The following is a 72,089-nucleotide window of genomic DNA, read 5'->3' on the forward strand; positions in this document are numbered from 1 at the left end:
CCGATGAGGAGACTGAGGCCCAAGTCGAGCCTATAGACTTGTCGACTTCTACGAGTGTTCAGGAATCAGTGGTAAGTTTGAACGTCACTTATATATTGTTGTGTTTTTTTTTTTTTTTACATATATATATATATAAAATTATTTCCTCTCCTTTTTTTTTCAGATTCCCCAATTCGAGGAGGGTAGTGCTTCCGAGAAGAAGCGTCTTCGGCACCCTGGAGTACCAACGACCCCAGAATTGTTGGAATGGCAGAATAAGCGACCTCCATTCAAGTCTCCCTGGTTGGTTGCCATGGATTATGTCGTGAGTATTTATTTCAATGCATACATGCATGTACGCGTACATAATGGTACATATATTCACATATTTCTACATACATGTGCACATATACATTCATATAACTGTTTTTTTTGTTTTAGCGACATCATCCATATTCGGTCGCAACGGTGCGGGATAATGCAGCTCGTACTCCACCGTTGGTCATTGTTGACGACGAAAAGTCAGTAGGAGATGAGAGTCCTGGCTGCCATCTACGGGTGTCCGGGTCGGAATCTGGTACAAAGAGTCCTGTCGAGCTATTGGAGGAGCTGGTCAGGAACCTTCCTAAAAATCCTTCAACTTCGGGGACTCCTGGAGTACGAAGCACGGGAACGGCGGTTCCCGTAAAAAGACGACGAGGTCCACGTTCGGACAAGGGACAGCCTCGCAAGAAGAGGATCACAAAACCGGTGGCTGTCTCCAGTGATGATTCAGGAGTAACGGGGACGACTCCGGTGCTGAGGACAATGCTGAATCAACCTCCAGCGATTCCTCTGAGGTTGCCGTTGTCGGGGGCTCATGTGTACCTGGGTAGTCAACCCATGTTCCTGGTTCCCTTCAAGGTGACCTTCTTGGAGGGCCACCAATTTGTGATCCCGTTCGTGGATCCTATTGTGGGGATCCTGTCCCCGATGACATCTCAGGAGGCTCGTTGGCTAGCGGAGTGTACTCCTTGGCGTGTAATGGACCATTTCATCCATGAAACGACGATGTCGGTGAGTGTCTCCTCATTAATTTACTATTACTCTCTCCTTTTGTTATCATATGTTTTTAACTGATTTTGTATTTTGTTGCAGTTGATGATTTGCTTGTGCCCAGCGCACTTTCAGGACCGAATGTATAGTACTCCACCTAGGATCCAGTCAGTGTTGGAAGAGCTGCGCAGGGTGGGTCGGATGCCGGCTGCGCTGTGTGTGTACTGCGGCCAGGGTCAGCGGCCAATTTAAAAGAAACATATATATCTATATTCATATAATTATTTCATTTACCATTATATAATTTTTGTAATATTTTTGAATAGTTTTTGTTCATAAATAAAAATGTAAATTGGGTTTTATTTGTTTGGTAAAATTTTTCTAGTTGTATTTATCCCCCTACCTTTCCCTTTTGAATTTTTTATTGTTTTTTTTTTTTTAAATAAGTAGGTTATGGTTGTTTGTTGTTTCGCTTTGAGTGTTCTGATCCATTGTTGATTTAACTGGCGGATAAGTTGGTCATTTTCTCGTCGTACCATGTTGGGATTTCCGTTTTTTTTTATTGGTGTGATCAAATTAAGAAGATTTTTTTTTTATTTTTTTTTCTAGTCTTGTAACCAATTACACCACTTGTATAATTATTTTAATAAGTATTTATTGTTATCCGTTGTATTACATAATTATCATTGGTGCCTTTCCCAAACACTACATATATATATATATATATATATATATATATATATATATATACATATATATATATATATATATATATATATACATATATATATATATATACAATGTTTTTTTTTTTTTTATTTTTCCAAATAACGTCGTGATTTGGATATCCATTGTTTAGTTTAATTCCGGAATCTATTCCTATATCGGATACCGAACGTCCTTTGTTTAATGGGAACTTCCCCCTTTTGGAAAGAGGAGGGACGTTAGAGTAAGCACGCTTATTCTAAATGGCCCTTCTGATTGTCTCTTCGTTCATTGTTGGGCCTTGTTGTTATGGCTGCTTGTGACGTCATGCGCAGCATAGGTGTCGCATCAACTACAGAGCCTGTGGATGCGCGAGTTCATCCTCTCAGGTGTCTGCTTTCGTAGATCTCTTGCTTCTAGGAGGTTTCCGAAGGTGGTGGAGGGTGAAGGGAAACGTGTCCTAGGTCGTTGATGTTCTTGGATTTCACGATGGACGCCGATGGTTATCTACGCTTGCGTAGTCCTATCTTATAATTAATTGTATTTATCATTTCTTTTTGTAAATAGCTTTAAATAAAACAATGCGAAAAAACATTAAAATAATAAAGATAAATTTAGTAATACTTATCATGTAAAGATGCCGTATATTTTGATTTGATAGATTATGTAAAGGAAATTTACTTAATAAATATTTATAAAAATGTTTTTCTTTTGTGTTTTGTTCTTTTTTTTTTATTATTTATAATATTTTTTTTTTTTTTTAATTCATTTTATATATTTTATCTTCCCTTTTTGTATATTTTTTTTTTCCAATATTTTTATTATTATTATTATTATCATTATTATTTATTTTTTTTTACTGCGTTTGTGCCTTTCCGGTTTTTACGCTTGTATATCTAGCCTTATAATTGACATTTGAACTCTTAATTTTGAATATTCCTATGGCCGAATAACTAACATAATTAGCTTACTAAGTATATTCAGATTAATGCACTTATCTACTAACTTAGGAATTACGCGCTCTATTAGACTAAATGTAAATAGCTAACTTACGATACCTAGTCACTGTCTTACTTAAACATTACTACATCGTATATCAAGTTTTAATTATATTTCTTAGTATTGCTTATTCTTGAATATAGTACCTTAGTACCTTGCATTATTCATTTATTATTACATTCATAAACTATAAATATTTCAAACAATCGTCATATATATTGTGACGAGGCAAAATCCTAGCCTCGGTTGCTAGTCATATTTTTAAATATACTTTCATTTAAACTAATCGACGTCGCGACAACCGAGAGGCACTGATATACGTACGACTTTAGTCGCACGGTCTCTCTTCGCAGAACCTCATCACCTGGTGATGGGCGACACCTGCGAAATACTTCCCTGGAGGCGCAATGCTCCACCTCAGGAGATCGTAAGCCGACCCACTGGAACAGACGTTGGTCCAGTGCCCTGTAGTCCACCTTGCAGGGACATACGCGGCTGGCTCACTCATACAGGTGAGGCCAGTTCAGCCTATGTGGCGCCATCTCTGAGGGGGAAAACTCAGTACTTTGTATTCTATCTTTTTTTGAGCGACTGAGTGTGGTATCACTCTCACTGTTGCAACCGCGTGGATACGCCTAAGCCCTAGCAATTCCCTAAGCGACGTGAGGTTGGTCAAATACACAAAAGGAACCAGGGGACTTCTGGGGTGAGAAAAGTCACTCTTGGTTGATTCGCAACGCTGATCGGTTGAAAAAAGTATTTCTTTTGTTCAATTATTTATAAATCGTATGAGCTTTGTCTTTTTATTGAATAAAGTGTTAAGTAATTTTAAGCTTTACTTCGTGTTATCATTGTCGTTTATCAGTACCTGTCCATTAGTTTAGCAATAATAACTAGTGCACTCAACGCTGCATAGCACGTGTCAGACTGGTACTTCAGCTGAAGTCAAAAGGTAAGTCCGTATTTATTTATCTGCTCAATACCCATTGACCATGACTATCCTGGTGAGGCCAACATGGTAGCCTAGTGGAAGCATAAATAAATTGCGTGACCGAGCCCCACAACGCTGCTTAGAAAACAGCGTAGTAAGTATTAACCGAACGGATACCTGTCCTCGAGGTTGAATGGGCCGAGGAGGAGGCATACCGTTTTAATATCTACCCATCACCCTTATTGTATACGTGTATGTATTCCTTCTTTTTTTTTATTTTTGTGAAATATAATTTCTTTTGAAAAATTTTTTTTTTGTTTTCATTTCAATTTTTTTTTTTTTTTTTTTCTTGTCTTTCTGTCTACATATGATTTATTAATTTTACCCTGCACCTTGTATATAAATATATTTATTTACATAATAGGATGTATTTTGAGCGATGATTAACGGGCCAAATTCATCGATCTCTAATTCGAGGCATATTACGTAACTGGTTGCAGTATATGCATAGATATATTCATGAGTAATTACACACACTTATGACTTCGGCGTTCTTGGAATGATTACGATCGGCGAAGATCGGGTATTCATAAGTATGAGTATTTACTCACGTGAGCATGAATAAATTTGTTAGAAGGGGTTAGTTATAATTTATGTTTATATATAAAAGAATGCATAATTGCATTAGAATATATACATATATTTTTTCTTTTCCTTTTGTATTTTTGTGTTTTTTTTTCTATTTTTTTTTTTGTTTATTCTCATTTTTTCTTTTTTGTATTTTCTCTTTTGAAATATGGTTAGTTATTTACATTATTAGTTTATTACCATCGGTTTAGTATTTATAAGGTGAATACGTGTATTACCTGCCTTACTTCTGCATGCGGAGGAGTCGGCAATTTGTTAGTGTTTGCTTACTACCCTTATCCCTTAGTTAGAGGTTAATTTTGTTTTTAACTTTTTCCGTGAGTTCTTCTTTCTTCGGATTTTCCTTTTACAACCTCGTATTCTGGTTGTTTTGCGTCGACGAGCTCGTTTCTTGCGGTTATTCTCGATATAAGTAACTCTATCTCTTATGGAAACCATGTCATCCATATACGTAGATGAACCTCGGCTTATTATGCTGGAAGTAGCGTATGGGTGATATAAACTCACACTGGGTTGGTAATTGCATGGGTACAGGCCGGATGGTAAGTCTGGTTCCTCATAGAATCTTGATATATCGTCCATGAGGTCGAGGTAGCAGTAGGTTGAAGGTCGTTGATGAAAGTGTCTGACTGTAATCAGGTTGGATAACCGGATTATAGTTTCTTCGAGGTAAAGACTGGTGCGAACGTCCGCCCATGGTATCTCTCCAAATAGGCGAAGCAAGTCTACTTTGTAGATTATTTCTGAAAAGTATTCATGTTGGGCTTTGCGTATTTTGCGTTGTTCTCTGAGGTGGCTCTTGCTTTTCCAGTAATTCCTCATGACTTGTATCCTTAGGTGTTTGTCTTGGGCAATAATCCAAGCGGCGTGTATTTCTAAGGGGCTCGTTTTGATGTCTTCATTGATTCTCACAGGTTTGGGTAATACTCGTAGATCTTTTTCTAGGTCCAGTGGGTCGGAGTGTTGTTGATATATGCTACTGCGGCGAAGTCGTCGCAGTGCTCTTATGCGTTTTCGTCTGTACCAGTGGTCTTGGAGGATTATGGACGAGACGATGTAAGCAAATTGCATGTCTAGACCAACTGAGAGGTTCCTGGGAAAATGTTTGGTTACTTTATGCGTCATTGTAGTTTTTATAAAGGAAATGTTTTCAACTGTCGATCGCGTAGCCACTGCCTTAGGCAGATTGCGTTGGTTAGTGCGCAGTAGTATTTCTTTTTGAGTCCGTGGTTGGTACAAGTGGTTGATGATGTCCTAATGACGTCGAACTTAGGACAGTTGTTTTTTCTGTTTTCTAAATTTACCATGTCACGTTTTAATACTTGTTGTAAATAAGTAGCTTTGATTTCTCCCCTGGTGTAAACTGCACGTGCGTTCCTAGCGTATCTCTTTAGGATTTTTAATACTTGATGGAGTTGCGTGTCACCTTCTGACCAGTGAATACCGTGATCCTTTGAAGTGACCCAGTCGTTTCTTTCGCGTACCTTAGGTGATAATTTGTGGTATGGAAATGGGTGTTCGACTATCCAGTGGCCCAAGATGTCTTCGGTGGTCACAACTAATGCAATTTCTTTTGGAATGAATTCTTCTTTATTGTCCCAAAATCCTTGGATGTCAATCACTATGTCCATAATACCCTGAGAGGTATTGTTCACAAGTGAAAAAGGAAGGTGCTTCTTAAGTTTTCGAACCGATTGCTGAGTGAACTGATTCTATAGCTGTGTCGAATGCAACCGTGTAGTGAATTTTCTATCTAATATTCTCGTAGGAAGATTTTCCGGAAGTGTTCATGGTGACTGGCTTGGATAGCTTGATCCAGGTCAGTTATATCTAATGATGATGGTAGAAATAATTTAAATGTTCCCAGAGCCTTTTGGTAAGCTCGGTGTTCCTCGATGGGGTCTATGTTGTATGCTTCCTCGTTCAAGGAGTCGTCGCAAAGGAGATTGTTTCGTATTCTTAGTCTTGTCCGTAATTTTCTTTTAGCTTGTGCTGTCTTCCAGTGGTTTCGATGGATTAGGAATGACGTGAGTTCACAGAAATCCTCGAAACTTTGGCTCAAGTTTTTATGTTGTAGGATCGTTATTATACTAGCGTCTCTTTCTTCGTCAGTAGTAAGTCTATTGTTGGGGAGACCTTTGCACACAACTTTCTTTTGTCAGAGTCTAAAAATTCCAGATCTTCGTGGATGTTGGTGCACTGCTGATAAGTTATTCCGGTCTCTAAGGTTGGCAATTTATTTTAAGTATACCAAAAAATTAATCTTCTAAATAAAAATGTTAAGCATCCCGCTAAAATTAGTGAAATAAGTACTATTCCATGCAAGAAATAAGGGGGTAAAAAGTTTTGGTTTCTGGGCAAATTAGTTGTTTGCAGTTCTCTTTTTACTTGATCCAAGGTAAAATCGTAGGATAAAAATCCGTATGAGTCGATGAGAGGTAGATTTGTAGAGTTGTTGTTCGTATAGTTGGTGAAGCTGAGAGGTTCGTAATTGTCTATTTCTGGGAATAGTTGTGTTACGTTTAGTCCAATGGTAGGTTGTGATTGAAGCGGAATCTCGAGGTTTGAATCTGCAGATCCGAATAAATTTACATAGCCAATCCGTATGGAAGCCTCAGGGCTTAGACTTAAGGTTCCGGTGCCGGATATCTTTACATATTCTGTAGGTTTTCCTGGATTTTGGACCTGAAGTAAGCTCAGATGTGGTGTAGAGTAGATCCAGCCCTTAATTTCTTCTAAGGATTTCCAGTAAAAATAGTGGGTCTTGCTGAGTCTTATGTCACATCTCTGGAATGATTCGAAATCTGAGTTGGTGAGTAGGTCAGCTTCACATGCAGGATGAACGGCAGTTTCATATATTACAAAATTTGGTTTGCAAATATATGATCCTTCCGATTTTATACATTGTTTAAGTTCGTTCTCTTGATTCAGCGAGTAGCTCTCGTGGTTTGTAGACATCATCAAGTAATCAGATCGAGGTTGGATATAAGCTGAACCCTTGGTGTAATTCCCAAAGATTTGTTGGATGGGATAAGCGTGAAGTCTGTACAAGTTGTATTTTGATGGCTGTATTAGTGGTATTTGAAGTGTCAAAATTAATTTATCATTGAGTGATTCATATTCAAGTTTCATTATCTGAGAAGCTTTTTCATTGTAAAGGTCCTTGACAGTTATTGGAAATTGATGTTGTGGATTATTTTTAATGAATTTTTTTATGGCTTCTGAAATCCTTTTTGGACTGAGAATTCTCGGAGAGATCTTTCCGGCTAGAACAAAATTAACTGCTTCCAAAACGTCTTCCATATGATTGTGGTAGTCTTCGAAACAGCTTCGAGCCTGGGCACTCCGAGAACTCAGTCGCATAACGTAGTGCGAGTAAGTTACATTATTTTTGGCGATTAAACCACTTGTTTCTTTTGGAGGAGTTGTGTATCTATAGTAGTTACCGCGGCGTAGTATTAATTGATTTAAGTCATCGTGTAGGTCTGAATAAATTATTTGTCTATTCTTCTCGAGTAGTACTGAATCTTCAGGAGAGGAAGCAAAAACAACCTTGTTGAACTTGTCGAGATAATGTTGAAGAATGGCTAATTTGTTCTGCTCAACCAATGATGATCGATTATTTACTTGTCCAGAACCGACCAGTTGTCTTATTAACTTCATTCGCTCAGTTGATTCTCGAAGGATGCGCTTGTAGTCATCAAGTTGTACGTAGTGTCTGCAGTCGTCTTCTTCAATTGTCGATCGGCAGTTTTTGTCCAGGAGATTTATTTTCAAATCTGCTATGTTAGGGAGTTGTTGCTCTAGAAAAGCTAGATCTATCATAGTGGTTAGTTTCCAGTCGTCTTGAGTAAGTTGGATATCGGTGAGATGTTCATAGTAGAGCCCCGAACTGGGTTCCAGTGGTTTTAGATGGACAGCAGTTCCTTTCGTAGTGCTTATGACGGCGATGGAAATTATGATTATCTTGTTTAGAGTTGCCATGTCGATGATGGTTGCACTAAAATGATTCCTTTTAATTTTACTGAGTACTTGAGATTTGATAAACTTAATTTAATCTTAAAGTTAGGTTGAAAGGACGTAAGGAGCATGCATGAGGTTAGTTTGGTGGCTGTTGTGTATTTTCGGGTTCAGTCCTAGGTTCGCGAGGATCCAGGTCTTGAGGAAAGTTATACTGAGTACCAACTGTTCTAGGAGCGGCATAAATTACTTCTCTAGTGTGATTGGGTGGTGCGTACGGCAAGTACGTGTAAATTTTTTGAGTAGTAATAACTTTAGATTTTTCTTTCTCCCTTTGCTCTACGTCGTCTGTCGTAATATCTTCGCCGATCTTGGGTAGATGTAGTAGAAGATTTGTGACGGAGTCCCAAAATGCTCCTATTAACTATACACTCCATCCATATATAGTGTGTAGGGCATAGCCGTGGATTAAGGTGTCTATTGCGAATTTAACTGCCTTGAACGTGAGATATACTCCAAAGAGTGTTACACTAAAGGTACACACGGTGTTAAAGAAGTTATAAACCTTTCCCCAAGCTTTGGCTAGGGATATCCTTATGGCCTCTTCATCAATAAAATTGTTGATCTCGATTGTATTATCAGCTACAGGTTGTCCTGTTGCTCCTCTGGCAATAGTGTTTAATACAGCAGTTCTTTCCAAAGGAAACATCATATAGTCTTTTAATTTCACGATGTCGTTGTCAAAGTAGATTCCTCCTGTCGCTAGTCCTTGAGCTAGTACATACTTCCAAGAATGGTTTGTTGAAGCTGTAAGTTGTTCTGGATTTGGTACAGAGGAAAGTTTAGGATTTAATTCGTACCATGAATCTTCTAGTCGATACATCGGTGCTAGTAATGGGTTGCCATCTATCTGTGTTCCAGTTTTAATTAGTATGTAAGTTCGTGGCAACATGTAATATGTGTCGTTACCTCTTAGTACAGGTAACTCTTGGTAACATTCTTTTGTATCTCGCCTTTTTACATCTACTGCTATACACTTGGCAAATCTTATTACTTCACCTGAAACATGAGCAATATATCCTGGTTTCTTCATGAATTGAAAAGCAAATTCATCAGGTGCTAGCGTGGCTATAATAAGTGCATTTTGTAGAACCTTCTTTTCTAGCTCACATTCTTGTCTGATCATATCGTTGTATAGCATCATGATCTGATTGTGAAGGTGGCGTTCTAGTTATACAAATTTAGTGTTTACGTATGTGAAAAGATCCATGTATTGAGTATCTATTCTATTGGCGTCATGGAAAAATTCACTATTCTCGGAGTCAAGTATGAAGAGTCTAGGATGTTCAGTCTTAATTAGTTTGGTGGACCAGTTTGCGATATGACCCTAAGTTGTTAGTGCGAACGTTACGCCTTCAGTAGTCACTGAATATACTTCTTCTCCGAATTTCGTATTGACATGATCTTGTATCTTGCTAGCTGTTCCTTCATAGAGTATGGAGAACTTGCGTAAATCGCACTGATCCGGTGGTAATAAATCCCAGAAGATGTTTCCTCCTTCGATGTCCATACACTTCCCTTGCTGGGATTTGCATCGGACCCCGGATCGTAATATTATTTCGTTTCGATCCAGATTTATAGGAGTGTAATAGTCTTGTAGGGTGAAGGTGGCATGCCCGGTTACAGTGACTCCTTCCCATTCACCGTAAGGATCGGAGTATGATTCTCTTTTACAACCACCTCCGGAGCTGAATGAACCCGCCAGGGTGATCGGGAATCTAGTCGTGGCGTTTTTCTGAACACCTGCAAGTGTGGTGTCTCGATACATGAAGAGTCCGCTATCGTGAACGGATTTGCAAACTTCGTGACTTAATTCCTGCATAGATTCCATATTATTGCTCGTTTCTCCGAACAGGTGGTCAAGTATGCCACAATAAAAAATTATACGTTGAATAGAGAGTTTGCACTGAATAATCTTTATAAGTGAGAAACTACTGGATTGTAATAGTTGGAACTTGGTGTTTTTAATTACTGGTTTTGCGGTAGGCATGTTGCAATCTTTAATGTCTAGTAGGGATAATGAAGTAACGTTTATTGATGGGGTTCCACAGTCATATGCCACGAATCCATACGTCAATTGGACGGCTGACATCATCCAGAGGATAAATTTTATCCACCCTATGGTGCTTGGATTTTTACTTGTTTCACCTGGAGTAATTTTATATTACTAGAACATAACGATTAGTAGGACATAAGGGAAATAGTAATATGTTAGTCGGATTGAGTGTCAGTGTTAGAATTAGTAGAATCTCGTGTGTTACAGATTTTTAACTTATCTATGTGCTTAAGGGAACGTTTGCCCTTTTCATCCTCTATTATAGCCGTATTATTATCTAATAACTCGGCTATAACATATGGACCTTTATAATGCGAATCGAATTGACCCTTTCGTGGTTCTTTTATAGCATAAACCTGATCTCCAACATTCAAAGTACTGGGGTTCAGGTGAGCGTCATAGTAACGTTTAGAGCGGTGTTTAGATTTAATTAAATTAGATGCCGCGAAATGTCTCATGTCATCCATACGATTGACTAAGTCGTTTAGGTAGGTTCCGTAAGTTTCAATTTTGTCTGGGGGTGGAAAAGAACTGGGTATGCGCGCTCTTTTACCGTATATAAGTTCGAAGGGAGTGAAATTAGTAGATTCATGTACAGCGATATTATATGAAAACATTGCAAAGGGAACAAGTTTACCCCAGTCTTCATATTTATTCACATAATGTTTGATAAATTCTGCCAATACTATGTGACTACGCTCTAGGGATCCATTGGTTTGTGGATGGTATCCTGATGTACTTACTTGTTTAATTTTAAAAATTTTTGCTAGGTGGTGAAATATTTTACCAACAAATGATCTGCCTTGATCATTCACAGTCATCTAAGCATTCCTTAAGAACGTCAGTAACAAGTGATTGGCTCAAACCTTCGAGCATATCTCCTGGTTTTTAGATTCGCAAAGTTTTTATGTTGTAGTGGTTTAGTACATTTTTGACGGTTTTTAGTACCTCTTTTAATTCTTGTATGGAAAATGAGTCAAAGTGGTTCCTTTTTGATACTGCACTGAGAATTTTATGTTTACCGTGTGGTGTTATTAGTACTTGATTAATTTTGGGTTTTTTCAATTTCAGATCCTGTGGATCTATTTTGTCTGTTTCTATCAGTAGTCGCGATGTGATGGTTGTAAGTTCGCAATCAGCAGAGATAAAGTGCAAATAATTATCTCTGAAATACGTCAAGTTTTCATTCGTCGTGTGTAAGGATATCTTACTTTCATGATTCTTTATACCAGGGTAAAATAATTCACAAGGAACAGTATCGGTTATGGATTGTCTTCTTATCTGTTGTGGTTGTTGGACTTCTTCGTGTTCATGAACTTCTTCATCCGAGTCTGTACTCGAATGGATTTCATCGATCGGTGGTAAATTAGCCCATCGTCTCCTTGCTGCTCCTCGTGATATTGCTTCATCTACCTCTGATTCTGTGGTTGATCCTTCTGAAGCAACTGCAGGGGCTGATCGTCCTACAGGATGTCTAAATGTTACGCCAGATAGTCTGTGGGGTTGTGCTTCAGGTTTCCTAGTTGGAGGTTTTGTTCGTGGAGATTCGTAAGTTAGATCTTCAGCGCGTCTATCCCAGTAATAATTATCATTTCCTGAAGATGGTCCAGGTGATACTTCGATAACATTTTTAGGCGGTGGTACTGGTATCGGTTCAGTTAGTGCAGGAGTTTCTTCGCCTGATTGATTATTTACGTATGTGAGTTTATAGTCAGTTGTTCGAGTTTTGGTAGATAATGGTCCTGGTTTTTCAGAAGCTTTAGAGAGTGGTACACGATTACTAGCGAGACTCGGAAAAGCACTGCTTCTTGCATGCGGTACTGGTGGTGTTGGATCACTTGGTTGACCAGTATCTGGTTGTTTTCGAGGTCGACCAACTTTGCGATTCTCTGTTGAAGGCATTGGGATTTCGGCAATAGTCTGTGTACGCCTGATGAGAGGTGGTTGCGCTAGCGAAGGGTTACTCGCTAATCTTCTTAATCTTACTCTCTTACCTATAGTACTGGCGTTTGCCTCTGCTGCTTTTACGGCGGATGATCGCAGCCGTTCTAGGTGTTTGGCAATTGAACTAGACTGCCTCGCAGTGGTTTTAGATTTTCCTGTGGGGACTATTGGCACATCAACAGGATTCCTTGATAATGCATCTGCATTTTCGTTTAATCTTCCTGGTTTGTAATAGAAGACATATTCATATTCTCTTAATCTCGTTCTTCATCGAACTAACCGTTGTACTGGCGGCCTGACGGAGTCGATCCATTTTAGTGGTTCGTGGTCACAGACGAGAGTGAATCTTCGAGCATATAAGTACGGTCGAAAATGCAAAATACCGTAAATAACTGCTAAACATTCTTTTTCGGTTGTTGTGTAATTTCGCTCTGCATTTTTGAGAAGTCTTGATAAATAAGCAATTAGTCTGTCTTCACCAATTTTTTCTCGGCTTAATACTGCACCAATAGCGAGATCTGAAGCGTCAGTAGTTAAGATAAATGGTTGAGAAACGTCAGGATATTGCAAAACTGGAGATGTACATAGTGCCTTGCGTAAGTCATCAAAACTTTCTTGTTGAGCTGAAGTCCAGTTTAATGGATCAACTTTTTTCAATAGTTCTGTTAATGGTTTCGCACGGCCTGCGAAGTTTTCAATGAAGCGACGATAATAACCAGCTAGTCCAAGAAACTGTCTGATGTTCGTAACTGTCTTTGGTCTTGGAAACTTTTCGATAGCTTCAGTCTTCTTTGGGTCTGGACGTACACTGCCATTGCCAATAATATGACCAAGATATGCAACTTCTAGATTTATGAATTCACAATTATCTGATTGTAAGACTAAATTGGCTTGTTCTAGTCGATTGAAGAGTCTTCGGACACGTATGCCGTGTTCTCCGAGTGATGATGCGAAAATAACCACGTCATCGAGATAGACAAATAGCTCAACGTCTTGTAGACCTAGAAGAACTAGGTCCATAAGTCGTTGAGAAGTAGCTGGAGCATTTTTCAGTCCAAATGGCATTCTGTTATACTCACAGTGACCATTTGGTGTACTGAGTGCAGTTTTCTGTTGGTCCTATGGATTCATTTTGATTTTATGGAATCGACTACCTAAGTCAAAAACTGAAAAATACTTTGCTCCCCCTAGTCTATCAAGAATCTCAACTATATTCGGAAGAGGATAAGCATCGCCTATGGTTTTCTCGTTTAATTGTCTAAAGTCAATTACCATACGCCAGCGCTTATTACCTTTCGAATCTAGCTTCTTTGGGACTATCCAAAGGGGTGAATTATATGGAGATACAGAAGGTTTGCATGTTTTAGGTTTCCACTATATTAAATTGGTGTTAATACCGTACGATGGACGGCGTGGCTCAATAAGTTATAGATCAAATTGAACGGAATATAGTATAGTGCCGGATAGCTCAACTGGTAGAGCACTCGGCGCGATACCGACATGGTCTGAGTTCGATTCCCAGTTCGGGCTATCTATATTTTTCTCAATTTACTATAAATTGTCTTATTGAGAAGGTTTGCATGTTTTAGGTTTCCACTATATTAAATTGGTGTTAATACCGTACGATGGACGGCGTGGCTCAATAAGTTATAGATCAAATTGAACGGAATATAGTATAGTGCCGGATAGCTCAACTGGTAGAGCACTCGGCGCGATACCGACATGGTCTGAGTTCGATTCCCAGTTCGGGATATCTATATTTTTCTCAACTTATCTATAAATTGTCTTATTGAGAAGGTTTGCATGTTTTAGGTTTCCACTATATTAAATTGGTGTTAATACCGTACGATGGACGGTGTGGCTCAATAAGTTATAGATCAAATTGAACGGAATATAGTATAGTGCCGGATAGCTCAACTGGTAGAGCACTCGGCGCGATACCGACATGGTCTGAGTTCGATTCCCAGTTCGGGCTATCTATATTTTTCTCAATTTACTATAAATTGTCTTATTGAGAAGGTTTGCATGTTTTAGGTTTCCACTATATTAAATTGGTGTTAATACCGTACGATGGACGGTGTGGCTCAATAAGTTATAGATCAAATTGAACGGAATATAGTATAGTGCCGGATAGCTCAACTGGTAGAGCACTCGGAGCGATACCGACATGGTCTGGGTTCGATTCCCAGTTCGGGCTATCTATATTTTTCTCAATTTATCTATAAATTGTCTTATTGAGAAGTTTTGCATGTTTTAGGTTTCCACTATATTAAATTGGTGACCATCTTCCGGTATATCGCTATCTTCAGAATCGTCAAAGAAATCCTCTAAACTGCCATCGCATTCGAAGGGAATAATTTCTTGTGGTGGAACGACTAATTCGATATCATCCTCATATGCATTTATCGCGTAGACGTAGCAAGTACTGTCATTGTTCGTGACAAAGGCATTACCAATGAAGATATTTTCGCGAGTTTCAATGTGAGATAAAAACCCAGTTTTTAGGTCTGTTTTACGAAGATTAATTGGTATTACTGTTCGAGTTCTAGCTTTAAAAAGAATACTGAGGGTTCGTCTCCACTTAGAAACATAGTTACCAGGGGTGTATCAAATGGTTCACCTTTGGTATTTTCGAGCGGGATTGGGTTTATGGGTTCGGAATCTACGACTATGGTATTGTGATGGAAAGATATTTCAACCTTTTCTTTAGTTAGAAAGTCTATGCCGATAACTCCATCGGTTCGAATGGGCAATGGGTTCTCGAGAACGTGAAATTTCTCGGGATTTGAGAAGAATGTAATTTCTGTGGTTCCTAAAGTATCGAGTCGCTCAGTAGTGATTCCTTTTATGGATACTGAATCCCGGGTATGAATTACTGTACGAGGGGCCAGTGCGTCTTTTCTGATAACATTTATGTCAGCTCCTGTGTCGACTAGAAAACGAGCTCTGCCATTTCGCAACTCAGGGGCTGTTAGAGTAACGACCGGTCCTCTACCCTGGACTTCAAACTACATTACGGATTTTCGACGGTCAGGAATCCAATGGATGATGGACGCGTTTCCGTGGGGTTCGCGCTGTTCGACGTTGCGTCGTTCCGTCGAACCGCGTTGGAGTTCAAAGGTTCCTTAGGTGGTGCAGGAGAGGTTGGTCTTGAATTATTTTGTTGGTTTTGTGGGTTACTATTATTACTGTAATTTCCATAATTATTCCTATTATAGCTATTATAACCATTGTTACCGTATCTTTGATTATTATTGTCATAATTGTTACGATTATTGTAATTATTGGGATTATTATTGCTATAATTGTTATTAGAGCTGTTCTGACTATTATCTTGAGGAGGATAACTTTGATAATATGGCGGATTATATGGTACTGGAGGTGGATATCCTCCAGGAGGTGGGTATTGATATGGCATAGGAGGTATATATGGAATTGGAGGGAAATAACCCGGTGGAGGATAATATGGATAGTAGCTTCCGGGTGATCGGCTTCGCAAACGATAGGGTGAATTGCCACGCTCAGGATAGTTGCGTTTATCACGTGGTGGTGTCGTATCCTGCACCGGAGATCTACTGTATGAATTAGAAGGTCTGTTATTGTCTTCGCGAGTAAATCTGAACGGTATGGTATTTCGACGTTCTTCTTCTTGAAAGCTAACCGTTCGAGTTCTACGCGGTAAATCAAGATTTGCTGATTCGGACTACGCGTAGGCTAAATAATTGGAGTTACGGTGAGAACTACCTTTCAGGTCTTCTTCGAGCCGTAGTGCGATTTTATATGCCTCATCGAGAGTATCAGGATTTTGTTCACTTACTCCGTATATTAGATCGTCTGGTAGTCCGCGTTTAAATGAATCGAGTGCTAATCTGTCTAGCATTTTCTTCATCGCATTTACTTCGGCTACATTATTAAAACTTTCGTTTAATGCGGTTATTGCATTATCGCGAATTTTCTTCATTCGAGTCTAGTAACTCAGGATTGATTCATTTTGTTTAAGCCGAATGGCTTGGATATCCGCGCAATATTGTGGGTAAGTCTTCTTAGTGGCGAAATATTCTTTAAGCGCGTCTCTAAGAGCATTCATTGTATTAATTGTCTTATCCGCGATCGCGTCTCTAGCCGTGTCCTTGAGTTTAGATTTTACTCCGTTGAAATAAGTGTTTCTGAGATTATCTGGTACGATTGTAAGACCGTTTTCTAAATCTAGTAAAAATGCTTGTAAAGGCATGTTTTTACCGTCAAAACTCGGGACCTGCATTAACGCCTGATGCAATGTCATACTTTCCCCGAGGGACGTGATCATTTGATCCGTAATATTCGCATGTCGGGTGATATTATGGACTTGTTGATCTGAGTCATTATTATTAGCCGGTGGGTTCATCCCGCTATTGCCTCGTGGTCCCAAATTTTCGCCGTTCTCTTCGTGGTCCGACATTTTAATTCATTATAGTAGAAGGTTATAGAAGTAATATAGAGATAGTAAGAGTGTGAATTTTGGGTAAGAAGTATGAAGTTAGCAAGAAAACTATATCTGCGGTAGTCAGACGCAAGTAAAAATTGCGTTGGTTAGAACAAAAATTTATTCACTGATTAATTGTTACGAAACTTAAATAGCTTCTATTGAGCTTATAATTATTTTTTTTGTAAAGTGAGTAGTGTTTAAGATTTATGAATTACTCGAATGAGATGTTGTGTCTGTCCGTGTTCGTTGATCTTTAGTTCAAGGATTCTTATTGGCACTACTGGTGGGTGGATTATCTGTTTCCTGAATGTTTACAGTATTTGTTAAATTTTTCTTTTTTACAGGATACGGACCCAGTGATCCCTTATCTAGTATCGCTAATAACTTTCGTATCTGAAATTTTCTCCCGGCGCGTTTACCGCGTTTCATTGGCTGTTTAAAATGTGAGTAAAAATAAAAGCGAAATAGGTTTATTTTATGGAACTACAGTTATTTTTCTCCTCCGAATCTGGATGATTTATTTCCTGATTTTGTAAAGAGTTCGTTGGATTTTGTAAAGATAACGGTATTGTTATGGGAGTGTATGATAACTCTCCCCTATGGTATTCTGCAAGTAATTTTCGCAACTAATACTTTCTTTCAGCGCGCTTTCTGCGTGTCATTAAATATTTCTAATTTGTACGTGCAAGTCACCCTTCTCAATTGCTCCAATGATCAATTAAAAAGTAAGCGTACTACAATAATTGATCTTACGAAACACTACGAGCTTTCATGGTTTTTGAAAATGAGTGAATGAGTGAATAATGAATGAATCGCCTGGAATCCGACAAAAAGTCTGCGGTCTCTCAATTGATTCGATGAAAGATTGAATAGAATCCGTCAAAAAGTCTGCGGTCTTCTACACAACCGTGATTAATGAGATGAGTAATGAGTGAATAATAACTGATCCAAAGCACCAAAAATAACTTGCGATTTCGGGCGCAAGAAGGTGGCAAGTTGTTTGCACGTAAAACTTAGTAGTACTATAGAATAAAGAATCACTTTAGTAAATCACAATTTAATTTCACTGAAATTGATTCTAATTTTAATAATTGAATTTATCGATAATAAATTGAATTTTTGTCTAATACTTGCGTTCGAGGATCTAGACTTGAAAATTTATAATTGAATTTTAAAAATTGATTGGGTATATCCACTGGTGTAAGTGTATAATTGATAAAATCTTGCGATCTATTAGCGTGTAAATATTTTTGTATAAAAAGGCACGATGGCGCGTCTTCTATGATTGCAACCAATCTTTCAATGTGAAATTTAATTTTTGTTTGTTTAGTGCGTTTTAGTGTGACTGAGTTAGGCATAAACGTGTAGTGTAGCTAAAAAAAAATTGTAGGCAACAATAAATTCTAAGAGTTTTTGAAGTGTTAAAACTGAAAGTGTAAAACTTCCTCGGATAAGAATTTATTTTAGAGTATGATAAGAGTTCGAGAATACTTTCGAAAATAAAAATTGCAAATAGTATTAAGAAAGAAAAAGTTAAGGTTTTAATTGCAGATAATTTAGAGAATGTTTTAGGAATAATTTGGAATTTTATACCCGGATTTTATTTTAGTAAGAGAAAAATAAAGATAAGTATAGAAAAAGGTCTCAGAGGTTTAAGTCTTTAGTTGTTTTTAGAAGGTTTTGAATTGATTTTTTTTTTGCACGTTGAGTATTTCGAAATTTCCTAAAATGAAAAGAATTTAATAAAATGATTTTTAGAATTTGAAATAATAGTTATGATTTTGAGAAAAATAGTTTAAATGGTCGAGTTAAAAAAATTAAATCAGTTCTATTTTAAGATATCAAAAAAAAGAAAATTTTTACTTAATGAGTTTTTATAATTTGTAAAAGAATTTATTTTGAAGAATAGAAAATATTTTTGATTTGATTTGAAATTTTCAGGATATGGAATTTCTAATTTAAGAATTTATTGAATGTATAAAATTTGTAAAATTTGTAATTAAGATTTTTTTTTTTAAGATTGAATACTTAAAAATTACAAGTTGAAATTTAACTCGGAAATTTCAACAAGGCAGGACGTTTATTTTTGTTAAGATTATAAGAATCGAATAATATTATTAATTTATAGTGAAAAGAACAATTCACCAGCGTATCCCACCGCTGTCACCAAATTTTTCGACTGTCACGATCGGAGAGAGTGAAGGCGACGGGCGAAGGGTTATTATTAATTAATTATTTAGTAAAACTACCCACAATATTTATTCTATTACTCAACCAAGGAGCCTAATAGGACCGTCACGTGGCTAGTGTGAGAATGTTTAATATTTGGCAAGTTTTGATTACTAAATAAGTCTATTTCGTACCGAGCGGAAGTACGATAGACAATCCCGATCGTTGACCTGCGTGGCTTTAGGGTAGGTCAGGGATTTTAAAACGAGAGGGAAGCAGGTAGGTAAATATAGACCCTCGAGAAGTCCCTGTTCTTTTACGTCTGTCTCTTTCTGTACCCGTTGACTTAGGAATGTTAGAGTAAGAGGTATAAATAAGAGAAAGATGATATTTAAAAAAAAAAGAGAAAAGAATCTGTATATTCTTATAAAATTATAATGTTGTTTTACATGTGTGTACTAAAATTAACAATTATAATTAACTTACCACTTAGCTTGAGGTGGTTTACAATCGCGCTGATCATACTCTCTCACAATTCACCACTCTGAATTTATGATCGCGAAATTGTTTTTGTTTGATTCGCTGGGACCCTGCTCGTGGCTTAGGGATTTTACTCAGCGGAATTTCATGCGCTTTTCGGACTCGGAGCTACTGGGGTGCCAAGCGGATACACTCCCCTATCTGTCGAGTACGAGTATGAGTATTTAATTTTATTTAGGATTTCGATCTAGGAGTCTGGTTTCCTAGGCTATAGACCGTCACGAGACCGATGATCCTGGTGAGTCGAATCGACCGCGATTTTTGCAAGATTAAAATCTAGGTATTTGGCCAAGGAGCCTGATTGCCTAGGCAGTGGACCGTCACGTGGACAACGATTAAGATTTTATCTGATTCGCGGTACTAGTCAGACTTGGGCCGATAGAACTAATCGGAGATTTTTAACTTATAGAACTTCGGAGCGAGTGACTCGAGATCCGACAGAGGTTAGTTCAGATTAGCGATTGACCGACTTCGTTACGTTTTCGGCAGTTTATATACTCTAGTTTTGATGGGAGTCATGTGTTTTCTGATGCAACCGTTGGGTCCATCTTATCGTCTTCGACAAACAAATGACTAAGTACGCAGTTCCGGGTATAGCTTTCTAAAAATTTAGAAAAGTCCATATATGGAAATTGAATGATATCGTTTTTGTAAACAACAAAGAATGTGTAAGTGCTCTAATACAAAACGAATGATCATGTACATAGGTCCGAGTTTAGTCATATCATTAGAACATACGCGGCGATTTCGAAATATGGAAATTGGATGGTCGTAAAAGTTTTATGACCGTTGAGTTAATTAGAGGTCCGGTGCACACGTGCAGGTGTCCCTCTAAGTCGCAGCTATACATATTTTTCGGTACTACGCCCGTACACGCATACACATTCTCTTATGAATGTATTGTAAATAGATGTACGCAGGTAATGTGGATGCAAGATGAGTATACAGCTAGATGACGTAGTTGGGGTCGAGAAAGGGGCTCTGCCCTTTTTGACGGAGAGAGAGTAAGACAGGTATATCGTCTTATCTATCGATCTTTGTCTATTTTTACTCATCGTGCATGCACTTACATAGGTACCTGCAAAAGGTGAGAGGATCTTAATCAGAAGATTTAGGGTGCAGCTAGTATATCTTTTCATAAAAGAAAATTAAAAAAAAGAATAATGTTATTTCAGAAGTTAAATCGCAATTCGTATGTATCAATCGTTACAATATCTTTACTTTATAAGATACGATATTTGGAGTAGTTTTATGTCATCTCATTTATTAATATTTTTGCTTATGTCTAATTCTTTACTTGAATACTTTAATCTCGAGTTTTAATGATTGAATGTTTTTTAATTATTTAGACTGCTATCTCTACAGTGGATATTGATATTGATACCAGACTAAGTCAAAATTTGAATTCTAATCTCAAAATAAAACTGGAACAGAATGATAATGGGATTGGTTTCGACAATCTTCAGCTACTTGATAATGCCTCAAATGATAATATATCTATCGTTGAACTGTACCAGTTACAAAATGTTGATAAAAATCCAAAATATGATCTACAAACAGAAAAGGTATTTTATCAAAATTAAAATTGCTAAATGGTTCGAATCATAACCACGAATTGTCATATTTGTACTTTCTATCAATTATACTTAGCTATTATAAAGTCAAGTATCGAATTCATTTTTAAAATTGAATATTTCGTAACTAGTTTTATAATAAAAAAATTCATAAGTGATAATCATTTTGTGAGCGAAACGTAAAAATGATTTTTATTGATTATTTACAATTTTTTCGAAAATACAAAATTACTTGAAGGTATTGTCAAGCTTCAAGAGCTCAAACATAAACCGGCAATACTATTGTTAAGCTCCTTGAGCTTGGAAAGAGCAAGTAGTTCTGGGCCTGGTCCGCAATATCAATCAGTTTCCTGATTTTTAAAATGAAACTTATATTGCTGACAACGTAGGTAAATTAACAGATCTATGTGGTGTAATTAATTTTAATTTATTTCAGAATAGTTTCGATACTGTGTTTGAAATGCAAATCCAAAATATCGTCGAAGAAAAAAAATTAGATACTTGGAGATTACCTGAAGATAATTTAATTAAAATGGTTCTTATTCCAGATAATTCTACGGGTATTCAACAATTTTATGATGATGAAATAGATTTGATCAGCTATTCGTCTAATTATACGATATTTAATTATTTATTCTTAAATACCTCGTATGGACTTTTTTTATTAATTATAATTTTAACAGGTGTCTGGTGATTTGGAACTGATTTTATCTTCTCAACTAAATTTTGAAACTGTTGAAATATTGCGGGATGGTGATAGTTCTTGTGACAATTCCGAGAACTATAATTTATCACCTATCTCACTTCGAACAAGACATGCAAATAATGCCAAAAAGATCAATAGCCCAAAGATGCATCAAGTTCATGATACAACTATTGATGATGATTCACCATGCGTCTCTGTATCTGACATCGTTAATGACTCTCATGATAAGGATTTTGATACATCTGGAATCAGCCATTCTTCAATGATTTCTGGCAAATCTATTGATCAAGATAAAAAGGCAGATTTGCAAGATACTGAAAGACATTCAGTTGATGCAGAACAAAAAAAATTTGATTCCATGCCTGTATTGAACGATGATGTGAGTACTATCAATTCATTAAAAATTATACCAATTTCCCAGAAAGGATCTTGCGATAATAGTAATATGACGGTACAATCAAACTTACTTGAACCACGTTGGAAAAAAAAATATGCATGTTTATATTGCAACAAAACATTTGTTAAATTACTCCGTCATATTGAAACGGTTCATAAAGCTATTGAAGATGCTATTAAACTGAAAAATTCTGCGAAAGGTAATAATATATATTTTCGAAAGATAATGTTTTATTAATTATTCTATTCTTGTTAGTATTAAATTTATTTGTAAAATTTACTGTATTTATTTAATTGTGTAAATCGAATGATGAATCTATAACTTGCTTCCATACATTATATTTAGGTACCTCAGAAAGAAAGGCAATAATTGAAGTTATGAGAAATAATGGTAATTTTAAATACAATACCAATTTTCTCATCGATAAAGGTGGTGAATTGCTTGTCAGTCGACGACCAAATTATGTAAAGTCTGCATTAGATTACACCACTTGTCCTGAATGCTTACTTACTGTGACTATTTTGAATTCTCGAAAACATATATAAATATATATATATAAATGCACGAAAGGTAAAGCAAGAGGATCAAGAACTCATTTGGTTGCAGGAAAAACTGTTGAAGCAAGATTACATGTATCAGCTAGTGATACATTAAGACTTGTAGTGTTTCCAGTATTACAGGAAGACGAAATTGTAAGATTGATAATATATGATTGGTTAATCATATTGTATGGAAACAAATTATGCTTAAAATATACTCAACACTATCAACATAATATGATAAGAGCCAGATTAAGATTGATAGGAAGATTTCTGCATGCTGCAAAGAGTTTGAATTCTGAAATAAATAAACTTGCTAAGATTTATGCTCCGAAATATTTTTAAGTGGTGATAGACGCAATTAAAATTGTAGCGAGAATTGATCATCTTCAAAATTCATGCGAGGCTCCAGCAGTTGCTGAAAATCTTGTTACTTATATAAAGCAAATTAGTGAACATCTTGAAACAGAATATATTATTGAAGAAAGTGAAGCTAACCAAATACAACTACAAAAATTTATAAAGATATATAAGAGTGAAATGTCAATTTCGATAAACAAAATTACAATGGAAGCACAAAGTAAAATCAGAAGACAAAAAGTGGAGTTGCTTCCATTGGCTGAAGATATACAAAAATTGATGAATTATCTGGAGAGTGAAAAAAAAAATGTGGTTCGCTTCATTAGATAAACAATATACATACTTAAATTGGTTAAATTGCATGAAACCAACGGCTGTATATCTTCTTGTATTCAGTCGACGCAGAGTAGGTGACATTCAAAATATTTTAGTAAGTGACTCAACAAGCATTGAACGTATCGATAGTGACCAAAATAAAGAAGAATTTCGTGCTCTAGATGAAGCTGGTAAAAAAATTGCAGAAAAATATAGTCGCATTCAAATTCGTGGTAAACTTGGACGAACTGTTGCTATTATTGTGAACTCTGATTTAATTGAAAATATTAAAACTCTTTTAAAACATCGCAACGCTGCAAATATACCGGAAAATAATGAGTTTCTTTTCGGTTTGCCTAATAATAATAACGATAAGATAAGAGTAATTAAATTATGTGTTGAAATGCGAAAAATATCAGTAGCATGTGGTGCTGAAAAACCAGAATTATTACGTGGCACCCATCTTCGAAAACACGTGGCAACCAAATGTATTGAGCTGGACTTAACAGATAATGCAGTGTCTAATGTAGCGAATCATTTAGGGCATTTGGAAAAAATTCACCGAGACATTTATCGCTTACCTAAAAAATCTAAAACAATTGTGCAAGTAGCTAAAATTTTAACCAGCAGTTCTAGGTGATTTTGAAGAAGATAATAGCGATAACGATGACTTAAATAATCAAAATGAATTTACTGAATTCCAAAGCTACAGAGTAAGCACCACTAATGGCCAGCATGTTACTAATGTACAACACGATCTTGATGGACATGATATTGCTGAAAGACAAGATACTACTTGCATACCATATATGGTTGATGAAAACGAAACTATCGATACACACCAATTTATTGCTCATGATTATCATTCTCCTAATAATACCCAATAAGTTGCATCTAAACAATGTACTAATAGTGAACAATATGACCAGTGGCATGGTCTCTAGAATTAGGCGTCTACTTCTGCTGGATCCTCAATTCCTAAGATTAAAAGTACTACCCCACGTGATTTGAAAGTTGGGAATACATCTCAAAATCAACCACCAGCTGAAAAAATGAAGGGTATTGTATTTGGTTTTTTGTTTCTATCAATAATTCTAACTTATTTCGCGTCAATATATTTTCTGATTAAATTATTAAGGTAATTTTTTGTTTTCAGTTAAATTTAGTAAACAAAAATGGACTGATAGTGAAAAAGAAATTATATTATCATATTTTAAGCAAAACATATATACCAGAACCCTTTCTTCTCTAAAACAAATCGATGAAATAATAAAAGCAAATCCATGCTTGCACGGACGTTCACGTCAAGAAATTAAGACGTGGATTTCGAACCAGTTTAAAACATCATGTACACCAATCCGTGTGTTCCCTAAAATTTTTGGGAATTAAAAAGTCAAGCCTATTAAGGCTATCATTATACCTGCTAAGAATACAGATGCTGAAAAATAATTTAAAACTTATTCATTAAAATTACTCGTTACTTACAATAAATAATACTCTCACAGATACCAAATAGTTTGTTATTCTTAAATTCAAACGTATCTATTATAAATTCGAATTATTCTCGAAAAATCGTAAATCATCAGCAACTTTTTATGACATGAAACAAGTTCGTCTTGTTAACATTTGCTGTCATTTTGTTATTATATATATATATATATATATATATATATATATATATATATATATATATATATATATATATATTAACCTGTTCGTCTATTTTCGTAGATGAGTATTTTTGAAAAATTAGCACTGATAGACATCATAATTGACAAATTAATAAATTTACATTATTCATTTAAATTAATATAACAAGGATTTTCGTGTGATTCAATCTACTATTTTAAATAATAGTTCTTTTTTCCAACATATCTGAGCAGTATTAGGCTGTATCAAAAAAATTAACTATTTTTTTAAAAAAAAAAGTACTCCGAAAACATTGTTCAGGATACCGAAAATATGACTCTGTTAAAACGGCAGCTCTTAATATCAAGGCGTGCCTCATCGAGATTTTCGATTTCTTGTTTGACTAACATAGGAAAAATTTTTAATCGAATAAATTTTTTTCTAAAGTTTGGATTTTTTTCAAGTGTTAGTGAATCGAAGTATCGAAAAAATCGATGGAAATTTTTGTTGGAGATTGAACGTTTTAAGAAGAAGATCTCTAATAACTTTTCGATAAATTTAATTTTTTAAAAGTTATTCAAAGTCAAAGTTTGATTCATAGTAAATTTTACCACTTTTTAACTTTTTCGGTGAAACTATCAGACTTATCTTAAAATGTTATAAGACTTTTTTTGTAGAGAATTTTATTCCTTACAAGTTATCTCTTTTAAAGTTTTTCAAAATTCCGCATTGTTTTCTAGCTATTTTCATTTTAATGTAAAGTTCTTAAAAAAATAGTGTTCGGATCGATTTCAAGACCTTGAAAGAACTTTACATTAAAATGAAAATAACTTGAAAACAATGCGGAATTTCGAAAAACTTTTTTAAAAATAATTTGTAAGGAATAAAATTGTTTACAAAAAAGATCCTATAACATTTTAAGTTAAGTCTGATAGTTCCGTCAATTAAAAAAATTAGCAGATGAAATCAACAGTAAAAGACGATTTGCGGGACAAAAACCTCGATCAGTGATACTGCAGCATGATAACGCCAGGCCTCATAGAAGTTCAATCGTCCACCACACTATAAATGATTTACAGTGGGAAGTTTTACCACACCCGGCGTATTCACCAGACCTTGCACCGTGTGATTTTCACCTATTCCGTTCATTGCAAAATTACTTGGCTGACAAACACTTACAGAATGAAAACGAAATGCGAAAAACAATAGATGATTTCATTTCGACAAAAGATCAAGCCTTTTATCGCCGGGGGATCCATCAGTTGCCAGAGCGTTGGCAAAGGGTAGTAGATGCTGATGGTGGTTATTTTGATTAAAATTTGTATTTTATTTAAAATTTTCAAATATATTTTTTTTTGACAAAAAACGGGTAGAACTTTTTTGTACACCTAATATTAAGTTTATTTTTTTAATCAATACAGGTTCTATAATATATCTTGATCTCTCTATCCCAAGTTTAAACCATTCTCGATCTCGAGCCATTTGCTCCCATTCACCTTGTCTAGCAGTTTTGTATGCATTACTCCATGCATACATATAATGTACAGTTGGTGTCAGATCGAATTGCACAACCATGTTTCAAGTCAATTTTCGTACAGTGCTGCTGATAGGGTTATACTCAACGATCCGATAGTGGATTATTAAACAATAAGCTGTTGTGTTTTGTGGAAATTGATTTGTGGATTCAAACTCTAATCGAATGTCTACTGGCCCAGAATTAATTGCCTCATTCTGCTTAGAACAGTCTGTAACACAGAGCGGAGCTTCTTGCAAAAATTTCTGCTTTGTTAACAGTGGCTCAGCCTCTTTATTATAGTATGAAGATTGAAAATCAGTGTACACACTGTACAATAAAGCATACTGATTGTCGTTTATGTCCAAATTCAGATCTCCGTACGGATAACTCTGTGAGTTCAGGAGTAATTTTACGTTACGGAGCGTACAATGATCAAATCGACTCGCATTCTTCCTAGCGTCATTTTTTTTTGCTGTTTGAAATCCGAGGATGACGTAACGTGGCTTCTCCAGTTGTGTTGATGTTTTGACAGCCCAAATATGTTTTGATGTTGCCGGTAACAGCGGATACTCATTCAATTCCCAGGTTCGAAAACTAATTGAGATAGCCGGATCACTTGTAATATAATTTAATGCTTGAATTTTTTCCTTGTCTGATAGGGTGACGTACGGTACAATCCACTCAATTTTTTGCAAAGTTTACTTTACTTCCTCAGCACCTGCTGCTTGTTGTATGTAAGCATTAATGTCACTGTTTAAAATTGTAAGAATTATCTCTAGCTGAACATTCATAAGGACTCTCAGATAATCTTCAGCAAAACCACTCAAAATATTCAATGGAATCAATAAATCAAAGCTTCCTGCAGCGTTTGTTAATTTAACATCATCTTCCATCACCCAGCCAGCATTCTCCAAAGCACTCAACTGATTTGGACTGAATGATACAAAACCTTTCATCAGATTTGTTATACAAACGTTACTACTTCGATCAACTTCAACACCATTCATAAGTAAGCGAAATTTTGTAATCATGTGGCCAATCCCCATATTAACCAAGTTGTTTGTGGCAGCGACAGCAGTATTATCACTCTTGGTAAACTTACCGAGAATATGGAGTGCATTTTTGCTAGGAAATATGCACAAATTTTGATTTTGGATTGTGATACGAACTTCATCATTGTTGTTCAAAGTTGACGATGCATACGGTTGATGAGCATGCAGTTCATAGTGAGCAATTGACTCATCGAATATAATTGGTCGTTGAATATCTAATATAATAGCCATTATTTTTTATATCCTCGGTCACCTACTGCACCGTATTTGTTGCCTTTCTCGTAACCGCCGTACGCTGTACTACCTTTTACGCTTGGTGCCGAATATTTATTTTTGCTATTTTTAAAATCTGTGCCATATTTATTTTGCTGGCTCTCTAAATACTTTCTTAAGTTCTTTGAAGCTTCGTTATTGGACATTATACTCAACAGCTTACCACTTAAGTCTTTCGACACGGGATTATGCAGCAGAAATTGAATTTTATTTTATTGATCTTCCACGTAAACGTAGTCCGAGACTTTTCAGGAACAGCTCGTTCTGATGTGTTAACGCCTTGTGAGGTCTTCTTCGACTGATTGTGCTTGTCCATGTTGATATTTTTTTATAGCCTGCGCCACTCTTTGTATCATATACAATACCCATTTTATATTGTTTTCACATGTAATCTTATGGTTATAGTTTCACCCCTAAAATTTACTAATTTTCCATCCTGATCCACTATACGTAGTCTTATATTATATATAGCATCTGCGGTGATTGAAAGGTAAATGACGTGTGATGGCAACTCAACGATCTTATATCCTGGTGGTACGCTCGGAAAAAACTCATGAATTGTGTGAACTTTGTGTTCATTTATGTAAGCACCTGTGGTAATATTACACTCAAACCTTAAATCATTTAGTTTTAGTATAGCCACAGGTAATTCCGATGAGTGAGTTTTGTTTGGTTGAAGCCGACGATTCTGGAAACCTAACAGCCGACCAATAAAATCGTTAGGTATAAAATTTATAACCTGATCACATTTAATTTCACTTCTTAGTTCATTATTATCTGCTTTTATACTGATGCTAAGTCTCGGCAATGACTTTTGTATGTATTTCTCAATATCTCTAATTTCATAACTACCGGTTGGTATTTTAATTACTTTTTCTTTAACAGGAACAATTCTTTCGGGAATCTTTTTTACGGGTTGCACATCAATCTTCGGAACCAATGAAACATCATCATTTCTTGTCACTATAGTCGCATCTCGTTTTTTCCTCTTGCCACCAGGTTTATCGATATTTCCAACGTTGTTATCCTCAATTTCATTCATATCTTCTTGTTCTTCATTGTCCAGAGGATAAGTTACATAGAACTTAGTAGCCAATGTCTATATTGGGTATCGAATTAAATGTCAGCAATTCTACAAAACCCAAGACATAATTTTTTTCCTCTAACAACTCGATTGGTGGGAAATAATTCGCCTCTAATACGGAGGACGATCCTGTCAGCGTTACCGTGAAAGACTCAGCCATGACTAATGTCCTGAGTAACTAGTCATGTCAATTTAACGTTGTCCGGAAAGAAATTTTAGACACAAATGCCCACATATAATTGTGTCAAAGTCTTGATATCTTTTATGATTATATTCCACGCTACCAACATCGAGATATTTTATAAGGTCTTCCGGTGGTTGTAAATCACAGAAACTATCGAAATAAATTACATTATCACGACTTTTTTTGTATGCAACCCAATGAGTACCAGGTCCAAATCTGTCGTCAAGATTGACAATAGCTGATTCGAATTCTTTAGGTCCAGTTTTTGGCAAATCGTTTCTCATGAAAACACCGCGGAAATTGGGTATCCTCAAAGCCTTAGCGTATTTCATCAAGTCTATGTTTGTAAGTACTCGATGTGGTAGCTCTACTTGTTTTTTGACTTACATCCTCTACCAACCGGTGGATATGGCCACAAATATAGCAAACACAAACATGTATTTGAGAAAGGTTACACTGCTAACTGGACAACAGAGATTTTCACTATGAAATCTGTACAAAATACGGTACCTACGACCTACAGACTTGTAGACTATCAGGATCAGCCTATAGAAGGTGGATTCTACGATGAAGAACTCAGCAAAGTTAAATATCCGGATGTTTACCTAGTAGAAAAAGTTATAAAAACACGTGGAAATAAATTATATGTAAGGTGGCTCGGCTTTGATAACTCTCACAATAGCTGGATAAATAAATCTGATCTGTAAAAAAATGTATTATATTTTTGAAATAAAACAAAATAATTTTTTAATCATGTATATAAGTTTTATTTTTTTACTAGCCTAACATTTATAAATATTTTTTACATTTTTCGTCTTTTATTTGGTCTCGGAATAGTCACAATATTATCTCTTGATACTTTGTAACCCCATGGTACGGTATCTGTACTGTTTAACAGAAGCTGACGCTTGTCATCTTCCCAATTTAAAGCTGTCTTATTCTGAACTATTGTACTAACACAGTGTTTGTTACTTTTAATTACATATTGTGTCTTACTTAAATTAACATGATCTTCTAAACATCGTTTGAAATCTTCAATAGTGATAGTTCGCAAAGTCGGTCGTTTAATACCTTTGGCTCGCTTTTTTACCTGATCTTCATATAAATTTTAGAAGCATACAACTTTGCTCTAAGTCCAGTGAATTCAGTCATAATTTTACCATTATTCTCATCTGTCATCAGACCTAAAACTTTTTTATTAACTAGTGGTATATTGTAAACATTATCAGGTGGATAATCAGAGGTGTCAAACTTGGCGATATCACGTTTGATGATCTCATAGATGTCCGGTACAATAAAATGGTAAATAAGACTATCAGTGTCAGTGTACATTAATTTCGATTCATTGTTTGCAAAATTTTGTTTCAGATAATTATAATGAAAGTCATATATGTAAGTTTTTGATAAATCTAATATACAAAAACCAACATAGATTGGTTTGTCAAAGCGTACTTTTGCCGCCTTCAATTCAATAATTATCATATTCTCGTCAAAAACAGTAACACTATGGAAATTAGGCTTACAAATATAGTCAGCAGCGCCATATCTACCGGCCCATCTTGTCGCTATATGAATCTCTTTGTATTTTCTAACATTTTCCATAGTCTTACCAAATACAGCATTATTCATAAGTTTATAAAAGTCTTTTTCAAACTCATTTTTAGCAGCTTTTCTACAATCTGTATTTTTATCGATATATGACTTGAGCCAGAATGACTGTTCGAATTTTAAAACTCTGTGAATTTTTGTTAATTTTAATCCTAAATCTAAACATTGTCGTAAATTCTTATAATGTATAACATAATTTTTTTTATCATATAAAGTTGTCGATAATTTAGTATACTTGCTACCCGGTGGTGAAAAATGTTCAGGACATAGTGGTAAATCTTTATGTAGATCATGCAATTCCTGAGGATAATGTAGATCAACTTCTAATACATAGCCAATGCTATCGATGTCGTTTAAAAATTGATCTACGTTATCGACGTCAAAAGATTGATCGTCAGGCGGGTAAACCCACTCAAATGAACCTTTTGGTAGCGGCATACTCATAGCAGCACCATACAAATTATTCACATCATAATACCTTAAATAGGATTCAGCTTTATTAGGATCAAAGCTGGATCCCATGTAACGATTATTGGCTACTGCATACCTATTTGTACACTGAGATACACCACCTCTGATACTTTTTTCAATAAATAGCATCATTTCAGGATCGGTAAATAACTCGAGTTCAACATTTGTATATTTTAACATCGCATCGAAAGCAAGTCCCGGCGCTGTATAGTAATGTAAAGGATCTAAGCTATAAGTAGCCATACAATTATGTCTAAAATTTTGAAATATGTCAGCTGAAAGATGTACATCTGTTTTTAAATATAAATCTGAATATTCCCCAAATGTTTTAATATCAAATTTATTCCACACTAATTGAGCAAGCGAATAATCATCATCAGATACACCATCGTTCAATAATTTAGAATAAAATGAGCCCTGATCAGGCAGCTGTTTGTCATTAAGTTTGTAAAATATCAGTTATGTACTCGTATGGGAATACACCCTTTCGAGTTACTAATTTAAATTTTTCCGGATCATTGTAATGTTGTTGAGTAATTTGTTTATCACAATCATTCAGATTAGATGCTAATTTGTCAAGACTAGAAGCCATAAACCTGAATGAATCTATAAAACGTAAGCAAACTGATGTGTTTTCGACATACTTTGTAAAAGATATATAACGTTCTTTATTAATTGGTAATAATGTAATTTTACCCTCGTAAACAGTTGATAAAGTTTTATTATAGAATTTCAACGTTTACTTTAACACCTGCAACGTTTTCCAGCATTTCTTGGATTTTATCCAGGACAATGTCTCTAGAGACATTCAAAAAATCTCTCAAGTCAGTGTGAGAGCGGTTGATTATCGATCCTGTCTTAATGTTGTTGGAAAAAGCGTTTTCGAGATCTTGTCACTTAATAGATTGATTATTCACACTTAAATCACCACCTGCTACCTGTCCACTAAGTTGCAGAAACTGATTACTGTACCAACAAAGAACTGCTATGTTTGCTTGTACACTTCGTCGAACTTGAATGGTGGTATTAGGATCTGCCAAAATTGTATTAAAATAGTCTATTGTATCATTACAAACATTGTAACATCTCTGACATTGCTCTTTATCCACCACCTCTGATTGTAAATCATTATATGATTGTGCCACTGTATTAACTAAATTGTGGAGAGCTTTAACTAAACCTCGTTGGGACATTTTTTTTTAATTCTTCTATTAACACTGTGTTTTAAATCACAAACACTTGTGGAACAGGAATAATTATTTTAAGATGTGTTCACATAAAGATTTACACTTCAACTATAAATTAAGTGCGTTCTCACAAGCTATTTAAGCTTTCGACTATAAATATATTGTCATCAAAGTTTCTGAGTATTCAAAACGAGGAACACACAGAGAGTAAAAAAAAATAAATCTCATAAGTATAATACTGAGTATATCAAATATTGATGATTTACTTGGGTGGTATAGATTGAAAAAGAAAAGTATTTATCAACGATCGTTTAGGATTAAACACAGAGAGTAATAAATACATGATAAATTTTTAAGAATTATGAGTATCAAATATCGATGCTAGCACAGATCTCATTAAGCGGTAAAATAAAAATTGTTGACTTCCGGTGATAGAGTGATCGATGACAGATATGTTATATTACATAGAAGAGTGTTATAAAAATTATTTACTTAGGTGGTACAGATTAATAAGAAATCTAGATATCAATAACATAAACGACCGTTTAAGATTTAAGACTGCGAGTAAGAAATTTAAGCGGTGTAATAAAAATTTTTTACTTCCGGTTATCGATGACAGATTTAAAACAGAGAGTTAAATAATGGGACTGCAAGTATCAAAGATCGATGATAGTACGAATCTCATTAAGCGGTGTCATAAAAATTGTTTATTTCCGGTGGGTATGTTGGAATTACATAGAAGAGTGTTACATATCAATCGTCTAAATAAATTATAGAATTAATATGTGAATTAAGATATCAAATATAAGATTTATTATAAATATACGATTTGGATCATAAAAAAATGTTTATGTTGGGTAAATCGTAGAACGAAGATGTGAAAATATATGTAATTCAATATATATTTACTTTAGATCGTGAGATCGATAATGATAATGTCTTTTGAAAAGGTATATGTAAAAAAATAAATGAAGTTATTAAAGACGGATAAAACTGTAAGTCGATGGAATATTTGTATGAGTTGGATAATACAGTTCTAATATCGATTTTTTAGATAGATGGCAGAGTTAACATGATTCCCTATTTTATCGATACATTCAAAAAATTTTCGGATATATCTTTAAAATGTACATTTTTAATTAATATGAAAAAAGGGATTTTCACACAAATAGGATAAAAGACAAAGTAAATTACTATAGTGAATTTCATAGTGGATAATATGTTCACATAGATTTTTCAGGAAAAAGTCTTGTAATATAGAATTATTCCAAGTTAAAGTGAGACACTCATATCTATCACTGCATGTTAGAGTGAGATGCTCTATGGGTGTTTCTCACACATGCGATCGTTTTATGGGTTTGTTTATTAATTTTTAATCTCAACTGTGATTTCATTGTTGAGCTAGACATTGATCTGTCATTATACAAACTTCAGAGATCGTGAAAAGGTCGATGACAGTTGAAGTCAGGCTTCCAAAAAGTATTTTTTGAAACAGTTTTAGAAATTATTTTCTGGATTATACTGTTGGTGTTTTTTAAAGTGTTATTGAGAAAATATTGCTGAGTTTAAATTTTACTTGAATTGGTTTTTAAAATATACAGTGGGTGTTTTATTGAGTTTTATAAAACAATTTTTATTAATAATATTGCTTAGAAGAATGTCAGTTTTAAAATCTGCAGTGGGAGTTCATAAACAATTTTTAAAAAATATTATAAATTTGGAAGATTAATAAAGGAGCTTCTTTATAACGTTAAATAGAATAATTAAGGTAAGTTAGCTGTCTTTAGTTCGTGTATTATAGGTGTAGGATATTTTTTTTATGTTGTAAAATATGTATAATTTATAGATGGGAAACACATTCAGTTACGACATTGTTATCCCAATTCGGTGGATACGATTTCCAAGGTTGATAGATGCAGTAATGAATTTCATAGTAGATGCTTTGGAAAGGGCTGTTCGACAAGAAAACAATTTGGACGGAACATTATTCCGATTGGAAGGATTGGTGGCTGAGTTAAACATTCAGCATAACGATCTTTGTTGGTGGTTCCGTATCCCGTATATCGATGCTCATAGAACCGATCTGCGGTTCTACTGCAATGCCACTCGGGATCCATTCTTGGGGATCTGGCGCGGGGTGCTTACTAAATTCGAAAACTCCGGCCCTTTAGGTATTATTTTTTTTACACCTTATCATTTATATATATATATATATCTATATGTTTATCCAGTATGGCTTATGCGGACATTTTTTGGCATTTGCGTATATCTAGGAGGGTTTTTGAGGACATTTGGGGTTTTCGAGGACAGTCCGCGGAAAATCCATATGTCTAGAAGGGTTTTTGAAGACTAGTCCGCGAAAACCCAGTCCGCGAAAACCCAAGCTATAATGACATAGTCCGCAAAAGCCCTCCTGCCGAAACGTATTTAACACCCCACGTGATTAATCATTTATCGATCACCTGGTTTATTCCAGCACAGCCTTTGTATAAGACGTGACGATAAAAATAATTTATTGCTGTAATAACTGCGAATGAATTGATTACAATGTCCCTTTACTCATAGTGAATATATTAATTTAATTGATTGAACTTTCAAATTTTGAAATAATCATTTCCATAAAATTTAATACATCGAGTCCTTTAACTAAAAATTGCGATTAAGCTAAAAAGTTGACGGATGAATTCGTGATAACATTTTTTTTAAGGTATACACATGGTGATCAGATAATATTAATCTATTTTTCACGTATCTATTGCCGTTAAGTGAAAATTTTCCTCAGATAAAATAAATTTATTATATAAACAAATTTTCAAATTCTATTTCTTTATTTTCTATTCTCAAATTAGTACTTTAACTGATGCAATTGTAAATTTTTACTAAACAACTGAGTTTACGGAAAAATTTGTGATAAACTTTTTTGTGACTTATATAATTGGCGACCAGATTGGAATAGTTCAAGCCACTCAACTGAAAATTTTGGCCCACCTCTTAAGTATACAGGCAAATGTGAAAATCTCTTTTTTGAAGAGAATACAATTTGCAATCAGATTATACTGACGTATTTATTATGTATTTGTCATGTTTTAATCAGAATTTTAATTCGTATCTAAGCGAAGTTCTGAATAATTAATTATTCAAGAGGTTATTCAATTGAGCTGTTGATTCCGAAATTCTAGCTAAATTATCGATTTTACAGACAAAAAATCCAGGTCATAATGTTTTCTTTCTATAATTTTAGCACGACTAAAAACGAATGATAAAATTAAGTGTCATGAACACTCCATGCGTCTATTATGTTGTTTAATAGGAATTTTTGGGAAAATATTGAGTTTACAGATGAATTCCTTAAGATTCATTGTGTAGACAATACAACTCGAAACCCAATCATTTTGATTAATTTTCAATACGATCTAAAAAACTAACGAAGTTTCAGATAATTGACGTTTTCTCAAAACTATTCCGTCAAGTCCAACATCTGAAAATTTTAATGGAAGTATTAGTTTACGAACTAATTTATAAGAGTTTGATCGTTAAGCAAATTGCAACGTTATTTATGTCTATCGACAATACATCTACATATAAATTTATGTTTATCCAGTATGGCTTACGCGGACATTTTTTGGCATTTACGTATATCTAGGAGGGTTTTTGAGGACATTTAAGGTTTTCGAGGACAGTCCGCGGATAATCCATATGTCTAGAAGAGTTTTTGAAGACTAGTCCGCGAAAACCCAAGCTGTAATGTCATAGTCCACGAAAGCTCTTCTATCGTAAGACCGAAAATCTTTTTTAATGATGACTAATAACAAATAACGTATAAATAATTTTATCGATAAGATCCTTTTTGTGTAATGATAAACCATCGCGAACAAAAATAATAAAAGTGATATTTTTTGTTTATCGTTTCTTAAATACGCTGTTTTATTTAAATCAAATCATAACTAAATATTTCTTAGTCCTTTAACGAAAATAACTAGTAATCTTAAAAATAATAAATAATGTTTCAAGTAAACTCCACATTCACGTATACTTGATATAACAAATGAGTCAAGTACGTAACTTTTAAGTCATATATAATTTTAGATAATAATGTATCCTTAGTAGCAATCTTAGTCAAAATCTTGAAAGCACAGTATGTATAGTTATTAGGGTGATTCATATCCGTAAAAGTTTTTTTTTTTTTAAGTGCTCAAGCAAAATCTCAATCTACATCGAAAAAAAAAAACTCACCAAATATGTGCTCTTAATTCCAATGCTAAGTACTTTCCATTTGATTTCAAATATTTCCCGTTTAAAATACCCGTAAATTAAATTACTTTTTTTTTGACTTTCTAATACTTAGCTGCGTTTCATGATATCAACATGATTTTGATCGCAAATTGTAGGGCATTTGGTGTTCTTTAAAAATGCCCAATGTTACTTAGCTGATATTACAGCTGTTTCACTTGTGCCCGTTGTGGAACTCATTTTTCCTATGAAATTAACCTTTATCGACTTGTAGAACGTAAACCAATGAAAGTTCACTGAAAATGCTAAGGGAAATTTTATAGGAAATTTTATTCCCTTCGAAAAAAGTTCTATGAGTCAAGTCGCTAAAGTCCATAGTTTCCGAGTTATAGTCATTTCAATAATTTGAAAATATAAAAAAAAAGTTACGATTGATATTTTATTTTTCAAATTATTAAAATGATTATAACTCGGAAACTATGGACTTTAGCGACTTGACTCATAGAACTTTTTTTGAAGGGAATAAAATTTCCTATAAAATTCCCCTTAGCATTTTCAGTGTACTTTCATTGATTTACGTTCTGCAAGCCAATAAATGTCCATTTCATAAGAAAAATGAGTTCTGCAACGGACACAAGTGAAACAGGTGGAATAACAGCTAAGTAACTATGGTCACTTTTGAAGAATACCTAATGCTCTACAATTTGCGACCAAAACTGCGTTGATATCATGAAATGCAGCTGAGTATTAGAAAGTTAAAAAAAAAGTAATTTAATTTACGTGTATTTTAAATGGGAAATATTTGAAATCAAATGAAGAGTACTTAGCATTAAAATTAAGAGCTCGTATTTGGTGAGAATTTTTTTTTTTAAATGTAGATTAAGATTTTGCTTGAGGACTTAAAAAAAAAAAACTTTTGCGGAAATGAATCACCCTAATAGTTATAATATTTTGCTATATTCTCCTTGACTTCCTCAAGATTTGCTCTAGAATTGATCAAAATGGTCACTAGGGTACTGATTAAGGTATGGAATTTCAGGGTCACCTTATTTTTTCTACCACTGACAGCTCCTACGCGCTGTAATCAGAGCCCTTAATATTAATATTAACAGGTGACTAACTGCAATTCTCTATTTCCTTTTTGAATAACGCGGGAAAAAAATCAAGTTTGAAATTTTATAACTTGGCAATGGCTTATTGTACAGAAAATCTCGAGATATTATTTCGTAGTAAATTGAACGCTCTATAGAAAAAGTCTCATCATATTTTGATAAATCCATCTGTCCAAAAGTAATTAGAGCTTGAAGTCAAATTTACAGTAAATTTCGAGATATTTTTACTTTCTCGGCGAAAATATCATACTTGTCACGAACTGGCAAAAAGTCTTTTTTGAAGACAACTTTATGCTCGACAAATTTTTTTTAAATTCCGCATTCTTTTCTAGTTATTTTTATTTTAATGTTAAGCTCTTAAAAAAAATAGTGTTCTGATCGATTACAAGATCTTGATATTAAAATAAAAATAACTAGAAAACAGTACAGAATTTTAAAAAACATTATTCGAAATAACTTGTAAGAAATTTAATTGTCTACAAAAAAAAATTTATGACATTTTGTGATAAGCCTGATGGTTTCACCGGAGAAGTAAGAAAATTACGAAGCTGACTACGAATTTGACTTAAAACTTCAATTATTTTTGAACAGATAGATTTATTAAAAAATAATAAGAGATTTTGTTTGTTATACTGAACTTCTTTGTGCAATAACCCATTGCTGAAGTGTACAATTCCAAGCTTAAATTTTTTCTTTCTCTGTTATTTAAATGGAAAATAGATAATCGCGCTGAGCCACCTGTTTATAATAGTATCAGGAGCTCTATTTTCAACAAAAATCTTGTTTTACTTTCCTGCAAGCACAAAACTTGCTAGTGCGTTGAAAAAAATAAGGTTGCCCCAAAGTGATACACTCTAGTAACATTAGTCTATAGTTTTCATTTAATTATATATGAATCATATTATTGTTGATATTGGAGACTTAAAGTTATTAACAACATTAAATGATTTGACATGCGAGTCAACAATGAGTTATACCGTGGAATATTTAGGCTTTATAATTGAATAAATCATTTATATATGTATTTTACTTTTTTAACTTCTTGCTAAGAAAATTGATGATTTTCAAAAATTTCGGGAAGTTATTGTTTTCACCCCGATTTTCGAAAATCGAGTTTTCATCAGATGTTGAGGTTTTGAGGTCCTAGGAAGTAATTCTTGAGTAATGAAAAAGATAATAATAATAAAACTGGAATTAAAATGTCTTAATCATGTTATTAATCAGTCAGATTACACAAAATATTACGTGAAATGTAGGAAATACCTCACTCAACTTTGCTGATAAAACACCAGCATAACTAATTATTTACTCCAACACTTCCTGAGCGAAACAATATATATTCGATATCTTATAGGTATGTTTTCAGAAACCTAAAGAAAAAAAAATTTTTTTCTATTTCTATTGAAGAAAACATAGGTGTTAGTTGTCTTATGTGTTTTAGGTGACGGCTAAATAAATAAACGACAGATTTTCAAATAATTTTTATATTCAACTGAAATTCATTAATGTTACACAACAATTTTGCTGTCTTTCAAAATTTTTCTTTAGCTTTTAACTATTAAATAAATTCATTAAACGATTGGCAACGAAAACATTATAGGCCGTTTTGGCTCTAAAGAGCTTTTAAAGTCAAATTGGCGTATAAAATATGTCCTCTTAGAACAAAAGTAAGGTGATACATGAAAAAACTCTAATTTAATTGAAACTTAAATAAAATTAGAAATAATCGATTTAAGCAAGTGGTGGAGTATTGTCACTATTGTCTTTTATTACTTTTGTCAAGTTCAATCGCACAGCTTCATTACCAATTATTTTGAGCTTACTGAATATTGGTTTCGAAGGAGTTTTGAATTGATTCGAAATCCAGGTTTTGATTGATTGTCTAGATCGACTTTGCAAACACGGATGCTGTTCCATAAGATTGTCAATATCTTTTAAATGTGGCAAAGTGCCAGCTTGCAAATGATGACTAAATGCCGAACACACAATATGTTTTTCATTTTCAGTCCATCTCTTTTTTTCCATTTTTTCTGAAAATAAAATCAATCATATAGATAAAATAGATTAAAAATAAAATGAAATAATAATTATTTTATAAATGGAAACCAAAAACCATTTTACCAGTCATTTCACAATTTTTTTTAATTATTTTTTGGTTAACATCAGTATCTGTGGATAAACTCAAACCTTCTGGAATATCATCATTCATATTTTCAATAATGACCGTATTTGTACCTAAGTAAGGTTCTAAATCATGCAAATCATACTCATTAGCAAGCTCAGTATTATCATTCGAACAGGATGGCTGTGAAACATAAACATGTGTTCCTTTAGACTTTTTTTGTAAGCCATTTTTAGGTACACTACCCGGAATTTCAATGAAGTCACTAAGATCATCGACATTTTCATCTGAATCATAGTCAACATCACCTTGTACTGCCTCCAAAACTTTGGCAACTTGAACGATTGTTTTGGATTTAATTGGTTGTCGATAAAAATCGCGGTGGATCTTTTCAGAATGACCCAAATGATTAATTACATCACCAAGCGCATTATCATTTAATTCAAGTTCGATACATTTCGTAGCTACATGCTTCCGAAGGCCGGTTCCGCGAAGTAAATCTGGTTTTTTCGCTCCACATAATTTCGAAATAGTTCTCATTTCTTTACAAATGTTTACGACTCTTATACGACCATCAATAGAATTAGGCAACCCAAATAAAAATTCATTTTTAAGAGGCACGTTTGCACTAAGACGATGCCTAATTATTATGTTGATCTCTTCAATTATATCAGCACCTGCTATAACTGCTACAGTACGATTTTTTTTACCTCTAATGGCGATCCTGAAAAATTTTTGAGCAATTTTTTTTACCGATATCATCTAATAAGTTAAATTCTTCAGAGTCAGCTTTTTTGTCAATACACTCTATATGTTGTAAGTCACTCAAAAGTATATTTTGGATATCACCAACTCGTCTACGATTAAATACGAGGAGATAAACTGCAACGAGCTTCAAACCATTAAGCCACTCTGAGAGATTAAAACATGTCTTTAATTTATCGAAGCATTTTTTTCGTTCATTTTTTAAATAATTAATTAATTTCTTAATATCTTCAGTCATAGGCAGTATCACGACTTTTTGTCTCTTCAATTTACTTTGAGCCTCCATTGCAATTTTATTTATAGAATCCGGCATTTCAATGCAATAAACTTTTTCAAATCTTGCGACTCGGTCTAGACCTTCCTTGTCATTTTGTTTTGCAAGTTCACTCTCTAATATTTTTCTGATGTGTTTTAGATATGTTACTAAATTCAATGCCGAGGAAGGTGCCCCACAAGAATTTTCTAACCGATTTATTTTAGCAACTACTTCAATCGACTTAACAATTGTATCGATATATTCGGGAGTATAAAGTGACGCTAGATCTTTTATTTCAGGATTTATTTCTTTTGCAGCATATAAGAGACGACCCACTAATCGTAGTTTTGCACGGATTAAATTATGCTGGTAATGTGGTGTATGCTTTATACATAATTTGTTGCCGTATAAAATCATTAGCCAATCATATCTGATCAAACGAACAATTTTGTCCTCCTCGAACACTGGAAAAATGACTAAACTCAATGTATCACTTGCGGCACTATGAACGCGCCCTTCTACATAGCGGCCAAGAAATTTATAAGAACGTGATCCTTCTAGTTTAGTATTAATACATTTAGAAAAATGCTTGCGAGAATTTGCCTTGGTAACAGTTTTCAGACACCTAGGACAAGTAGTATAATCACTAGCAGGTTTTTTATCAGATCTTGGACGACGGCTTACAGATTTACTTCTATATAAATATAATGAAAAACGTCAAAGTAAATAAAATTAGATTCAAATTTTTTTACTATCGTCAAGTTAAAAAAAAAAAACAATATCGTAGAGAGGCTACAAAGTGAGCACTTTAGGGTCTAAACTGATAAAGAGAACGGTAACTTAGGTGTCTGGTAATTGATTATGGACAGCACACCATTCAGCACTCTAAGATTATACTTTCGGAACAGGTGAAACGGAAAAATATATTTCAACTTAAAATCCGATATTATCCATAAATGTAACTGACCTTTTGGAGTACTTTTGAGCTGTTGTACTTCTTCAATATCTTTGTGCCTTAATTCAATATGTCTTGGTAATTTAACTACTAACTTGTGACAATAAATGCAAAAATATTTTTTTTTCCAACGCGGTTCAACACTAATGACGTTTCCAGCGTCGTCGGTAACAACACTACCTTCTGCTTTTAATTCTGAATTATCACAAGATCCTTTCGACGGAAGCGGAACCTTGATTAATGTTGAATTATTACTCACGATATTATGTACTTCTGACGATAACGGAAAAACGTTTATTAATTTATTTTCAGCTGCTGTATCAATATTGTTTACTGTCCCAGTTTGTAGTATACTTTGTGTAGAATCTTCTATTATTGTAGAAGAATGTTTTAAATTGATTGGATCAAAATCTATATCACTGGTGTCTTTATCATCAAATGAATTATGTCCCAATAGAGAGTTAGAAGTGTTGTTGTAGTTTATTTCACTACGTTGCCTTAATCGTAGAATTGATAAATCATGACTATTTTCATCATCACCTTTGTTATAATCTCGTAGAATTTCTACGGTTTCACTGTCTAAACGAGATGACAGAATACTTTCTAATTGATCAGAGATCTGTAACAATATGAATAATGGTAAACGTTATAGTTTATATTCCAGTATTTGTCAAAAATTAATATTGAAAACCAAATAACCTCATAATTTGATTCGTAATTTAATAAATCATACTCTTCAGTGCTTGTTTCATCGATAATACTTGGAATGATTACTGCCTCAATTAAATCATCTTCGGATGAAGTGAATTGTGCAGCACAAAAATTATTTCCACTTTGAGCATTACATTCTTGATAAAAAACTGCATCAAAATTATTCTGTAAAAGAAATTGTAAATTTTAAGTCACATTTAACTATGATATCTTAGAAAATGTTTAATATTAGTTAGAAATTCATAATAATTTTTGTGACTACATAATTGAACTATTTCAAATTTGTGAAAAAATTTTTTTTTTTTAATTTTTAGGAAATTGCATTAATATATTTACAAAATCTCAACCGAAATGTAAAACATGTTGATAGAAAAAAATAAGGAACATAGAAATATATCAGATATAAATTATTAATATTTATGTGGGCGTAATGGAACTTGAAACAAGAAAAGCTAGACTTAACGAAACTCCTCATGATTGTTTTTCTTTCTTTTTTTAATTAGCACTTTAAAAAAATACATTCATAAATTTTAATTGATTCGATTACAATCTGAGGAAAAACAACCGTATAATGTATATCTACAGATAATTTTTTCAATTTATTTCATGCTGAATAGAAATAGTAATAACAAAAATTAACAAGTATTGTCTTATGATTTATTTAAAGGTGCTAAACAAACTACAACAAGTACTGCAATAAAAACAAAAAATAACCTTATAATAAAAAAATATTTTATTTGAGATGCGTGTAAAATTTTAGTATTTGAGTTATTGGTAATAATAAGAACAAAAAAAAATCTACGTAAAAAAAAAAAAAAAAAAAAAAACTGAAGTTGCATTGAAAAAATTATCAACTATGTATTGTGTTGGAAGAATGATATGAAAGCAAATAAATAACAATTATTCTTCATTGTTATAAATTAATGTTAACATTATTTATGTATAGAATGATAAGAGCAGTTGTTAAAATCAACTAACCTCATGATCTTGTACTAAGTCGTTTGAATTCACACTAGCATGTTCATAATTTAATTCAATAATCATGTCTTGGTCTACTTGTTTAAACTTCATGTCGGTATTCAATTCATCCGATAGATTTTCAAAATTAGGAATATTATCCTGAATGACTGGTGATTTATATATTTTGGTATCATCAATCCATTTAGTATCTGAACAATGTGAAACATTTTGTGGTATCTAAAAATTGAAAAAATAACTCCAAAATATCATCAATAAATTATTAATTATACGTAGATAATAAATAAATCATAATATAATTCTTTCCATGTAGAATGTGCAGTTCGTGAAAAATAACAAACCTCATTATTTTCTGACCCTTTTTCTTGTGAAATCACATTTGAATTCACATGAAAATGTTTCAAGTCAGAGTCAAATTTGACTCTTACTTTCGAGTCTGTTAGCTGAAGCTTTTCATCAGTACTTGTACCGGTCAATACATTTTTTTTAGCCAAAATATCATGATCAATGACTGGAACCTCATATATTTCTGTGCCAACAAAACTTACAGCATTTGTGCTTGTTGGTACTTCGTTGTTCTCTTTATTTTCTTCATTTATAACAATCTTAAAATTACGCAAAAATCAATAATCTTTCAATATAATATTTATTCCTCATTGACATGAATTTATATTTATATCATTCACATATGGTATTTTAAGAGCAGTTGTTGAAAAAGCTACAAACCTTAGGATCTTGTGGTTTCGTTTCTGTAGTCGAACGTACATTCCTATCGTGACAATCTACACGTTTAATTAATACTATCGGCATGTCAGCGTTTAATATATTGCAAATAGATGATAAATTTTCGACATCTACAATATAAAAAAAATGAATTAACGAAAATATATTTGCATGACTAAAACACCATAGACTTTATATAGAAAAAAAAGAAGATTCAAGTAATAAAATTATTTAATTAAAATTTTCGTTAAACAATTGAAAAAAAAATATTGGGACTGTTAACCTTTAAGCCATAAGAATGGGCTTCCGGACCGCTAATTAAACTTAAAATCAACAAAATTTTTTATAATTTTATGAAATCGGCTTTAACTTTTCAGTAATACCCTAATTATTTAATTCTTGTCAGGTTACTAATTTTTTATTATTTTTAACTGTCAAACAATCTATATACACTTGCTCAATAATGGCGGTGACGATATTACAGTATTCAAACTATTTTATACTTTTTTGTAAACAGTAATTGTCGAGCCTTTCGAAAGTTATAATGATGATAGAACTATGTTAATTATATAAGACAATAATACTGTAAATAGAAAAAATGAATTCAACGATTAATAGAGCAAAAAATTAACGAATTAAAATGATTAGCGCAGGCCGGTGGTTATAGATAGCTAGCATAGTTTTGACGATACGGTTTAAAGAAAATTAATCATCGATAAATATGATTTAATACTTACCACTGACAGCTATTTGTATGTAATTTTTTGGCAGATATTGTGTTTTTTTAACTACCCTATATTTTTTGTCATTTAATGAATAAATTAATCGATGCATTTTGTCAAATTCACTCTGAATCTTATTAAATAAATAATAATGATTCAGCACAAAATTGCCATTTTATTAGAAGAAAGAGACGATCATAGACGCTTGTAGTCTTGCTTCTTTTTTATAGTGTAGGGATTTTTTGTCAATACTAGTTACCACTGTGAATACTGTCAAGTTACTAATACAACAGAGAGAAAACTCTCCTACCAGATGACTCTTCTTTGGATACAAAATAGTTAGTTTACACACATTAACGCTGTAGAGCGTTACTATCTTATTCTGTTGTAATTAACATGAAATATGCGCGAATATTTAAATCATAAAACCCTTCTTCGAAAATTTTATTTATTTAAAAATGATTTATTTCTTATTAAGAAATATCGAAAAGAAGATAAAAAATTTTCAAACCATAATATTACAATTGTGCATTCACTTGGAGTATCTTATAACTATTAATTTAAAAAAATATAGTTTGATTGTATTAGTAGAATCAATTAAGCTTGCTCAAAATACGATACTCAAGAATGAGAAAAAAAATAGTTTCACTTTCGATAAGGAAAATAGACTTGTTTTAATTAAGAAATAATTAAAAATACGTTATTTTTTATTTTGTATACTCAAGTGCAAAACTTATAAGAGTGTTTTTCAAATCTATTATACCAAGAAAATGACTTTAAGATTGTAATTTTCAGAAATTATATGAAAATTATTAATTTTTTATTTTATGAACATTAACTGAACTTTTGAAGCTTCCAGGGACAGCTAAAAATTTATTTTTCAACTTCCCACTAAGAAAATTGAATAATCGAAAATATCAAAAAAATAATAATTGTCCTCATTTTTTTTCAGTGAAATTTTGGCGGGAAGTTTTGGGGTTGGCCCACAGGGTCAGCCGTTTTTCAGATATTTTATTAAGCTAAATACTATTTAAATTATAAATTTTTACTAATTAAAATTAAAAAATATAAATTTTTTATTTTTTATTTTGCAACTTCGTTATAAAATAAATTTGATACGAAAGTAATATAACACGTCATACTAAACTTATTTACTTTTTTACCTCGAAATCCGTAAGAATCTACACAATTACTACGAGTTATTATAAATAAATTAATGTCAATATAATTTTTTAAACTTTAACAGTATATTCCAATTGAAACATAAAATTATGCAACTTAAAATTTAAAAAATATAAAATTAATACTTGCATCAGTATTTGCTATACTAAATGAAATTCTGAAGTCAATGGTTTGACTTCTCAGAAACGTGTGTTTCTATCTACTGTGTGCGATTAACGTAAGAAACATTTAAAATTAAATACTGAAAATTTTAGAATAATCATGAATAATATAAAATCTGTAGTCTTAGTTATAAGTATTTAAAAAATGATTCTATTATGAAAAGAAAAAAAATATGAATTACTTAGAAATAACAAATTGATAACCCTTTATAACTTTTTTTTTTCATTCATTTTTATGAGCATAACAGTTTAAAGCATTAATGCTTTCAACATGTAAATAAACTAAATATTTAGGATATTGATGTTATTGCTCATCATTTTTTATGTGAAAACATTTATGACAAACTGACAACATATGCTTCTTACACATCGACATTTTACAAGAGTAGCAAAATGTGCGCACTTTAATATCTTTTGATCTTGAACAAACAGTGCAGCGTTTGGGCTTATTATCAATTTTTTCTTTTGAAATAGGACAAAAAGTTTCCGAAGATGAAAACTGTCCAGCATCTTCTCGTAATTGCCGTGGTATATACTTATTTTTTGCTCTGTTTCTTATTGCTCCATCAACAAGTGATAATCCTAATTGTTTTAAAAAATTTCGTCTCGAAATATTTGAATTATTGTTAATTGAATATAGAATAAAACTATTTAAACTCGCAACATCAAGTAAATGGAACCATATCCGTAAAGAAAAGCGCCGAGTTTTTCTAGCAAAAGAATTTTCAAAGAAAAAACTTTTTAATCGATCAATTGCATGAGTCGCACTCATATAGCATTCAGCAGCTGACTTTATGTCATATTTATTACAAGTTTCGGGATCATATAAAGTAGATAACAATACGATACTCTTATTTTTATCATCGAAATAAGATGAGAGTACAAATTTATTTTGATAACCACAAAAAATTGCAGGCTGTTTCCCACTTGAATTGCTTAAAAATTCTGATGGTATTTCTTCACAACCATTCAATGTGCCAACAGCCGTGATATCATTTTTCAAAAGATTTTTTAGAAGCGAAAAATTGGTTAAATTACCAATTAAAATTAATTTGCATTCATATCCCATCATTAACTGGCTCACATAATTTTTCAGGTTATGAGCTTCATCATTAGAATCAGTTACTTGTTTTTTCACAAAAATTTTCATATTTAAAATATAATTGAAGCAAGTATCAACAAGAGTATAAATTTTCATACCAAAACGAGGAAATTCTTTATTTGTATTTGTAGCAGATGGACAGCAGTTAACTTTATACTCAATTAATTGCTCATATAATGTAACATCAGAACCTACGGAATAGTTATTTCAACAGTTAGCAGTAAATAATTCAAATAAATTACATATGGAAGCAAGACTATTAATGTTTTCTCGTGATTTTGTTTTACTCTCGTCATCAAATCTTAAACATCGCAATAAAAATTTGAAGCGATTAAGATTCATAGATAGTCGAAATACATTAACACCCAATCCGTTTTGTTCCCATAATTCATTAAAATTTGGGTTTTTTGATTTAAATAAACTCATTAATATAAGTAGACCTATAAGTGTTTTGATTCCATCGATATCTGTGTTGTTGCAATCTCGATCGCGAGCGTATCGATCACGTATACTCGTGATGTACAGATTTGTGTTATGAACTATAAGTTCCAAACTTTCATCATTAAAAAATAAAAAAAAACACTCTTCAATAGTTTTAGCTTTAGAAGCTGCGTCTGATGGCCCAGCCGACTGAAACAATAAACTTGATTGTTCGTGACTTAGACTTTCTATTGAAATTTTGCTCCGACTCGTCACATTATCTCTTCCTAAATAATAATTCCTTGCACTAACATTATTGATGTTCTGAACTTCAGTAGATAAGTTAGTATTTTTTTTTTCACTACACTGATAGCTGTGATTAAAATTTTGTAAATTCACTATAATTTCGTCATCACTTTCATCAGATTCATGCCACTCAAATTCAATAGCAATTTCATCAATTAAACTTTCCCGGAGACCATCAAAATTAAACATTTCAGCAGCCTGCAAATAGATGGACAAATATCAAAATATAATATACTAAAAACATACGATTATAAATCTAAGTGTGATTCTTAAAGAACTAAATTGCAAGAAAAATTATTCATGCTGAAGAATTCATTTAAAGAGGTTATAAAAGCAATACGGATACGGATAACCTACCATTATTTTTATAAATTTCACATTAAAATAAATCAAGAAACAAATATCGAAGTTATTTTATTCGTTAATGATCAAAACATTTGCAAATCATTAATAAATTTATATCAAATCAAAATTTATTTTATAGATATTTTTTCTTATTAGAAAAAAATGAACAAGTAATGTGAGTTTTTATGTCAAGTACATTCAGTTGCTTGTATATAACTGTGTGCGTCTAAAAGAAAGTTGGCAGTTCCTAAACTGAGTACATGACATAAATATTAGTTTTGAGGCTTTATGACAAGCATATTTTAGAAAAATTTTTTGATTTTAATAAGATTTTTTAAGTTCAGCATAGCTTTTATTATCTGATTTAATAAAATATTTCGACAAAAAAAAAAAAAAAAAAACATTAATAAGGAAATGTAATATAAAAATATAACTAAATACGCTAATAGCGACTTTAGTTTGAAATTGACGGTAATTTGAAAGTCGAAATTACCGAAATTTGATACCCGGATTTGCTGACAATTTGACAGCAAAAATTGGAGAGAAAAATTTGCGGTTAATTTTTCTTCGATTGAGAGGTAACTTAAAAAAAACCCTAATAGCACAGTTTGCTTAGCAAAAGCTGACTTTACAAAAATGCGTAAATGATAGCGTTCGCGCCTAAGACATGCAATTATTTTGTTCAATTTAATAATAATAAAAAACATGCAGTCATTTATTATTTATTCTATTAATTTAATATTAATAGCAAACGAAGTTTTATCTTTTATCTTATATGATGAAATTAAATCTATAACGGAATTTGACTGTTATTTTGTTTGAGGCTTCACGATTACGATTTCATTCTTTATAATTCGTTTTTTTGTTTGAATTTTCCCGCGAGTGGTGTTATCTCCTCTGTAGGTCGAGCTTAAAAAAAATCTTAACAGATGATAAAACAGTTAGTAATTATACCATCATGTATGTATAGTTTCTGCTTGCTCATACTTATTTCAATCCTATTTTTTGAAAAATAATATATATGGCTGCCGAAATCGCAGAAAATTCACTGAACTGACAGTCAGAAAAAACTAACTGTATTGACACGGAATTATTTAGACACACAATTTTCACAAGGGTTTTAGCAAATTCCCTAAGGAATGAAACAAAAAAAAATTAAATCGTGAAAATGATTTTTGACAAAGTTGTGATGTTATCAAACCCAGTGATCCTGTGGATATTACGCTCTTATTCGTTTATTTCGACAGAAAAACGAGTTTTTTTCTGAGAAATCTTATTTAATCGATAAGAAAATCTATTTAATATGTTATGTAGTTATTATTATTTATCTCAATATGCTTTTTATACATAATTTTTTTCGTTTAAATTATGAAAATCACCTTTTAATCGAAATCAAGATTTTGATTTGCGCGCTTCGCGCTTAAGGCACGCAAAAGTTCTTGTCAATTTTCAGGCAAATTTTATGCCAATTTATTGTTAATTTGATTTGAATGATTGTTAAGTATTTTCTTACCGTTAAATTGTAGACAATTTTATGTATAAATTTGTTTACCTTTCGAAATGGTAAGAATAAACATTCCCGATTTTTTTTTTTTTTTTTTTTCGTAAAAAGTTACCTTTAAATTGAAGAAAAATCAACCGCAAATTTTTATTTTTAACTTTGACTGTCAAATTGTCGACAAATTCGGGCAGCGAATTTCAGGTAATTTAAAGATCAAATTACCGTCAATTTCAAGCTAAAGTGGATATTAAGGTACATATAAAAATTAAAAGTACAGCCAGATTGAACTAACCCACCTTCATAGTCAAGTTGATGATAATTTGACAACAACCGATTGTCATAGCTTACTGTAAACGTCGTGAGCAAAAAGTTGATACCAGTAGCTGTGTTCAACCTGTCAGCGACTTCTTACTGTACAACATTTGGTGAGAAGTTTCCTTTAACTTTAGCAAAATGTTGCTGTCAAAAAGTTGACAGAAAATTACGGTAAAATTCCTGGTTAACTGGGCAATAAATTGCGACAGTAGATTTTTATCAACTCTCTGGCAACTTTAAAAGCAAATTATCGTCAACAGTTACAATATGTAAAGTTGGAGGTGATTTGTTAACAAATCGATCGCACCAAAGTAACATCAACTTTTTGACGATAACTTTGGTTACCAGAGTACTTTTGACGAATGTACCGCAAAAGCCATGGTAATTGCAAGTTGACACAGTCTACAGCCACGTTTCAATGTCAACCTAACTGCCAAAGCATATTATAAATAGATAGCGATAACTTCAAGTCAATTTTACCATAAAATTCTGCACATTAAACTGTTCTTTCGCAATGTTCAAATTGTCACCAACAATCTAGAAGAAACGACATCAACTTGTAGAAAACAATTACAAAAGCTGAAAGTTGTTGAAAAGTTTCATCAACTTTATCGCAACTAATTGACATTAACTATTTGACCAGAAAGTCATGCTATCAGAGGATTTAAAATCAAATTGTGTTCGGATATTTTTTCCGGATATATGATGGTTCAGGGACTGAAAACTAAAAAAACTCTGAACAACCAGGCGTTCGATACAATTTAGTCATCAGATCCTTCAGATGAATACTCCAGTGAAACTATTGAGCCTAAGAAGAAAATAATGGGAAATATTGATGTAGGCAACGCAATTTGCCACGCTGTCGTATCTTGATATTTTTGTCGTATCTGTCATAGTTGAACAAGAATGTACACTTAAGAAATTATGAATTTTTAAATAACCAAATGGACAATAAGTTTTTCATCAATTCCTTCAACTGAATGTTATGATGAAATTATTAACTTTAGAAACACCTTTACAATGGATAGTTTTGTCAACAAAACGATTAAACGCAAGATTGAATCTATGTATTTTTTTCGTTGATACTATAAATTATGGACAATGGTGACTAGCAAACTTACAAAATCCTGAAGAAGAAAATATTCTATACGATTTGCCTGCCAAGTTAATTAATCAAATATTCCGGGAAAATATACCAAAAAGATTACCGGATAATTTTATAGTGGACATTTTGAAGGAAATACATACAGCGAGATTATTTTACGCACATCTATCATGGCTTGCAAAAAATTGACATCAGAGAACCAGCAAATTTCAGTAGCATAAACTCTGTAGTAGAAATTGTTTATAATTATAGCTCGTCTTGACCGTAACGACATAGCAAAGTATTGTACACCCCACGCGTCTGGTTATATTTCACAAGAATTTTCCGCCAAAAATATTGAGTTTACGATCAAATTGACTATTAGCATTTTTGTAGACAATAAAATTTGCTATAAGATTGTATCAGTATGTTTTTCTTGTATCTCTAATAGTTCAGCGACAATAGAGGACTGAAGGCTTAAGAATTTCTAAATATCTCAATTTTACATAGAAATTGTCTATCAAGTCATTCAAATTAATATTCTGGTAAAACTATTGAGCCTACGACAAAATTGAAGAGAAAACCAATGGAAGGCAATACAATTTGGAACCAGATTCAATATAATGATATATTTTTTTCATATCGATCATAGTTCAGCGAAAATATTGACTAGAAAATTTACATTTTCTGAATAAAAAAATGTTTCATACAATTTACCCACCCAGTCCATAGACTAAATATTCTAGCAAAATAATAAATTTCCAAATAACTTTATGATAGATATTTTTGTAGGCGAAAAATTCGGCAAGATCATTCTACATAAGTATTTTACACGTATCAATCATGGTTTGCAAATAGTTTTCATCTGTAACCCAGTCAATTTGTGTATAATGAACTCTCTAAAAAAAATTGTATATCGAGTGATTGCAGCTCAAGTTTATGCTGAATTACTGATGCTATTAAGAGAAAAACTGCGTCAAGGAGCTCATTCAAGTTTTTATAATTATAGCTCGTCTTGACCGTAACTACATAGCAAAGTATTGTACACCCCACGCGTCTAGTTATCTTTCACATGGATTTTCTGTCAGAAATATTGAGTTTACGATCAAATTGACTATGAGCATTTTTGTAGACAATAAAATTTGCTATAAGATTGTATTCCTATGTTTTTCTTGTATCTCTAATAGTTCAGCGACAATAGAGGACTGAAGGCTTAAGAATTTCTAAATATCTCAATTTTACATAGAAATTGTCTATCAAGTCATTCAACTTAATATTCTAGTAAAACTATTGAGCCTACGACAAAATTGAAGAGAAAACCAATGGAAGGCAATACAATTTGTAACCAGATTCAATATAATGATATATTTTTTTCATATCGATCATAGTTCAGCGAATATATTGACTAGAAAATTTACATTTTCTGAATAAAAAAATGTTTCATACAATTTACCCACCAAGTTCATAGACTAAATATTCTAGCAAAATAATAAATTTCCAGATAACTTTATGATAGATATTTTTGTAGGCGAAAAATTCGGCAAGATCATTCTACATAAGTATTTTACAAGTATCAATCATGATTTGCAAATAGTTTTTATCTGTAACCCAGTCAATTTGTGTATAATGAACTCTCTAAAAAAAATTGTATATGGAGTGATGGCTGCTCAAGTTTATGCTGAATTACTGATGCTATTAAGAAAAAAACTGCGTCAAGGAGATCTTTTAAGTTTTCATAATTATAGCTCGTCTTGTCCGTAACGACATACAGCTAAGTATTGTGCACCCCACGCGTCTCGTTATATTTCACATGGATTTTCCGCTAGAAACATTGAGTTTACGATCAAATAGTTCATTAGCGCCTTTGAAGACAATAAAATTTGCTATAAGATTGTATCAACAACTTTTTCTTGTATCTCTAATAGTTCAGCGACAATGGAGGACTGAATACTTATAAATTTCAAATAACCCAATTTTACTTAGAAATAGTCTATCAAGTCACTTAACTTAGTGTTCTGGTGTAATTTTTTAGGTCATGACAAAATTACTGAGAACAATAATTGTAGGCAATACTATTTGCAACCCGAGCACACCAACATTAGGGTGTGTCAAAAAATTCGCCTGTTTTATTCTTATTCGTTACACTAAAAAATTGTTTTCTACTCACTTCAAGCAAGTTCTTACTCAAAATCAGCTTTTAATTCCAAGAGGAAGGTCCTCGGCATTCCAGTTTTTTATTTTTTTATCAACTTATTAGAAAAAAATTCATATCTCACTCATCAGCCGATCCTACAGTCATACATTATAAATTCCAACATAGGAAATTTAACGCTCTACAAAAAAGGTTTCTTACATTTTTATCGTAAGTCTTACCATCTAAAAGTATTAATGATTGAAGTTTTATTAATTTAAGACATATTTGATTTTTTTTTTCGAATTTTCCAACTCGTGAACAAATTAGGATTTCGAAATAGGCAACGCGTAATTTTGTTGGGAATTAAACGCTTTTTAAAAAAAGTTTCTCAATATTTTGATCATTCCATCTGTTCCAAAATTATTGGAGCTAGAATTCAAATTTATCGTAAATTTCAAAATCTTTTCACTTTTCCGTTGAAACTCTCAGACTTATCACAATATTTTATGTGATTTTTTTTGTAATTTTATTTCCTACAGATTATCTGTGATAGAGTTTTTTTAAATTTCGCATAGCTTCCTAGTTATTTAAAATTTAATATCAAACTCTTAAAATTAATCAGAACACAATTTTTTATTAAGTGCATGATATTGAAATGTAAATAACTAGAAAACTATGTGCTATTCGAAAAAAATTTATCACAAATAATCTATAGGGAATAAAATTTTCTACAAAAAATATTTCATGAAATTTTGTAATAAGTCTGATAGTTTCGCCGGAAAAGTAAAAAGATTTCGACATTTACTATAAATTTCAATCCAAGCTCCAATAATTATTGAACAGATGGATATATCAAAAAATGAGAAGATACTTTTTTTTCTTTAAGAGCATCTAATTCCCTATATAATTAAGCGTTGCCAATTTCATAATCCTTATATGTTCACGAGTTAGAAAATTCATAAGAAAAATATAAATGTGTCTTAGAATAATCAAACGTAAATCTTCAATATTTTTTAAATGGTGAGACTTGCGATGAAAATGTAGGGAATCTTTTTTGTAGAGCGTTCTATTTCCGACAAAAAAAATTATGATATTTTGCTGTACGATCAGTTAATGAGTGAGATATTAATTTTTTATTAATGGACTAAGGAAAAAATTAAAAACTGCAATACGCAGGACCCTTCTCTTGAAATTCAATCTCATGTTTGTTGAGAATTTTCTTGAGGTGTCCAGCAACCAATTTTTCAGTATAACGAGTAAAAGAAAAAAAATAGTCGATTTTCATGACACACCCTAATCAATAAATTTTTCCATATCTATCATAGTTTGGCGAAAATGTTGCTTTAGATACTTACATTTTTCGGATTAAGCAAAAGTTTCATACGATTTACCTACCAAATTCATTGACTAAATGTTCAGGCAAAATAATAAGTTTCTGGACAATTTCATGATGAGTATTTTTGTAGGCAATACGATCGGCAGGATTATTCTAATCGTGTCTATGAATGGTGAATTCAAAATACACATTTTTCTTAAATTTCCAAATGATCCATGAAAAGATTCCCTCAAGCCCATTGACTGGGAATTTCTCCGAGACTATTTTCGAACGAAGTTATTAGTAATATGCTTTTGGGTATTACAATTTATAATCAAATCGTATATATTTTATGATGTCGTTTCTATAATAGTTCGCAAAAATATCGTACTGAAAACTTGAAAATTGCAAACTGACTAAATGTTTAATAAAATGTGCCCACGAAGATTTTTAGTAAATCATATGATTAGAGATCCTAAGTGTCATAAACATCCCAGGTGAATTGTGTGGATAAAGGCTATGTGGGGTGTCACTTACACCCCAAGTGTATTTTGTGCATAAAGGTTTTACGGGGTGTAACTTACACCCCACGCGATTATTAAGTTGATAAGATTTAATTTATAAATAATAATAAAAAAATTACTGCATACATCGATTTAATTGTTAATATAATGGTTATGTATGCAACAATATAATACACCTTGAAAAAGTCCGCAAAAGCCATACTGGATAAACATATATATATATATATATATATATATATATATATATATATATATATATATATATATATATATATATATATATATATATATAATACTTTTTTGTTATTGCTTTTTTTATTTATTACAGAGAATCATTTAGATAATTATTGCATGCGATATGCAGTGTTGTTCCCAAAACACTGGGTCTAAAACTTATCAGTGGAAGAGGTGAGGCATTATGTTGAGCCTCAGCTGTGGGATAAAGTGTCAGCCAATCAGCCTATCAAGGATTCCACCGTCACCTTCTTTGGTGAGGAGGCATCCTTAGAAATAAACGATGAAAGGGTTGCGTGGCATTTTAGGCTCATAGACGGATCGCAGGATTCCAGGGATTACGTAATCACCAATGATTTCATACCACCATTGTTTTACGTATTAGATAGGGCAATATCCGAGCGGGAACATGAAGAGTTCCATAACCGTGTTGTTGATGCGGTCACAGAGCAAGAACTTTATTGCTCTGAGGACGAAAATGCCAGTTCTGTTATCCTATCAGATCTGGAGGATGCAAATAATGTAATCCACCCAGATCTGGAGGATGCTGATACTGTAATCCTCTCAGATCTGGAGGATACTGTAATCCTTTCAGATCGGGAGGACGTGTAACCCGTTTTATTTTTTAAGTTTTTATTATAGATTAAATATTACAGAAAAGATAAAACTAAAATATCATTATATTTATTATATCTATTTTTTTATTATATTTATTTTATTATTATTATTATATTCATTATTATTATATTCATTATTATTATATTTATTATTATTATTTTTAATGTTAATATTAATAAAATTTTCTTCTTTTGTATGTATGAGTTAAAAAACTGATTTTTTGAAGATAGATTTTAAAATATTTTTTCAAGAAAGTCCTTCAACATGTGGTGTGTTCGGTCTGTCGATGTTTGAGTGAGACGATCTATGGGAGAGGGCTGAAAGTTCCCTCTCTCTCACTCGAATGTGCATCATAGGCTTGTTTTAGTTTTCGATACTTGTTGACAAAACAATGAATGCCTTCTTTCAAAGGCTGCTAGATTTCATTTCAAGTTTGATCATAAGCGTTTCGACAGTTTTAAGAGCAAACTACGATATAGTTTTTCTCAAGTTTTTTCAGTGTTAAATAATTTGTGAGTTTTAATCAATCCAATTGTAAGTATGTATAATTTTGCTAAAATTTTTGGTATTAGAGGTGATGCGTGATTTTTAATTAATTAATTATGCATTTTTTTTTTTTACAGGTTAAATAAGAACCAGTTATCATTATCCTGATATTGAGAACTGTAAGTCTCCGTTTTTTTAATTATAAATGATTTCTTATAATTATAAGTTATTTTTTTTATACTTTATAATCATAAATTATTTTTTGCATATGACAATTTTATAGGTTTTCAATAGAATCTTCGCTCTTATCGTCATTATAATCATTATAGTCAGCGTCAATATATCGAGGAAGTAAATAATAATCTTTCAATTTATCGTAAGAAAATGTTGATTGAAAAAACTCGCTAATTTTTCTTCATTTATGTTTCAGTTTTAAAAAAAATGATAAACGGCCTTTCATATGGATACATCATCCCGAATGAGTGGGCCGATCATGCAATCGGCCTAATATGGCGGTGATTCCACCAATCCTCCGGGATATTATTGCGAGAGGACAGCAGCTGAATGGAGCAACGATAACAGCGGTCGGTGTGCCCACAATTTTGAGAGTGTGGAACGCTCGGTTGTGTTGGTTTTTTTCAAGACCGGGGGACCTGATACCATCACCACACCACTATCGATTTAGTCCAAATTGATTGGCGGAGCAGTTCCCAGAATTTCAAAGAGTATATGGAATCGAACTTCCACCACTTTCTTTGACGGAAGCTCTGAATGGTAAGATTTGTGTTATTTAATTTTTTCTTATTATATTTTTATAATTATATTTTTATAATATGGTTATTTTAATATGTATTTTTTTTTAGACGTGGTTTTGCTGAACCTAACTTACAGCGTCCTGATGCCGCAAAGTTGGATAGATCAAAATTTGACTGATGAGATCCCCAATGAAATCAATGCTGTCCTTCAACCAGGTGTTGATGATCCTGATAGTGTCATTTTCACGCTCGGAGGGATCACCGTCGAATTGGGTGTGTTCCCTGAGGCGATGTGCTGGTGGTTCCGAGATGCCGATGAAGATACACCATATTTTGAAAGTGCAAACCTGCACACTCAGGGTCCTGTGGCTAACAATGGCCCTCTTCAAATATATTGGCCTGATGATTACGATAGTAGCGATGATGGTATTGACGATCCGACACCGAATCCATCATCATCATCATCATCATCATCATCATCAGATGATGATTAAGTTTTTTATAAGTTTGCGTTAAGGTTTTTATAAAATACTTTTTGGAATATATTAATGTTTAAATATCTTTAGATACATTTTTTAATAATTACGAATTTTTTATTAATGTTTAATATTCTTAGAATAGTTGTGTAAGGCTTTTTCAAGTTTTGTTGAAAGTAGTTTTTTATTTTTAACATTAAAGTATTTCATACTTACTTTTCGAAATTTTTTGTTTTTGAAAAACCCCTTTCCCCTTCCTTAGATCATTATAATTATTATTATTATTATTATAATTATTATTGTTATTATATTGATATATCGATAAAAACGCCATACTCTTCAATTTGTGATGATATACTTATTATGCGCATGCGTCGGTGTTTGTCATCTTTGTCGGATTATATATTTAAATTCTCATCCCTACTTTTATTCATGAATTTCCTAGCCCTCGAAAAACCTTGTGGTGCGCAGAAGTCTTCGATCATTCGACTTTTTTTACGTAGAAGTAGAATTTCTTACTTACCCTAAGATGTTCAATGTTTTACAAGTAGTAAGTAGGTGTGTATTTTTTTTTACGTAGAAGTAGAATCTCTTACTTACCCTATGATGTTGAATGTTCTACGGGTGGCAAGTTGGGTTATCTATTACTATATTAAATTTTCTCTTAAGTGTATGATGGTAAGTTTAACTCGAGATAAAGAAACTTTTTAACACTGATTCAAATAATAGATTTTTATCCGTGTTTATTATCTCACAATAATTATAAAAGATACATAGATATATAATAAATATGTGTGAAATTCACATTTAATGTATTGATACCCGAATCTATACTGGAACTGGTGATTGGTCAGACACAAATTCGAATTTGTTGTACTTGGTCCCAAGAAATTTGAGATGGAGCGAGCCTTCGGCTGCCATTTCGCTCAGGCTTTTGAACTTGCCTTCGTCACCCATGAGTTCGTTGTTTGTCCGGTTTGGAAAATAGATAGAGAATTCATTGTTTAAATTTGCAATGATTTTGGATCCGTACTTCGTGTTTATTTTTTTTATCTCGGTTATTTGATATAATTTGTCCACTTCCAATTCTTGCATTTTCTTGTTTGGCAAAATGTTTGCTGAACAGTTGACTTCATTGATAGCTAAGAGATCGAATTTTGACACTAAAAGATAGATAAAGGAGAACATGTTATCGAATTATATGTGAGAAGTATCGATATATGCTCGAATAAGAAATAGTACTTACTTGTGAAGTAGTTTTGTTGATACAGATGAAGACTTGAGATGATTTCACTTATGTTATACATTTTTTGCTTCAAAAAACTTAGGCAGACTGATGCATGTGGACGCGAGAGTCACCCGCTAAACTCTTTATTCCCCCACTTAGTTGCTGAAAAACGAGTTTGAACCTGGCTTATGACGTAAAAGATGATGTAATCGGGTGAAAAGACGCAATTGCGCAGGTCCATATTCCCCCACTTGGTCTGAAATATGAGCTTAGTAACAGCGCAGAAGATGATGTTCAAGCATTTGCGCAGCTTCATTTCCCCCAATCTACCTCATAAAAAGCGAGTTCAGACACGCTGGATGATGTTATCCGCTAAAAAAGAAGGGGTGTGGGAAGAACTAAACCGCTAGATGGTAGTGACATCAGAGCTTCTCGCAAGTGCTCGTCCTACCCCCCTGTTTGAATATATAAATCCTCAGAATGATCATCATATAAATACATGTCATGCTATCATCAGAGCTGGTATACGGTAAGGTACCAGCTCTGATGATAGAGTGACAGTATTTTGTCATCATACGCATGATAATTGACTGCCGAGCAACATCGGTAACAGTCGGTAATATAAATACCTACTTTACCGACAAGTGGTACTCGTATCGACCACATATATGTACAAATTACCGACAGCAGATATGATAATATCGGCAGGAGGAATCCGCGGCGGTCGGTAAGAAAGGGTGCTGTGTTATCGGGGGGGGGCCCTGTCTCACTGCTTTCAGCAGTCCGTTCCACCTGTAGACAATACCGCAAGGGACGACGCGCTCTAGCGGCGGTCGGTGAACTAACTCTCCCCTCTTACCACGACTCGACAAGACCATCGTAAGCTCACCGGTGTTTGCTCCCAGGGCCGTATATTATTTATTTCCTTGTGCTCCGTACATTTTTTTTTTTAAACTTAATTTTAAAACTTAAAAATATCGCGAGCTCGTAACAGGCTGAGCTTGGGTAGCCTTGTATGGTGCTAAGACCAGCCCCGTTGTCAATAGTTTTTCTCCTACAAGGGAAGGTGCGGTATTGTGCCATTAGTGAATTATACCGTAATTTGAATCCGCCAGAAGGCATATTTACTTTAAATGAAAGGTTTTATCAAGTAATTTAAATAATAATACTTATGCAATTCGCTTTAAACATCTGTAATATCATCATTTGACGTATTTTTAGGTTTGCAGGTAAAACATTAAATGTCGAGTCCAAACAAAACTCTTCCTTTAAATCACAGTATTTAAATGATTGTTCAATAAACTTTTGATCGTATATATTTACTGATGTAGAGCTGGAGGAATCGTCACTAGAGTTTGAGGAGTCCACGATTTTCACACTTAATTGACCTTGAGTATATTGTAGCAAATGGCTCCAATTTTTCATCAGTCAAATAAGTGCCAAATTCTTGTAAATGAGATGGTATAGGTGGCTGTATATTACTTCGTTGTCGTCTCATAGTTCGAGCTTTTTGGTCATAACTCACTGGAGGCAAATTGGGATATCTATATTAGAAAAAGGAATGGAAAAAGTTATCTTCTATAAGTATATAATCGACACAAAAAAATTTTCTGTGTGAAAATGGCTCTTGAGAACTAGAAATAATAAATTAAATGCAAATTGATAGTAAAAGAATTTTGCAAGCTATAATATTAAGCTACATGGGGAAAATAGCTGCTGCAACAGAACGCAGTCCCGTGTGTTACGTAAACTTGACTACATAATTGATCGGTTTAATCATTCGGTGGCAACTAGCCTACACGAATTTGGACCCACTTATTATCAGTAGGTGGCTTCCAGCCGACACTAACTCCAATTTATTTTGAATAGTTTTCTTAAAACGGTTTACGTAATGAAAATACCGCCCGTTTTTGTCCTGGTTTTTAAACCAATAGACAGGGATGGGCAACTTTAATTAAGGAACACGGAATAAAACAATAATTCAGGTTATTCCTTTTTATTAAAACAAAAACACACGCGATAACGATATAAAAGAAATATAAAAAAAAAAATACAATTATATAGAATAAAAATGAAAATTAAATATAAATGGATTCTGGTCTGACTTACTCGATTCGGCGTTGGATAATTCAATTTATTCAAAATGATTTGTTTTAACTTCACTCGAATTCTTTTTAAATTTCACCTTTAATTATTTGGTTTAAACTTACAAAAGAAACATTAAGATGTTTAAAGATTCAAAAAAAAAAAAATAAATGAATAAATAATTTCCAAAACAACCAAGAACTGCGACTATTCACAGTTGTTACTTCCGTTCGACTGACTCTACTCAGAAATTTTGGAAAATAGGAAACCGACCCGTATGGAAAGCGAAGGGAGTGGCCGGAGTCTCCCCAAAAAGAAAAACTAGGCCAATCATGCGACCCTTATTCCTCCCACTTCCCTTGGGTACCGATGTTTCGGGTGCGCACTCCCTCCACATGGGTCCCCCCTTCAGCGTCGACATTGGGTCCGTTTCCCATCCCCTCTACCTTTATGACGTATTAGTTTATGTATATAATTTTTTTTATTAATTAAAATTTTTTATGTGGTTCAATTAAATTTTTTTGTATTGATTATTTTGTTTGAAAACAATTAATTCTAATATTTTACGAAATTTAAATGTTCTATTTTATTTAACTTAAGTTATCATATTTTAATCCTCCTTTTTTTTTGTTGAATGTTATATAATTTATTTCGATTTGTTAATAGAATTTGTTGTAAATTGTTAATATTTTATTCAGAATTTTTTTAATGGTTTATTTATATATTTGAGATTTATATTTTTACTATTGTTTTAAATTTTAACATTTTAATACTTTATTTTATTTATTTGAAGTTTATATTTTAACTTTTAACACTATCTAAAATTCATCAATCTTTACCATCTAACTGAAAACCTTTTATTCTTTATTTATTTAAACATTCATTTGTCTAGACATCTTAATTTATTTTTAAATAGTTTTCAGTTTAGGAAACACATTAAAAGTACATTACAATCGTACTGTTTATTCTAAGTCTTATTTTAGAGTGCAGTTGCGATAAGAAAGTGCGTCAACTGCCACTCTGGCTTTGGTGAGGATTAAAACTTTCTATTGTCGGTTATTTCGTCTATGGCATATTCTTATTTGTAAACCATTGGTATTTTTCAATATTTAAGTATTGTTTCCTTAGTTTTTTTTTCATTACTAGTCATGTAGGTCTGCCGAAATTCCGCCTGATAACGTGCCAGCTGCATCCTGACCTTGAAATTTTATGAGAGTCGACGAAGGAATAATAATTTTAGGTTTAGATGGAAAACATTCTAAAATATTATTTCCCCAAAAAAAATTATGATTTAACGAGAAAAAAAAAAACCATGTCCGATCGGTCGGACATAACACCCCCATTGTTAGACGGAGGCACACATGAGTTTACAAATGTTGCCGACAATTGTTATTCCTTGGTCGTCTCTTGCGTATATTATATAAGAGATTGTACTCAATTCTAGCGAGTAAGTCAGTTGTTTATGTGTAAATACTATTAATAAGAAAACGGTAGTACAAAAAAAAAAAATTATTAACTATGAGTGTATCTACTTAACGAAGACTCTGCTGGGCTCCATCTGCTTCGGGTAGTTCCGGGTAAATTTCACTCTGGCTTAATGGTGCCGTGGGAGGTTCATTTTTCTCGATGTTAGAGTATCGAACCCCATTGGAATGGGGGTCCTCTCTACGTTCCTTTGCTAAATGCAACAACAAATAGGTAATCGAATCCCACAGTGCTCCGACAAGGTGAATGGACCACCCGTAGACAGAATGCAGCGTATATCCATGGACCAAAATATCCGCTATCAACTTAACAAATCGTATGATTGCAAAAATTCCAATCACACCAGCACTGATTGTCTCGAATTTTATGAATTTTCCCCATGTCTTTTTCCAAGCACTTTCAGCCAGCTTGTTTAGCACTTCCTCGTTGAGCACGTTGAGCAGAGATGGGTTTGCTTTGGATCCATTTGTAAATTGTTGAGCCACCATTTCTATTACGGCGTCCTGTTCCATGGTGACCATTATTCTATTTCGCATCGCATCCAGGTCATCTTCGGTATAAATTCCGCTAGTTGCCAGATGAGATGGGTTTTTATATCCCCAGGTTACTTTGGTGCTGGGTTTTAGACTTATTGGTGGTAAGGATTCGACTGGCTTAGGCATAAATTTATACCAGGTCGTTCCTAGCTTGTAATATTGTAACAGCGGAGTGTTGCAAGGAATCTCCGTCGCGTATGTTGTGATAACATGAGTTTTTGGTGTTAAGTACAGGCTTTGGTTTCCTCGCTGCACTGGAACTCTATTGAAGCACTTGTCTGAGTGTTGAACTTTCAACTCCACCGGCACGCATTGGACAATGTGAATCACCTCCCCTGCCACGACTGCCATATATCCAGGTCTCTCCATGAAACGAAATGCGAATTCATCCGGCTGAGTTGAGGCTATTGCTAAGGTATTCTTCAACATCTCTTTTTCTAGCTTACATCTATGCAACATTACATCGAAATACAAGGATTGAACTTGAGATCTAATATACCGCTCAACATATATGAATTTAGCGTTAATGTATAAAAACATATCAAGATTATCGGCGTTTGTTTGAATTGCATTATTCCTTTCAAGTAGACCCAGGTCTTTACCCGGTACAATAAATAATTTAGGATGTTCTGTCCTATATATGTTGAGGCCACATGAGTTCTCAGGTCCAGTTATCGCTACAGAAAAGCTCGTGTCCCGTACATTTACAGTAAAAATAGTTTCGGATTTAGTTTCTAGTCTGGTCGAAGGACCTTGGTACAACATAGTATAAGTATTGTCTAAACAATATCTCCGTGGCACTGGATCCCAAAAGGTATTACCTCCTTCGGGGTCCACACACGATCCAGTATTTAATTTACAATGAAATCCAGAATTTAAGGATATTCTGTTACCTTCTGTTTTGGCTCTAACTGACATAGTTCTTAGGGTTATTCGTACTGTACCCATGACCACTACTGAGTCCCAAGTACCGTACGGATCGGAGTAATGCGTGTCGGAACACGCACCACCCGACGTTACGCTACCCGCCAGGGTTATACTCCGCAGCGTGGTTGAATTTGGCAACAATCCGTCAATGATAGCATTTCCAATTCTAAACGTGCCATGGTCATGCGCTGCCTGGCACGCTTCTCTGGTGACCGTGTGCACATATTCCATATAGGCGTTTTGAACGATAGATATATGGGAGTGCATCCCACAATAGTTAATTACTCTATTAATTTCAACTTTACATTGTATGACATTTACATATTCATATTCATTCAACTGTAGTAAAAAGACGTCTATAAGGGCTGTGTCCACACGGTCGGTTTCTATGTCACATTCATCTATATCTAAAAATGATATAGTTGTCATATTAAGTATCTTATTCCCGCAATCATATCCTATCATTGCGGATGTTTGATGTCCTAGAGTGAGAAATAAAATGATTTTGAAAATCTCCATAGTCCTGTGAACAGAATAACGTGTTAAGGGTTAAAGTAAGGATCTGGTTCTTTTACTACTTTACTCTTTTTCTTTCTTAATTGTTTAGTAGCCTCCTCTGCCGTTATATGCGATTTCTTTAGCCGATCAGAGTGGACGATTTTTGTTTTGTTCTTTATTTGAATTTTTACATTCCCGTTTGACAAGATTTGTTGCATCAAGTACGGACCATCATAGTGATTACCTAATTTATTCGGTTTTGGTCCCTTTAATAGGAATACGAAATCTCCCTCCCGGAACTTAACCGGTTTTATCTTTTTGTCATACTGTTCTTTAGAATTTAATTTTGCTTGTACTCAATTATCATAAGCTAATTTACGTATATCTAGTAATCGTTTAACCAAGTCCCCAATGTAATTCTCGTACGTTGGCAAGCAATCCAACTCATGTAATGGTTCATCCGTCGGAACTCGCGCGATTTTTCCGTAGACTAATTCGTAAGGTGTATATTTAGTACCCTCATGTACACAAGTGTTATACGAGAAGTTAGCTAAATCCAACCAGTCATCCCATTCTTTTTCGCTATTCACGTATTGCTTTAAGTACTCCCCGAGAACATGATGCGACCGCTCTAGAGATCCATTTGATTGGGGCCTGAAAGCTGTCGTTTGAATCTTTTTAATCCTAAATCTTTTAGCAATTCGTTGCATAAAGGAACTGACGAAATTTCGACCCTGATCGGTCAATAATGCCTTCGGCGCTCCGAATATGCAGATAAAACGTTTAATGAAAACATCCGCTACCGTAGTGGCTGTCATATTTGTCAAAGGTACGGCGACACAAAATTTTGATAGTTGATCTTGTATTGTTAGTATATACTCGTTTCCACCGGCTGTAACCGGTAGTGGACCCACGATATCCATTGCGATTTTTTCGAAAACAGTTCCCGGTGTATCGGTTATTACCATCGGTTGACGCGTTTTTACTCTGACTAATTTCCGTAACTGACAGTCCAAGCATTGCTGAATGCGACGCTGGACGTCCTCTTTCAAATTTTCCCAATAATAATGATGTTTAATACGGTTATAGGTTTTCGAAACCCCCTTATGACCCCCGATTGGCGCATTGTGGGAGTCGAAAAATATTTTATCGCGCTCCTCTGGTTTAATGTACCGAATTGTACCTAGACAAATAATTATTTTTGGTTTTTGGTTGTCAAAAACGTCTTCGAGTATTGACATAATTTCTACCCACGGAATATTTTCTATAAATTTAAAGAAAGCTATGGAAATCGTCTCAATGTTTTTATCCCTTAAGATTCCCTTTAATTTTACCAAAGTTTTACCGACGTTGCTTTTAATTTTTAAGCTGGATTCCCCATTCGATCCCCGGATTACCAATCCAAAATGGTTTTTCCGATTTATCTTGGACCTATAAACCTGTCCTGTTTCTATTTCCCCTATTTTCGGTAATTTGTTTATTTCTTTTAACGACCGAGAACCCTCATCACACGGATGACAATTCTCGTCAAGAAAATAAACTAGATTATCCCTCCTGTATTGAAACAGGTCTTTAGTTATTATAAAATTTGACTTGTTCGGTTTGATTTTATTTTCATTACCTTCCGAACCTTTTTCCGTCACGCAAATCGACCCGTTATCCGACAGAGATTCATCTCCGGATGAATCTGAATCACTTGTTAGGGAATTTTCTGGATCTGGTGAGATCAATCTGTCCTTTATCGGCTCTTTCGTCGTCTCCACCTTTTTAGATCCCACCCGTTCGGTTTCTAAATTTTCTACCGGTTTTCGCGGCCGACCCCTTCCCCTTTTTGGTGGGTTCGCGTCGCTTTCGGGTGCTTTACACGCGTCACTTGGTGCACCCTTTTCGACGGGGTCCAAGCTATCAATAATTTCCTGTAATTTTTCATTCAACGATTGTTTTTCGGTTTCTCTTAACTTTGTTTGCGCGCGAGTGGTTACATTTACCACTTCGGCGGGATTCCGGGATAACGCGTCCGCGTTCAAATTTATTTTTCCCGGTTTGTATAGTACCTCGTATTCGTATTCGGATAGTCGTAAACGCCATTTTAATACCCTAGCATTACCATCCCTCGCGGTACGGAACCAAACCAAGGGTTTGTGATCTGTTACGACAGTAAATTTACGCCCGTAAACATAGGGTCGAAAGTTCTTTATCGCTTGCACGATCGCCAACGCTTTTTTTTCGTACGTGTCGTATCGTAACTCGGCACCGCGCAAAACTCTCGAGTAGTACGCTATAGGTAAGTCCTTTCCAATTTCCCCCTGAGACAAAACTGCGCCCACGGCAATTCCGGAAGCATCTGTCGTTATAATAAATGGCCTGGAAAAATCCGGGTACTGCAAAACGGGTGCAGTGCAAAGCACATCCTTTAGGGACTCAAAAGCGGTTTGTGTTTCTTGAGTCCATAAAAAATCGCGGTCTTTTTCCAGTAACCTTGTCAGCGGTTTTGCAATTTTTGAAAAATCTTTTATAAAACGTCTATAGTAGCCTGTCAGGCCCAAAAACTCTCTAATGTTCCGCTGTTTTTTTGGTACTGGAAACTTTTGCACTGCCTCCAATTTCGCTGGATCCGGCTTTAACCCTTCCCTACTGATTACGTGTCCTAAATAATTAACTTCGGGGCGTAAAAATTCGCATTTGTCCGACTGCAGCTGTAAATTGGCCTTTCGTAGCCTTTGCATCAAATCATCAATCCGTTTTTCGTGTTCCTCTAGATCTTTTGCGAAATCAATTATGTCATCGAGGTAAACAAACATTGAAACGCCCTGCAGACCAGTTAATATCGTATCCATTAACCGCTGGAACGTTGCAGGTGCATTTTTCAACCCGAAAGGCATTCGGGTATATTCCCAATGTCCTTGAGGGGTTGAAAACGCGGTTTTATAGCTGTCGTTAGGGTCCATTTCAATCTGATGATACCCCGATGCCAAATCGAAAACAGAGAAATACCGTGATCCCCCCAACTGATCAAGTATGTCTACTATGCTGGGTAAAGGATATGCGTCAGTGATCGTCCGTTCGTTTAAATTCCTGAAGTCAATCACAACTCGCCAACGTTTATTCCCCTTGGAGTCCGGTTTCTTCGGGACTATCCAGACGGGACTGTTATAAGGCGATTCTGAAGGTTTAATTACTCCGGTTTCGAGTCCTTCCTTAATTTGTCTGTCGACCTCAGCTTTTAAATACTGAGGCATACGATACTGTTTTGTGGTAAATGGTATGTCAGTAGTTGTTGGAATTCTGTGTCTGTAAACGTTAGTCGAACCCAAGGATTCCCCTGGGACGTAAAATCGGTCTGAATATTTTTTTATTAACCGTTCAACATGAGATTTTTTGTCCATACCTAAATAATCTAATCTTAACAGTGGTTTAATTTTGTGAAGTCTGGTCTCGTCACTGTAAGTTTTTGTGATCGAAAATATTCTTCTCGTTATTCCCAGATTTTCACTAACGTCTTTTGTAACACATTGATCAGTTGATACAGGATCATGAACTCTCTCGACTTCTTTTATAGTTAAGATGGAAATTTTTATTCCCACTTCCTCCTCTGTCGTATTAAAGATTTGCATGTACGCCCGATCACCGCTTACTTTAACCATACAATCACCAGCATAAACTCCTTTACAAATTTTTAATTTAGATAAATACCCTTCCGTTACTTCCGGATTTTTTATTTTGACGAAAAAGGTAGACTCGCAACGCGGTGGTATATACACAACTCCGTTTTCGACCCGATTACCTTTTTTAAAAGAATATTTTTTATTTCCGATTTCCAAAAATCGATTCTTAAAATCAAGCTTCGCACCGTGAGTTGAAAAAAATTGGGACCCGACGAGTCCTGCATGGGGAATGGCCATGTTATCGGGTACCACGTGACAAATAGTTTCTTTTCCAAATAATTTAAGTGTAACGCTACCGAGGGTCGAAATAGGTATATCGGCGATACCGTGCAACTCAACGATATCATCAGAATTTATATAAATGTTTTTACGTAAATATCTTAGCTTCATTAGATTGGGTGAAGCCCCCGAATCTAACATCATAATGATTTCTTTATTTCTGTCAGATTTTTCAATAGTAGCGTAAGGTAAATCGTCCAAATCACGGTTTATTTTTATTTTCATTATTAGGAATCGCTGTCTGAGTCGGTTTGGTGTGCTACGTTCACACGGCGCTTCGAGTGACCGTCTCTCCCCGCGCCCGTTGGGAGAGACTCTTTCGAGTTTCCCGACGTGTATTTTGTTGCCTTTAATAGCCAATTACATTGTTCTTCGGTGTGGTTTTTTTTATTACAAAAATTACAAATTTTCACGTTATTACCTGGATTTGTATTTCTTACCCCAGAACTACTATTTGACCGACAAATTTTCGCAGAATGGCCAAGTTTATCGCATAGTTGACATCTTATATTTTTAAAAGGGTTTTGATCGCCGTTAGGTTTAAGTCGATAACACGTTTTAGCCGAGTGTCCCGATTTATTACAAATTTGGCAATTTCCCGCTGCTAATTCTGGGCATTCTCTAACGAAATGTCCCGGTTTTTGACACCGGTGACACCTCATTCGTGAATTCTGAAATTTACTAGTGTTCGGTTTATTAATATTATTATTAGCGCTATTAGTTTTGTCCGTGAAATTTCTCAATTTATCGGAATTGTTAGAATTATTATTATTTGAAATGAATTTCACCGGTTTTGATTTCTTTGCATCTATCTCCCTTTCATTTGGATCTTTCCTAAGTTCACTACGCGCGTTTAATTTTTTCTCTATTTTAATAGCATTTGCCAACGCGTCTTCTACCGTCACGCACGCTGGCATTCTTTGATCAATTTCATTTCTTAAGTTTTGAGTGAAACATTCCGCGACCGACGCGTCTATTTGGTTTTTAAATTCGGTAACTTGGTCTTCCGTAGCTTCTAAATTATTTGAAAGAAACCACTCGGTAATTTCCTTAGATTTTTGCCGTAGGCTATTGACGTAATCAATCACGGACTCGTTTTCTTTTTGGTAAATACGACCCAACTCCCCTTGCAATTGAAACAATGATTTAGTAGGAACGAAAAGCTTTTTTAATGCTTTAAGTAAATCTTTCAACGTATCAAAAGTGGTAGAATTCAATGATTGTATAACGTTTGCACTTAGCTTACTGCCGTAAATTAATTTAACCAAATTTCCTTCGACGGCTGCGGGTAACATCGCTTTAGCTTCCCGACAACAACTCGCGAAGTCTATTAAATCACTGGCGTTCCCATCGAATCTCGGTACGCAAACGAGTGCATCGTTAAGAGAAATCGTCTGATTGGCCGGTAGTGCCATATTTTCCAGATTATTTGGGTCGTTATTTGGTACAATATTTTCTTCCCGATTTACCGGCGCGATTTGAATGGAAGGAATATTTTGAATTGAGTTATTGCTAGTATTTAAATTTTGGACAGTATTATCAGTTTTATTATTTAATTCTTCACCTGAACTTTCGTCGGAAGTATATTCTGGGACGTGTGAATTCCCGAGACCCGAATCTGCCGTTTGATCGGAAAATTGAAAATCACGTTTCTTCCTCGTTACTGGAGGTAAACCGTCAGAGTGGGACGCGTCTCCTCTACTTCTTAGTGAGTAAGATGGTTCTTCCTTAGGCATTTATTCCCATTTCCGAATCATTTAATCTCTAATTATTCACACAACTCCTCAATTAAAGTTTTGTAGCCCGGACGAGCCCCCAAAAATTGTTACGTAAACTTGACTATATAATTGATCGGTTTAATCATTCGGTGGCAACTAGCCTACACGAATTTGGACCCACTTATTATCAGTAGGTGGCTTCCAGCCGACACTAACTCCAATTTATTTTGAATAGTTTTCTTAAAACGGTTTACGTAATGAAAATACCGCCCGTTTTTGTCCTGGTTTTTAAACCAATAGACAGGGATGGGCAACTTTAATTAAGGAACACGGAATAAAACAATAATTCAGGTTATTCCTTTTTATTAAAACAAAAACACACGCGATAACGATATAAAAGAAATATAAAAAAAAAAATACAATTATATAGAATAAAAATGAAAATTAAATATAAATGGATTCTGGTCTGACTTACTCGATTCGGCGTTGGATAATTCAATTTATTCAAAATGATTTGTTTTAACTTCACTCGAATTCTTTTTAAATTTCACCTTTAATTATTTGGTTTAAACTTACAAAAGAAACATTAAGATGTTTAAAGATTCAAAAAAAAAAAATAAATGAATAAATAATTTCCAAAACAACCAAGAACTGCGACTATTCACAGTTGTTACTTCCGTTCGACTGACTCTACTCAGAAATTTTGGAAAATAGGAAACCGACCCGTATGGAAAGCGAAGGGAGTGGCCGGAGTCTCCCCAAAAAGAAAAACTAGGCCAATCATGCGACCCTTATTCCTCCCACTTCCCTTGGGTACCGATGTTTCGGGTGCGCACTCCCTCCACATGGGTCCCCCCTTCAGCGTCGACATTGGGTCCGTTTCCCATCCCCTCTACCTTTATGACGTATTAGTTTATGTATATAATTTTTTTTATTAATTAAAATTTTTTATGTGGTTCAATTAAATTTTTTTGTATTGATTATTTTGTTTGAAAACAATGAATTCTAATATTTTACGAAATTTAAATGTTCTATTTTATTTAACTTAAGTTATCATATTTTAATCCTCCTTTTTTTTTGTTGAATGTTATATAATTTATTTAGATTTGTTAATAGAATTTGTTGTAAATTGTTAATATTTTATTCAGAATTTTTTTAATGGTTTATTTATTTATTTGAGATTTATATTTTTACTATTGTTTTAAATTTTAACATTTTAATACTTTATTTTATTTATTTGAAGTTTATATTTTAACTTTTAACACTATCTAAAATTCATCAATCTTTACCATCTAACTGAAAACCTTTTATTCTTTATTTATTTAAACATTCATTTGTCTAGACATTGTAACGGGTAAAACTGGGGTTGATTTCAGCTGCCAATTAAAAGTTATTAATTGATAAGTCGGAAATGAACCAAATCAGAACCAGAAAAGACAAAACAGTAAATAGACAAATAATATCTGAATGCAAGGAAATTTAATGATTAGCCAATAAAATATCCCAGAAAGCAAAATTAGAAGATATACAAAACTACCCCTTTGGCTCGGTTTAGCTCGCCAGAGTCCAGGGTTGAAAACAAAGGGGGTTTTCAAAAGATAGACAATATTAAATGTAATACTTTAAAGTTTATTCTAATCAAACCTTTACATAGGCTTCGAGCCCTTGTTCTACTACCTTTACAATAAATGATGACGGTTTTTTAATTATTAAAAACTATTTCAAATCATGGTTTATCACGGTTCTGTAA

The 72,089-nt window shown here is 33.7% G+C and overlaps 3 protein-coding genes across 3 annotated transcripts; all 3 read right to left on the bottom strand.

Moving 5' to 3' along the window:
* Positions 1-26,589: 26,589 nt before the first annotated feature.
* Positions 26,590-27,810, bottom strand: LOC128668856 (uncharacterized). Its single transcript, XM_053742661.1, has 2 exons — positions 27,230-27,810; positions 26,590-27,121 (listed from the first exon to the last, which is right to left on the bottom strand). The coding sequence occupies exons 1-2, from the start codon at positions 27,808-27,810 to the stop codon at positions 26,590-26,592; spliced, it is 1,113 nt and encodes a 370-aa protein (XP_053598636.1).
* Positions 27,811-39,284: 11,474 nt separating this feature from the next.
* LOC106693954 (uncharacterized) lies at positions 39,285-41,545 on the bottom strand. The gene is made up of 2 exons (XM_053742324.1): positions 39,850-41,545; positions 39,285-39,758 (listed from the first exon to the last, which is right to left on the bottom strand). The coding sequence occupies exons 1-2, from the start codon at positions 40,610-40,612 to the stop codon at positions 39,460-39,462; spliced, it is 1,062 nt and encodes a 353-aa protein (XP_053598299.1). The 5' UTR covers positions 40,613-41,545; the 3' UTR covers positions 39,285-39,459.
* A 114-nt stretch (positions 41,546-41,659) lies between these two features.
* On the bottom strand, positions 41,660-45,175 carry LOC103572990 (uncharacterized). The gene is made up of 6 exons (XM_053742342.1): positions 44,976-45,175; positions 44,242-44,369; positions 43,857-44,120; positions 43,516-43,734; positions 42,526-42,702; positions 41,660-42,445 (listed from the first exon to the last, which is right to left on the bottom strand). Exons 1-6 carry the CDS (start codon positions 45,070-45,072, stop codon positions 41,687-41,689), a joined length of 1,644 nt encoding a protein of 547 aa, XP_053598317.1. The 5' UTR covers positions 45,073-45,175; the 3' UTR covers positions 41,660-41,686.
* Between the last annotated feature and the right edge of the window lie 26,914 nt (positions 45,176-72,089).

This window comes from Microplitis demolitor, chromosome 10, assembly GCF_026212275.2.
Source record: "Microplitis demolitor isolate Queensland-Clemson2020A chromosome 10, iyMicDemo2.1a, whole genome shotgun sequence".
Taxonomy (NCBI): domain Eukaryota; kingdom Metazoa; phylum Arthropoda; class Insecta; order Hymenoptera; family Braconidae; genus Microplitis; species Microplitis demolitor.

Excerpts from the sequence above, each read along its gene's own strand:
- LOC106693954 (XM_053742324.1), bottom strand. The coding sequence starts at position 40,612 with ATGATATCGGTAAAAAAAATTGCTCAAAAATTTTTCAGGATCGCCATT. Across the intron at positions 39,759-39,849 it reads AAAAAATTGTGAAATGACTG|AAAAAATGGAAAAAAAGAGA; the intron begins GTAAAATGGTTT and ends TTTTATTTTCAG.
- LOC103572990 (XM_053742342.1), bottom strand. The coding sequence starts at position 45,072 with ATGCATCGATTAATTTATTCATTAAATGACAAAAAATATAGGGTAGTT. Across the intron at positions 43,735-43,856 it reads AAGGGTCAGAAAATAATGAG|ATACCACAAAATGTTTCACA; the intron begins GTTTGTTATTTT and ends TTCAATTTTTAG. Across the intron at positions 42,703-43,515 it reads ACTTAGTACAAGATCATGAG|AATAATTTTGATGCAGTTTT; the intron begins GTTAGTTGATTT and ends TTTCTTTTACAG.
- LOC128668856 (XM_053742661.1), bottom strand. The coding sequence starts at position 27,810 with ATGGCTATTATATTAGATATTCAACGACCAATTATATTCGATGAGTCA. Across the intron at positions 27,122-27,229 it reads GCAGGTGCTGAGGAAGTAAA|TTTTCGAACCTGGGAATTGA; the intron begins GTAAACTTTGCA and ends TATCTCAATTAG.